The 71547-nt window shown below is 48.5% G+C and overlaps 1 long non-coding RNA gene across 1 annotated transcript; it reads right to left on the bottom strand.

The window, feature by feature from the left end:
* Window positions 1-44995: 44995 nt before the first annotated feature.
* LOC134737875 (uncharacterized) lies at window positions 44996-51475 on the bottom strand. The gene is made up of 4 exons (XR_010123277.1): window positions 51228-51475; window positions 50744-50840; window positions 48210-48252; window positions 44996-47796 (listed from the first exon to the last, which is right to left on the bottom strand). It is a non-coding gene; the product is annotated as an uncharacterized LOC134737875 (long non-coding RNA).
* Window positions 51476-71547: the final 20072 nt, after the last annotated feature.

Here is a 71547-nt window from a genome sequence, read left to right as displayed (position 1 = left end):
TTTTAATAAAATGGGAATAGAAAATAATTTTCTTAATCTGATAAAGAGAATTATGTTAGGGTTCTCCAGATAAATAGAACCAGGAGAATGGATGGCCAGTATGTATATATGTGTGTATGAATAATATTTATGTATGTATGTATGTATGTATGTTGGCTCATGTGATTGTGGAGGATGGCAAGTCCCAGATCTGCAGGGTAGGGTGGCAGACTGGGGTCCCAGGGAAAAGCTGATGTGTGTGATTGATAGTGCTAAGAATTGGTAAGGTTGTGATGTAACTATTAGAACCCTTATATATTGATGGTGTAAATTGAAAACTATTTGAACACATGCATACCCTATGACCCAGAAATTCTACTTCCAGGTATGTATCCCCTAAAATGCATTCATTTGATGCCAAAAGTCATGTATGAGAATGTTCTTAGGAGTATTATATAGCTACTCAAACCAGAAACAACCCAATGTCCATCACTGACAGGCTGGATAAACAAATATTGCTGTACTCATACCGTTACCCGAAAGGGTTCTCAATCCAGACCCCAAGAGAGGGTTCTTGGATCTCATGCAAGAAAGAATTCAGGGTGAGTCCATAGAGTAAAGTGAGAGCAAGTTTATTAGGAAAGTAAAGGAATAAAAGAATGGCTACTCCATAGACAGAGCAGCCCCGAAGGCTGCTGATTGCCCAATTTTATAATTATTTCTTGATTATATGCTAAACAAGGGGTGGAATATTCATGCCTCCCCTTTGTAGGCCATATAGGGTAACTTCCTGAAGTTGCCATGGCATTTGTACACTGTCATGGCACTGGTGGGCGTGTAGCAGTGAGGACAGATGACCAGAGGTCACTCTTGTCGCTATCTTTGTTTTGATGGGTTCCAGCTTCTTTACTGCAACCTGTTTTATCAGCAAGGTCTTTATGACCTGTATCTTGTGCCAGCCTCCTGTTTCATCCCGTGACTTAGAATACCTAACCATTTGGGAATGCAGCCCAGTAGGTCTCAGCCTCATTTTACCCAGCTATTCAAGATGGAGTTGCTCTGGTTCAAATGCCTCTGACAATGCCATAGTCTACTATTCAGCAATGATAATTAATAAATGACCACACCAAATAACATGGATGAAACTCACAAACAATACTGAGAGAAGAAACTAAACCCAAAAAGTACATACTATATGATTCCATTTATATAATGTTCAAAACCAGACAAAACTAATATAGTGTTAAAGGTCAGGGTAGAGGTTACATCTGGGAAGGAGGAAGGGGTGGTGACAGCAAAGGGGCATCCAAGGGGTTCTGATACTGCTCCTGCTTCATTTCTTCAGCTGAGTGTTGGTCACGTGGCGCAGCCACTTTGTGAAATTAATTAAGAGTACATTGAAAAAAAGGAGAGAACTAACAGAAGGGTGACTGGAAACAGCAAATATAGACAACTCTTTCCGGAAAGTGTGCTCTCAGGGGGAAGGGAGGGGGGAATGATCAGGAGCATTTTTTTTCAATTATTACTTTTTTTAAGGATGAGAGGATATGCTTGTTGCCGATGAGAATAATCCAATAAAGAGGGGAGAACTGATGCCAGAGGGAGAGGCAAGAACTGGTGGAGTGATATTCATGAGGAATGAAGGCCTAGGCTGTAGTGCAAGAGTGGAGGGCAGGTCTTAGAGACAGGGCCCCCAGGTGCTGGGCAGAGCAGACAGGAGGGGAGGCGTGGAGTGGGGGCTTGCGCAGGCACCTCCTTTTCTAGTTGCTCAGGACTTCTCCCATGAGCACCAGGTGCTGCGTGCATACACTCATTCCCAGTCTAGGCCAGGGATTAAATGGATTCTCTGCTTCCTGAAAGGTAGATGGGAACTGTCAGGTGGGAGCTCATGGCCAGGTCTGTGGCCTTTGGGCAAAGCATGCATGGCTGGGGAGGAGGTGGAGGTCCTTGCCTTAAATGGGCTTTGCCGGGGGCCGGGGGGTTCTGTGGATTTCTGCCATCAGGGAGCCCCTGTCCTGGTTGCCTGGTTAGGGGTAGATCAGGGGACAGCCACCAGGTGCCAGCTCCCTCCTCCTCCCGGCCCTGCTTTGTGAGCAGTGGCTGCTGGGCCGCTCGCTACTCTCCTAGGACCTCAGGGCTCTCCCTGTGAGCAGAGGGAGGGAACTTTGGCCACAGGAAGGACTGGAAGCCAGCTCGAAAAAGCACATTCTTTGGCAGGATAAAACCTTTTTTTTTTTTTTTTTTAAATAAGTGTAAGGACTTAACCTTTGCTAGGAAATGGTCGCAGTATTTTCCTTTAAATGAAAAGAGACCATTGTGATTGAAACTTCGGAAAACACACAACATCCTGGTGCCGTTCTCCAGGGCCAGCTCCTGAGTTCCGTGTTGGGCCGGCTCTGGTCTTTCCTCCGGATGGTCTCCTTGCACTGTTGAAGGGGGCAGAGGACTGTACTGGTCCCTGAAAGGCCAACCTTGGGCTGCTCAGATTCTCTCACAGGAGAAAGCTCAGGAGAAGGCCTGAGGCAGAAAGGGCTTGTTGTTGCTTACAGTGACCTCCCACTCAGGTCCTGCTCCATAATTTGTGGGGCCCAGTCAAAATGAAAATGTGAGCCCGTGGTTCAAAAAGTACTAAGAATTTCAAGACGGCAACACCAGGGCATTAACTCAAGTGCAGGATCCTTCTGAGCATAGCCCCTTTTAAGCGAGCGGCCTTGTGTGACTGCCCAGGTCACAGGCCAGGAAGCTGGCCCAGCCTCCAGTGGACCACTCTTATTCTGCTGGCCAGGCCTGAGCTTCTGCAGCTCTCTCATGGGGCACCTCCAGGCCTAGACACAGACCCCGGAGGATTCAGGGCAGGACTCAGGACTTCCTTCTGGGGTCCCAGCCCCATCCTTGGTTCCCATATATCACAACTGGCAACAATTTCCCAACCTGGCTCTTCACTCGATTTCTGTCCCCTCATGGTTTAGAGACAGTGCTTCCCGGTTGTGAAAACATTCTGGGTTTCATCTGCGCTTGCTTGTAACCCGGGGGTCTGGAGTAATTGGGAACACAGAACAGCTGCATTGAGTGCTGGTCTACTTGGCACTCCTCAAGCTCTTTACAAGCCTCCTCATAGGCCTACTGTAAATAGGAAAGTACAAACACATGCCGATTTTGCAGCAGATTAAAACCATCTCCTGCGCTCCCTGGATCGTAACACATAGCAGTTTGTTTATGCAGCATTTATTAGCTTGCATGCTACTTAGGGACTTTCATAGTTCTCTGCTAGGCGAGGCCTTAGTATTTGGGCTCTCCAGCGTCTGGGAGGCACACCATATGGAGAGTTGTAAAGCCTCATTTCCAGGGTCAGTCTGACCCCACGAGGCCAGAGCCTCTCCAGAGCTGTGCTGTGCAATGCAGTGTGGCCACTTGCCACTTATGTCTCTTGAGCACTTGAAATGTGGCTAGTCCGAGTTGAGACATGTTGTTCATGTAGAGTACATACTGAACTTTGAAGGCTTAGTACAAAAAAAGAAATGTAAAGGATCTCATTAATTTTTGGAGGGGAGGGGGGCAGGGATAGAGTCTCACTCTGTCGTCCAGGCTGGAGTGCAGTGGTGTGATCTCGGCTCACTGCAACCTCTGCCTCCTTGGGTTTAAGTGATTCTCCTGCCTCAGCCTCCCGAGTAGGTGACACTACATGTGTGCACCACCATGCCTGGCTAATATTTTTGTATTTTTTTTTTTTTAGTAGAGACACGGTTTGACCATGTTGGCCAGGCTGGTCTTGAACTCCTGACCTCAGGTGATCCACCCACCTTGGCCTCCCAAAGTGTTGGGATTACAGGCGAGAGCCACTGCACCCAGCTTTCTTTAATTTTTCACATTCATTGCATGTTGAAATAATATTTCTTACATAATGAATTAAAATCCATTACTAAAGTTAGTGTTACATGTTTCTTTTTCCTTTTTTAAATACAGCTACTAGAAAATTTAAAATTATATATATGACTTGCATTTTTTTTTTTTCTTTTTTTGAGACAGGATCTGGCTCTGTCACCTAGGCTGGAGTGCAGTGGCATGATCACGGCTCACTGCAACCTCCAGCTCCTGAGCTCAAGGGATCCTCCCACCTCAGCTTCCTGAGTAGCTGGGACTACAGGCATGCACCGCCACACTCGGCTAATTTTTGTATTTTTTGTAGAGATGGGGTTTCGCCATGTTGCCCAGGCTGGTCTTGAACTCCTGACCTCAAGTGATCTGCCCACCTTGGCCTCCCAAATTGCTGGGATTACAGGTGTGAGTCACTGCGCCCGGCCTATGGCTGGCATCTTATTTCTGTTGGATAGCTCTGCTTAAAGCCTCTCCTTGTTGTATTTACATACACACACACACACCACACAAACATATGCTCCTGAGCTACTGGCAGGATCTTGGAAAGAAAACCAGGCACAGTGAGATCATGTGACTTAACCCTAAGTGTCACCCTCTCTAGGAACATTCCTCAGAAGATCCCAGGGCCACCTAATACTACCAACCTAGAGGCTTTTATTTGGCCAATGGTAATCTGTCTGCCTTGCCTTTTAAAATTAAAAAAATTAATCTAACACCTGTTTATTGAACACCTATATTTGCAAGGGAGTATGACATAGTGATTTCAGAGTGCAGGCTCCAGAGACCACATGACTTGGATTCTAGACCTGGCTCTACCAAATGAGCTATATGTCCTTGAACAAATTTGCTTTCTTCATGCCTTGGGCTTCTCATCTGCAAAATGGGAATTATGACATCCAAAGGACAGAATCAAGATGGTGACCCAGGTGCCTACTTCATGGGCTTATTGTGAGGATTGATGAGATGAGGCACAGAACACCCTTGGCATGGAGTCATTCTGCTGTAGGCAGCCATGGGCCTGATCTGACCCCTGGACTTTCACAGGGCTCAGCAGACTCTGAGGAAGGGAGGGAACCATGATCCCAGAGAGGCTCCAAGACAGATTGGAAAGACCATCCTAGGTAAAATGTAATGTCAAAAGTTAGGATTTGGAAAGGTTCCCAGTCACAATGTCAAGCTGGAAGGCCCAGGGTAGGAGGGTCTGGAGTGGGGCTAGGATTGATTCTGGGAAGCCAGAAAATGAGTGAGAAATAGACAGTTCTGCTCTTAGTCACCTGAACTCAGAGCATCCCCTCACTGGGGCCAAACCAATGGCCAAGGCTGAGGAAGTGGGCCCAATCACATTCCAAGTCCTACATTGGGCCTAGGTAGGCAGATCTGGAGTGCTGGACCCATTTCCTCTTTGCAGTCTTGTCCCTGTAAGGCAACTGCATTAGGGTAATGCGGGTTGATGAAACAAATGAATCCCAAAATTTCAGTGGCTGAACACAATAGAGGCTACTTCTCACTCACATAACAGTCCACTATGGGTGCTCCTGGTCGGTAGGAGGGCTTCCACGTGGTGATTCAGGGATCCAAGCTCTTTGTACCTAATGACTCTACCCTCCCTTAGGCCTGAGTCCTCTGCATCTAGAGAGCAGACAGGAAAGAGTGGGTGGAGAAGACACAACCTCTTCTAACCACCTTGGCCTGAATGTAACATCTGTCATTAACTTTATGTTCAATCTGTGACAACTAGTCTCATGGACCCACCTAGATGCAAGAGTGGCTGGGAACTGCCGGCTCTACACGATAGAATAGAGAGACTCATTTCTGGTGGGCATCTCTGCCAGCTCCCACTCTGTAGGGAGAGCCAAACTAGCAGCCTGGCCTCCCTCACCACCCATCCCCCTAACTTCCCTAAGGCATTTGCCAGTCACCATGCCCAGGCCAGGCTTCTGAAGGGAAATAGAGGGAAAAAATCGTGAACACTTCTAAGGGAATAATGACACAACAAGCACACTCAGAGAGACAGCACACACACCATAGTCTCAGCACTTCAGGCATCCTTGAGTGGTTCCAAAGGCCTCCTTCTCAGAGCCCTCAAACCACACCCAGGCACTGGGCTTGAGAGATATTGAGCTCAGTGAGCCAAGCCAGGCCTGTGGTGCTGTTCTGAGGAGGATGCAGGCAGGTGGAGGCGGGACCAGCAAAGTCTTCCTAGAGCTCCCCAGTCCTGGCCACAGACAGCTTGGAGAGATCTCAGGGGGACCTCCTGGTCTGCTGAGCCACTTTCCCGGTGAGCCTGGTTATTGCACTGGCAAAATCCCAAGTCCTTACTGGCCAGGATTGGATCAAAGGGGAGAGGTGTGTGTGGGGTCGAGGGCAGGTCTTGCTTATTATCCAACACAGGTGCGGTGCTTTTAACCAGTGCTTCTTCCACACCTGCTGGCAGCTGGGGAGGGGCGCAAAGAAAAACCAGACCCACTGAACCTCAGGTTGCTCATGATTTTGTGGACAAGATGGCCAGATATCAAGGACTTCTGTCTGATGCAGAGAATGTGTCATGCCTCTCAAAGAGGGGAAGCAGTGAATGCCAGAGGGGCGCTCATAAGTGAGTCCATCTTCATTTTGGGGCAATCGGAGAAAGCTTCCTGGAGGCTGAGTTTTAAAGGATGGGAAGGGGAAGAATCTCCTTAGAATTCCCAGCAGTGTTTCCCTGTGCGTGGGACATTATGGTTGCAAAGCTGGTGAGGCAGGCAGGGAAGACAGGAAGGCAGGGCCAGTCACCTCCACTGGACAGGGGAAGAGACAGAGGCCCAGAAAGGCAGAGCTCCCTGCCCAAGGTTGCACAGGAATGTTGCAAGTAGGAATGCAGACATCTGGCCTACCAGTTCTGGGCTCTCTGTATGAGCTTGATAAGCATGTTTCTCCCTCAAGGCTGGTCCAGGCAGGTCCCCAGTTGGGGCAGGAAACTCTCATGCAGGGAGCAGGTCCTCCCGGGGGCTTCTCAGGGCTGGGTGCTCAGCCTCCCCCAAAGAACATGTGTTTCCTGTTTTCCTGCTCCCTCTGGCTCAGGAAAGAGAACGGGTTTTCCTGAGCGGAAGAGCCTCAAAGACCTGGCCCAGGCCCAGAGAGCTCTACCGGTCAGCCCGCTCAGGGCTCTTGTTCCTCAGGGCAATGGGCCCCTCACCCACCCACCCGGCCTTCCAAGGACACTTGTGGCCATTATCTCCCCTAGCTCCCCCCAGACTGTCTTGAACCCAGGACCTTGACTCCCAGCTTGGTATTCTTGGAATACGCTTTGCTGATCCTTAGCCAAACCTGGAGTTTGTGCCGGTTTGGAACTGAAAAGTCAGGGCTGTGGGACAAGGACTTTGGCCAACCCTACAGCTGCTGGAGATTGAGAGTCCTTATACCTCCCCATCCCTGTTCCCACGTTGTTTCCTATTGTCCTGGGATGGAGGCAGGGGACGGACAGTCAGTGGCCGACATCATCCCAGCTTTCCAGCCGACATTCTGCGGGCTTGGCACAGTCTGAGCTCCGTCCATAGCTGCTCTGAAGCACAGAGTCTTTGGATGTGAATGCAACATCTTTCCCCACTGTCTGGTCCAGGGTTTTCCCTGCATCTTGGATGGAAGAGAGATGTTGCGTGAAAGTGGAGGGAGAGTGAGTGAGCAGCCCAGGTCTGCAGAGCCACGGAGCCCAGCACCAGTGTGAGCTAGAAAGAGGCTAGCAGTGCCTGCTCCTTGTGAATCCCATCCTGTTGGTGGGGAATAAGAGGAAACAATTTTCTCCAATTCCTTAGCAGCCCCATCTCTCCCTACAAAGAGGAATCCTCCCATGTTCAGGCCTGTTGGAGAGCCTGGTTCTGTGTTTAGGAATTGCTGTTAGGGGGGTGTGTGTGTGTGTGTGGTGTTTTCTGTAAGACGAGGCACTGGCTTTGGATGAGCTTTGGAGTGGTGGAAGGTGTGTCTGTGTATGTGAGACAGTGTGGCTGCTCATATGTGACCCACGTCGTCCTGGGGCTTTGTGAGAGGTGACATTCAGGCCCTTCCTTGGCCTGCAGCCCATGGACAGGCCTGGAGTCCACAGTGGGAGACAACTAACTCTGAAGACTGGGCTATGGACTTTGAAGTCCTTCCTAGTGAGGGCTCCAGGCACAAGCCGCCCAAGTTTATTAGGTACAGGTTTATCTGGGGCTAATTTACCTTGTTAACATAATTGTGCCAGAGGATGCAGCCCTGAGGCCCTGCCTCAGTAATTACCCTTCTCTTGATGTCTTTCATGTCTAAGGCTGTGCCTTTATGCAGAGCTTTGCTGGGCCCCCACTTGCTCCTTCCAAGGCCCTGGGAGGGGCCCTGGCAATGCTTTCACATTTTTGTAAAATTTGCAAAAGTATATTGTATCAACCACAATCATTTAAGGCTGCTGTTTCTTTTCACCCTGACTTCCCCTCTGTCACATTTCCCTTCTGTCAGGGGATATCGGAATAACTGTGGCATTTTGGGGATCCAGCTTAGGGAAGCTTGAATTGAGGGATGCATTTAATGTGGACAAATGGGATGTATTTATGTGGGATGCAATATATGTATATAATATTTCATGAGTGTGGCTGTCAGTCACTTCCATGTATCATGACAATTATCAGAGAGGATTGGTTTCCAGGAATACTCCTACCACCCATGGTGTTGACTCACCTGGGGTGATGCAGCATGAATGTGTCCTATGGCTCTTAGAACAGGAAGCATATAGGAAGTGGAAATGAAACAAGATTGAAATGCACACAGGCAGAAGCTGGTCTGTGGAAAAGTTCCTGTAGTCTTACAGCTCATGTTAGAGGTTTACTCCTAATTGACAACTGTGGTGGTTAATTCTATGTGTCAACTGGACTGGGCTAAGGGATGCCCAGATAGTTGATAAACCATTATTTTGGGATGTGTCTGTGAGAGTGTTTCCAGAAGAGATTTATATTTGAATTAGTAGATTAAGAAGACTGCCGTCACCAATGTGGGTGGGGATCATCCAATCTGTTGAGGGCCCAAATAAAACAAAAAGGCAGAGGAAGACAAACTTGTTCTCTGTCTCTGTTTGAGCTGAGACACCCATCTTCTCCTGCCCTTAGACAGTAGTGCTCCTGGTTGTTGGGCTTTGGACTTGGACTGAATTATACCACCAGCTTCTTTGGTTCTCTAGCTTGCAGATGGCAGATTGAGCCTCCGTAATCACATGAGCCAACTCCTATAATCAATCTGTGTGTGTGTGTGTGTGTGTGTGTATCCTATTGGTTCTCTTTCTCAGGAGAACTCTGACTAATGCAGATTTTAGTATTAATAGTGATTCTAGGAGAACAGAATTTTAAGGTTGAGTTTCCTGAATTGGTTCTGAGGTTTATGAGATTGGCTAGCTAATCTGATTGTTCATGGTGTTAGCTGTTTATAGAGATATGCAAAATATCTGCATTGGATACTTCTAATCAACCACTTATAAGAAGCAAGGAGCTAAGTGACTTCATTTAAGATATTTCAAACATTTTTGGAAAATTGAGGAATATAATGACATTGGTTACTTGGTTACTTGTTTCTAATGTCATTGGACAGAGTTGTAAAAGAAAAGGATGAGATCATGGATTCAAATTCCTAGCTCAAACAGTGCATAAAAGACCTTCTAGTTGTGCCCTGAAGGATAACCTTATTTCAGGACTGAAATTGCTGAAAATCACATGCAAAACAAATCCTGTGGCTGACTGAATGACGACTTCCCAGCCTCACATGGTCTCTACTGTTACAATGAGGGCATTGACTGGGAAAGAATGATATCCTGTAAGTTGGGTTGGTGACCTATGGGAAGACCTTGATGAAGCTGGAGACCTTGAGCCTCTAAGTTCTGATAAGTCTTCTTTACCATGGAAGAGACTGGCCTACACCCAGTGGAAGTGGCATCCCTACCCCCAGTGAAGTTACCTACCCACCCCTAGCACAAGTGGCTTCCTCACCCACAGTAGTGGGGATAAATCTTCATTGCCTGATGAAACAGTAATGGCCTCCCCTGAAGCAGTTGCTGTATAAGACAGGGCAGATTCACCCCTGGACCCACCTCATCAGCACTCTTTGCTTATAGACCTATATCTAGACTCGAGTCCCAGAAGCCCCCTAAAGGTAAGGTACATAGTGTGACCCATGAGGAGGTGTACTGCCCCCAGAATAATTCCTTTATACAAGCAGAAATCTGGGGAACATGCATGGGAGTGGATATTGAGAGTGTGGGGTAATGGTAGAAGGAACATAAAGGTGAATCAGGCTGAATTTATTGCTATAGGCCCACTAAGCAGAAATTCTGCATTTAATTTTGCAGCTGGGGGAGTGACAAAGGATTCTAACAGTTTGTTTGGCTGAAATATGGATCAAAAGGTAGGCCACCAAGAGTGAATTGGAAATGCCCGACCTCCCTTAGTTTAACACAGAGGAAGGGGTTCAAAGGCTTAGGAGATTGGAATGTCCAAGTGAATCTGTCATTTAAGACCCCTTCACCCACACTGAGAAGGTCCAGAAGACATACCCTTTACCAGTATTTTGAGGAATAGATTTGTGAGGGGAGCCCCAGCATCCCTGGAGAGCTCTGTGATCACTCTTTTCTATAGGCTAGACTTCACATTGGAAACCATAGCCACTCAACTGGAAACCTACATGCAACAGGGGGTAATTGGATTCCAAGGTGACAGGGCCAAGTGGTGGCACCCAGCCATCAAATGCAAGGTGGGTGTCGTTACCTTAATGCACAGCAGAGACAAAGCACCAATCAGAATAATCTGGCTCATGCAGATTAGTGTGGCATTGGCTAGTTAATCATGGTGTTCCTAGGAGTGAAATAGAGAAGAAGCTTACTAAGTTCTTTGTTGATTTTTCTAAGCAGAAAAATTTTAAGTCAGGAGAACAAAAGTGTAACCCATATCACCAAAACAGAGTCACAGCTCCTCGATCAGTTTTCAGACTTGACCAATTTATAGACCCAGAATCCCTTGAATGGAGGGGAGGCCAAGTCTCTTCAAGGAAGGACCCCCATACAATACCCAAAATGTATGCTATTAGTCTTTCTCCCAGCCTTCTTCAAAGGGACCTTCAGCCTTCACCAGGGTAACTATGGATTAGGGAGAAGGAAATAATCAAATTTTCAGGGACTACTGGACACTGGGGCTGAATTGACACTAATTCCAGGAGAACCAGAATGTCACTGTGGCCCTCTAGTCAGAGCAGGAGCTTATAAAGGTCAGGTGATCAATGGAGTTTTAGCTCAGGTCCATCTCATTACGGGTCTTGTGGGTTCCCAAACCCACCCAGGGTTATTCCTCCCATTCCGGAATGTGTTGTTGGAATTGACATACTTAGCAGCTGGAAGAATTGCCACCTATGGAATGAGGGCTATTAATGGTGGGAAAGGCCAAGTGGAAGCCAGTGGAGCTGCCTCTACCCAGGAAAATAGCAAATCAAAAGCAATACTGCATTCCTAGAGAGATTGCAGAGATTAGTGCCACCATTAAGGACTTGGAAGATGCAGGGATGGTGATTCCCACCACATCCCCATTCAATTGTCCTATTTGACCTGGGCAGAAGACAGGTGAATCTTGGAAAATGACAGTGAATTATCGTAAGCTTAACCAGGTGGTGACTCCAGGTGTGGTTTCATTGCTTGCACAAATTAACATGTGCCCTGGTACCTGGTATGCAGCTATTGATCTGGCAAATGCCTTTTTCTCTACCTCTGTCCATAAGGCCCACCAGAAGCAGTTTGCCTTCCGCTGTCAAGACCAGCAGTATATCTTCACTGTCCTACCGTAAGGGCATATGAACTCTTTAGCCTGGCTGGGCACCGTGGCTCATGCCTGTAATCCCAGCACTTTGGGAGGCCAAGGCAAGAACTCCTTGAGCCCAGGAGTTCAAGATAAGCCTGGGCAATGTGGTGAAATGCTATCTCTACAAAAAATACAAAAAATTAGCTGGGCATAGTGGTATGCACCTGTAGTCCCAACTACTTGGGAGGCTGAGGTTGGGGGATCACCTGAGCCCAGGAGGCCAAGGCTGCAGTGAGCCATGATTGCACCACTGCACTCCAGCCTGGGTGACAGAGTGAGACCCTGTCTAAAAAAGAAAAAAAGAAAGAAAGAAAAGGAAAAAAACCCAACTCTACAGCCTATGTCATAATTTAGTTTGCAGAGCTCTTGATCACCTTTGCTTTCACAAGATACCTCATTCGTTCATTTCATTGATGACATTATGCTGATTGGACCTACTGAGCAAGAAATAGCAATTACTCTAGACTTATTGATAAGACATTTGTGTGTCAGAGGGTGGGAAATAAATCCGACAAAAATTCAGGGACCTCAGTGAAATTTCTAGAGGTCCAGTTGTATGGGGCATGTTGAGATATCTCTTATAAGGTGAAGGATAAATTGTTGCATCTGGCCTGTCCTACAACCCAGAAAGAGGCTCATGCCTAGTACATCTCTTTAGATTTTGGAAGTAACACATTCCTCCTTTGGGTATGCTACTTCTGGCTCGTTTACTGAGAGACCTGAAAAGCTGCTAGTTTTGAGTGGGGTTCAGAACAGGAGAAGGCTCTGCAATAGGTCCAGGTTGCTGTGCAAGCTGCCCTGCCACTAGGGCCATGTGATACAGCAGATCCAATGGTGCTTAAAGTGGCAGTGGCAGATAGGATGCTGCTTGGAGCCTGTGGCAGGCCCCTAATGGTGAATCGCAGGGCAAGGCTTTAGGATTTTGGAAGAAGGCCCTGACATAATCTTCAGATAATTACTCTCCTTTTGAGAGACCACTCTTGGACTGTTACTGGGCCTTAGTAGAAACTAAACACTTGACCATGGACCACCAAGTTACCACGAGACCTGAGCTGCCCATCATGAACTGGGTGTTATCTGACCCACCTAGCCATAAAGTTGAAAGTGTTCAGTAACACTGCCTTATCAATGGAAGTGGTATATATGTGATCAGGCCTGTGTGGGCCCTGAAGGCACAAGTAAGTTACATGAAGAAGTGGCCCAAATACCCATGGTCTTGACTCCTGCTACAGTACTTCCTCTCCCTCAGGCTGCACCTATGGCTTCATGGGGAGCCCCCTACTATCAGTTGACAGAGGAAGAGAAGACTTGAGCCTGGTTTATAGATGGTTCTGCATGATATCCAGGCATCACCTGAAATTGGACAGCTAGGGCACTACAGCCTCTCTCTGAGACATCCCTGAAGGACAGTGGTGAAGGGAAATCTTCCCAGTGGGCAGAACTTCAGGTAGTGCACCTAGCTGTGTACTTTGCTTAGAAAGAGAAATGGCCAGATACAAAATTATATCCTGACTCATGGGCTGTAGCCTATGGTTTGGCTGGATGGTCAGGGACTTGGAAGGAACACAATTGGAAAATTGATGACAAAGAAATTTGGGGAAGAAATATGTTGATAGACCTTTTTGAATGGGTAAAAAAATGTGAAGATATTTGTGCCTCATGTGATTGTTCATCAAAGAATGACCTCAGCAGAAGACAATTGTAATAGTCAAGTGGTGGCCCGGTGCGGTGGCTCATGCCTGTAATCCCAGCACTTTGGGAGGCCGAGGTGGGCGGATCACCTGAGGTCAGGAGTTCAAGACCAGCCTGGCCAACGTGGTGAAACCCTGTCTCTACTAAAAATAAAAATTTAGCTGGGCGTGGTGGCAGGTGCCTGTAATCCCAGCTACTCGGGAGGCTAAGGCAGGAGACTCATTTGAACCTGGGAGGCGGAGGTTGCAGCGAGCTGAGATCACGCAATTGCACTCCAGCCTGGGCGACAAGAGTGAAACTCTGTCTTAAAAAAAATAACAATAATAATCGTCAAGTGCTTAGGGTGACTCATTCTTTGGACACCAGCCAGTCAAGCTCTTTCCGTAGCCACTCCTGTGATTGATCAATGGGCTCATGAATAAAGTGGCCATGGTGGCGGAGATGGAGGTTATGCTGGGGCTCAGGAACATGGATTTCCCTTCACCAAGGCTGACCTGGCTACAGCCTCCATAGAGTGCCCAATCTGCCAAAAGCAGAGACCAACGCTGAGCCCCTGATATGACACCATTCCCCAAGGTGATCAGTCAGCTGCTTAGTGGCAGGTTGATTAGACTGGACCACTTCCACTGTGGAAGGGGCAGTGTTTTGCCCTTCCTGGAATAGATACCCTGGATATGGTTACCTTCTTTGCACATGACACTTCTGCCAAAACTACCACATGGTGATTTACAGAATGCCTTATTCAACATAATGATATTCCACACACACTTACTTCATAACAAAAGAAGTGGCCCATATTCGTGGGATTCACTGGTCTTACCATGTACTCCACCATCCTGAAGAAGTTGGCTTGATAGAACAGTAAAATGGCCTTTCAAAGACTCACAGCACCAGTGTGGTGGGAATACTTTGCAGGGCTGAGACAGGGTTCTCCAGAAGCCTGTATATGTTCTGAATTAGCATCTTGTATATGGTGCTGTTTCTTCCAGAGCCGGGATTCATGGGTTCAGGAATCAAGGGGTAAAAATGGGAGCAGAACTACTCATCATTACCCCTATTCATCTACTAGCAAAACTTTTGCTTCCTGTTCCCACAATTTTATGCTCTACTGGTCTAGAGGTCTTAGTTCCAGAGAAAGAAATGCTTCCACAAGAGACACAACAATGATTCCATTGAACTGGAGGTTAAAACTACCACTCAGCCACTTTGGGTGCCTCATGACTCTGAGTCAACAGGCAAAAAGGGAGTTACTGTATAGGCAGGGGTGATTTACCTGACTGCCATTGGGGAAATTGGACTACTACTCCACAATAGAGGTAAGAAGGAGTATATCTAGGATACAGGAGATCCTTTAGGGTGTCTCTTAGTATTACCATGCCCAGTGACTAAGATTAATGGAAAACGGCCAGGCACAGTGTAATCACGCCTGTAATCTTTGGGAGGCTGAGGTGGGAGGATCACTTGAGTCCAGGAGTTCAAGAACAGCCTGGCTAAAATGGTGAAACACCGTCTCTACTAAAAATATAAAAATTAGCTGGGCATGGTGGTGGGTGCCTGTTATCCCAGCTGCTTGGGAGGCTGAGGCAGAAAAATTGCTTTGAACCCGGGAGGTGGAGGTTGCAGTGAGCCATGCGGTACTCCAGCCTGGGTGATAGAGCTAGACTCCCTCAAAAAAAAAAAAAAAAAAAAAGGATTAATGGAAAACAGTAACACCCAATCTGGGCATGAATACTAATGGCCCAGATACGGAATGAAGGTTTGGGTTACCCAGCCAAGTAAAGAACCACAGCCATCTGAAGTTGAGGTGCCTGTTCAGCCTTGGAATAATGGAATAATGGGTAGTAGAGGAGGTAGTTACAAATAACAGTTATGACCACATTGTTACCGGGAAGGGGTCCTGATCCAGACCCCAAGAGAGGGTTCTCCCACAAGGAAGAATCTGGGGCAAGGCCACAGAGTAAAGTGAAAACAAGTTTATTAACGAGGTACAGAAACAAAAGAATGGCTACTCTGTAGACAGAGCAGCCCTGAGGGCTGCTGGTTGGCTATTTTTATGGTTATTTCTTGATCATATGTTAAACAAGGGGTAGATTATTCATGAGTTTTCTGGGAAAGAGGCGAAGAATTCCTGGAACAGGATTCCTCATTTTTTTTTTAGACCAAATAGGGTAACTTCCAGATGTTGCCATGGTATTTGTAAACTGTCATGGCACTGGTAAAGTGTCTTTTAGCATGTTAATGCATTATAATTAGTGTAAAATGAGCAGTGAGAAGGACCAGAGGTCACTTTCATCACCATCTTGAATTCGGCAGATTTTGACTGGCTTCTTTACTGCATCCTGTTTTATTAGTGGAATCTTTGTGACCTGTATCTTGTGTTGACCTCCAATCTCATCCTGTGACTAAGAATGCCTAACCTCCTGGGAATGCAGCACAGTAGGTCTCAGCCTTATTTTACCCAGCCCCTATTCACAATGGAGTTGCTCTGGTTCCAGTGCCTCTGACAATGTGACCAGTTACAGAAATGAAAAGTAAAATTGTCAGGAGTATTTTATGCTTATTTTGTTATGAATATGTTTGTGTGTACATATACATATATTAAGCAGATATCTTTGTTTTCTTTTCTCTCTTATCATGTAACATGAAGTATTGCCCTTATGTCATTGACATGCCATTAATAAGGTATTGACCTTATTAATACCTTATTAGTATTTGAGTGCTGTTAATTGTATATCATAGTATTGAAGTTGTGGGATATCAGAAGAGTAGACATCACTTAAGGACTTTACCTCCTCTTCTGGGAAAGGAATTATTGCATTTTCAGTTGTATGGGGGATAGTTGTATCGTATGAGGCAGAATTATTATAATCACCCGATAGGTTCTTCCTGCCCACTTCAAGACAAAACCAGTTCACTGAGACCATGGCATTGCAATAAAGAGTTTAATTGATGTGAAGCTAGCCATACCACATGAAAGACAGAGTTATTACTCAATTCAATCTCTCTGAAAATTCGGAGGCTGGGGTTTTTCAAGGGTAGCTTGTTAGGCCAGGGAATGAGTGCTGCTGATCGGTTGCAGATGCAAACACAGGGGTGTGAAAAATGGTCCTGAGAAAATGTGCTGAGTCTGCTTCTGGGTAGGGGTATGCGGCTGGGTGGAGCCATCATTTGTCAGAAATGCAAAAATCTGAAAAGATGTCTCAAAGGCCAATCATAGGCTCTAAAATACTGATGTTATCTGCAGGAGTAATTGGGGAAGTTGCAAATCTTGTAACCTCCAGAGTAATGGCTGGTAATCATTTATGTCCACACTTTAGCATGAATTCAGGCTCCTCGTCCTCCTAACCTGGTGGTCTTCCACTAGCTTTACAAAGGCAGATTAAAGAGCTGCTATCATTTAAACTATAAACTAAATTTCTCCCAAAGTTATCTTGGCCCAAGCCCAGGAATGCCTGAGGGCAGTGTGGAGGTTAAAGGCAAAATGAGGGGTGGTTAGATCAGCTCTCTGTCACTGTCGTAATTTTCTTACAGTTATAAGTTTTGCAAAGGCAGTTTTATTATAACCTTGTTATTGAAACTGCCTTTGCAAAATTATGACTGAGATGGTGAAAGAGGTTGAACTTAACTGACTCCATCTTGCTTCTAACCTCCAAGTTGTCCTTGTTCATTCCTGGGCGTAGGCTGAACTAACTGTAGGAGAAACTCAGTTTATAGTGTATAGTCTAAAACAAAAGACGATAACAGCTCTTTCCCAAAGCAGACCTCCTTCTTGCCTGGGGACTAGATTGCCTTTGTAGGGCTACTGTTAGCCACTAGATTAGAAATTCTGGTTTAGGAGTCATGCAGCTAGATTCTACAAGATTCTGACCCTCCCTAAACTGCTCCTAAGATCAGTGCTTGAGGTATTTTGCAGACCCTGAACTTGATACATCAGCTGGCATCACCCAGATCAATAAACTGGCTCATTTGATATTGTGGTCCCCACCCAGGGACTGACTCAGCACAAGAAGACAGCTTCGACTCCTTACGATTTCATCTTTGACCAATCAGCCTCCTGGCTCACTGGCTTGCTCCCACCCACCAAGTTGTCCTTAAAAACTCTGCTCCCTGAATGCTTGAATGCTTGGGGAGACTGATATGAGTAATAATAAAACTCTGGTCTCCTGCACAACCAGCTCTGTGTGAATTACTCTTTCTCTATTGCAATTTCCCTGCCTTGATGAATTGGTTCTGCCTAGGCAAGCGGGCAAGGTGAACCCCTTCGGCGTTTACATTATTGTCTTTATTTGGTGATAAAGTGTGGTATAAGAAGATGTGTATGGGTGCCAAGTTGCCAAGGACTGGACTTGGGATAGTTAATTTTATGTGTCAATATGACAGAGCTAAAGGATGCCCAGATGGCTGTTAAAAGATTATTTCCAGGCATATTTCCAAAAGAGATTAGCATTTGAATGGGTAGACTGAGTAAAGAAGATCCCCCTTCACTGGGGTAGGGACCATCCAGTTTGTTGAGGGTGGAATAGAAGGAAAAGTTGAGGCTGGGTGCGGTGGCTCACGCCTGTAATCCCAGCACTTTGGGAGGCCGAGGCAGGTGGATCACGAGGTCAGGAGATTGAGACCATACTGGTGAACACGGTGAAACCCCATCTCTACTAAAAATACAAAAAAATTAGCTGGGTGTGGTGGCGGGTGCCTGTAGTTTCAGCTACTCAGGAGGCTGAGGCAGGAGAATGGCATGAGCCCAGGAGGCGGAGCTTGCAGTGAGCCGAGATTGTGCCACTGCACTCCAGTCTGGGCGACAGAGCGAGACTCCATCTAAAAAAAAAAGGAAAAGGTGAAGGAAGTGTGAATTCACTCTCTCTGTTACTGGAAAGAGGTCCAAATACAGACCCCAAGAGAGGGTTCTTCGATCTCTCACAAGAAAGAATTCAGGACAAGTCCGTAAAGTGAAAGCAAGTTTATTAGGAAAGTAAAGGAATAAAGAATGGCTACTCCAGAGACAGAGCAGCCTCGAGGGCTGCTGGTTGCCCATATTTATGGTTATTTCTTGATTATATGCTAAACGAGGGGTGGACTATTCATGCCTCCCCTTTCAAGACTATATAGGGTAACTTCCTGAAGTTGCCATGGCATTTATAAAATGTCATGGTGCTGGTAGGAGTGTAGCAGTGAGGACAACCAGAGGTCATTCTCGTTGCCATCTTGGTTTTGGTGGGATTTGGTCAGCTTCTTTACTGCAGCCCGTTTTATCAGCAAAGTCTTTGTGACCTGTATCTTGTGCCGACCTCCTATCTTCTCCTGTAACTTAGAATGCCTAACCATCTGGGAATGCAGCCCAGAAGGTCTCAGCCTCATTTTATCCAGCCCTTATTCAAGATGGAGTTGCTCTGGTTCAAACACCTCTGATATCTCTGTTTGAACTGGGGCATGTATCCTCTGCCCTTAAACATCATTCCTCCACCCTCATTCTCAGGCCTTTCAGGCTCAGACTGATCTATATATTGTATTAGTTCTGTTTCTCTGGAGAGTATTGACTAATACAACACCTATCCTGAAAATTCACACATTCGTTGTGAAGCTGAAATAAACTTTTCTAAACTCTCAGTAACAAAGTATATATTTTGAACAAGGATGTTAGAGGAAGCACCATTCTATCTCTCTATAGAAAAAGATATTATGAAATCATTGACACATGGTCAGGCAATCAAAGAGAACACAAAGCCAAAAATATAGAGAAAAGAGCATTATAAAGGTGTGTTGGCAAGTTGATTCATTAAAATATTATATTTCTGGTTTTTGTGTATATCAGCTTTGAAAAATGTATTGGTTGATGCGATATCTAGGAAAGAATGAGAGGCATTTTAAAGATGGCGTGATCTTGGCTCACTGCAACCTCTGCCTCCCGGGTTCAGGCAATTTTCCTGCCTCAGCCTCCCAAGTAGCTGGAATTATAGGCACCCGCCACCACGCCCGGCTAATTTTTATAGTTTTTAGTAAGATGGGGTTTCACCATGTTGGCCAGGCTGCTCTCGAACTCCTGATCTCAGGTGATCTGCCCACCTCGGCCTCCCAAAGTGCTGGGATTACAGGCGCGAGCCAACGCGCCTGGCCAAATATTCACTTTTTAACCTAGTTTTGTATTAATAATTTTGTGTTCTGTTTCCTAAAGAAAGTCCTCTAAGTTGTGTAAGTTCCAGGCTTTACAAAACTTGAATCCACCTTGGTGCTGCTGACATTTGTCTGTGGGGATGGGTGAGGGAGAGGAAGGTGCCTTGAGACTCACCCAAGGGTGCCCTGTGTCAGGGAGGCAGAGCTAGGGAGCAGCCCAGGGGACTTGCCTGCTGTCCTTGTGTTCCCTGGGGCCTCCGAGTGACCCGGGAGGACCTGCTGGAACCACTGGGCTCCTTTGCAAGGCTCCCGTGGGCTGTCAGAACTTCCCGAAGGTAAGGGCTGGGTGAGCTGGTCTCCTGCAGGCCCTTAGATCTCTTTATGTGTGTGTCTGTGGTGAGGGCAGGAGGGCCACGGAGAGAAGATAGGTGCTCTTACCACCACTATCATCAAGTATTTCTATCAGTGGTTATTTCCTGAATGTCCTTCACCCCTGCTAGACTGTGAGCTCCATTGCCTCCCCAGAATCTAGCTCAGGGGCTGGCACAGAGTAGTGCTTAGTTAACCTTCACTCCCAAAAAATGAATTGAATAAATAAACACAGGCATCACTACCTCCTCACACGTTTATGTGTGCAAACTGTGTGTAAGTATTTGCAGGGAGGGGGTTAAGGAAGGAGGGAAGCAGGGCTCTGAGCCCTGTCACTTACTTGGTTCAATGTCCCCCGGCTTTTGCTGTGTTTTAACATTTTGGTTCCCTCAATAGAAGATGCAGACAACAGAGGCCAGGCTCGGTGGCTCTTGCCTATAATCCTAGCACTTTGGGAGGCCAAGGATTGCTTGAGCCCTGGAGTTTGAGACCAGCCTGGGCAACATAATGAGACCCTGTGTCTACAAAATTAAAAAAAAAAAAAAAAAAAAAAAAAAAAAAAATTGGCTGTGGTGACATGTGCCTGTGGTACCAGCTACTAGGGAGGCTGAGGTGGGAGGATCACTTGAACTCAGGAGGTCGAGGCTGCAGTAAGCCACGATTGCACCACTGTACTCCGGCATGGGTGACAGAGCGAAACCCTGTCTAAAAACAAAAACAAAAACAAAAGAAGTTCCCCACGAAAGAAAAGATTTGGAAACTACTGATCTAGAATAAGACATTACAAAACCAGTTTTCATTAGTCTCTCTATATGTATTTTAAATTATCACATACCAGTTGCAATACCATTAGTTTGTATTTTTATAAACCTAAAATCAGAGTAATTTGTCTTAAAACCACCAAGAGTGTTGTTATATGCTACATTAAAACGCCAAAGAGATGTCATTTAGATAGCTTTAAAAAAAAATTTTTATTTTTTACATTTCCGTAATTCTCAAGAGGAGAAAAAAATGCTAATCAGAATAGCAAAATAGCAAAACTGTTCCTGAAGCTCTAGTTCTAGTTCAAAGAACATAAGACTGATGGTGTGGACGTCTCCCTCTATACCTCTGTACCAGATAAGAGTAAAGAAGGCTTAAAACAAAAACAAAACCCCAAATACACACTTACTATCGGAAAAATATCTCAGTCTCTATCCACTCCTGCCAGAAAAAAAATCAAAAATATTTTCTCAAAGTTATTAAACGAGATAGGTCCCCCACTCCACAATCATGGTGTTAGTATCTGTTGTTAGTTTGTAACTTTCTCCTTGCTGTTCTGAGACTGCTGTTATGGCAGTGGAGAAAATTTGCACACAAAATATGCTTCATTTAACAATGACACCTTTATTTATTTTTCTTTTTTTAGGATTGTACTAAAAAAGATGAAGTAACATTTAATTTTTTATTTTCACAGTTAATTATACATTCTTATCTTTTGAATGATGATTTATTTTTTAAAATTTTGTCTCTGAATGATTTGTTCTGATACGTTTAATATTTATATTTCTATGAATGTATATTTTACATAATGTTTTATAATGGGTTCATTAATTTTTGAAGTTAAAATGTTTAGTTTCACTGATTTGAAGATGTATTAATAATTCTGAACACTTAAAATACAAGGAGCCTCTCAGAGCCTATTCTGGTTTAGAAGCTGCTGGTTACAAAATTAAAAAAAGAAAATACCTGTATTAATTCTGTTTGGATGTTATACAAAAACTAAGTACAGCCCATGTTGCAAGGGCTATGTAAAAATAACCCCCTCCTTACACAGAGGACAAAGCTATGCTTAGAGAAGTTAAGGGGATTTACCTCAAGATCACATGGCTATTTTTATTATTTATTTATTTATTTATTTTTAGAGATGGGGTCTCATTACATTGCCTAGGCTGGTCTAAAACTCCTGGGCTCAAGTGATCCTCACATCTCAGCTTCCCAAAGTGCTAGGATTACAGGTGTTGAGCCCACATGCCTAGCCACATGGCTATTTAGTGAGTGGCAGAGGATGGTGTATGAATTCAGCTCTTCCTATGCTAAGTCTACAGGATGTGTCCCCGCCCACACTGCCCCTGGCCCGTCTGACTCAGGGACACCAGCGTGGTTTATGCTCATCTGTCTCCCTGACTTCATCCCTGTTGAAACCTAATGCAGGACCACGAGGCTGGGTTCCACTGCTCTTAGGGATGATGAAACCAAAGAGCCCAATAACCCCTCTCTCACTCATCAGCTCCCAGGAACCCAAAGGGCCACATGGGGGAGGGAGGGATGCAGGACCCCAAGAAGAAGGGTAAATGGAAGCCAAGAGCCAATTGCCAGTTACAGAACTCGGTGATTTCTGCTGCTTGTCGTCACATCGCGGTGCTGTGATTCATGGTGTCCCACACTGTTTGCTATGTATTGAGTTGGTGCTGTATTCTCACTATTGGGTTATGTGTTGCAGGGAGTGGGGAACCTTCTTTCACTGCCCAGTCCCTGGGTGGCATTGTGTGTCACATGTGTCATGTGGAGGCCTAGCTTTGAGCACTTTCCCAGACAGACCCCAGGGCTGGTCCTGGTGACCCTGATATATCCCGTAGTTTCACTCTGGGTCTGACTCACTCATAAACATCTCCACTCTCAACTCCCAATTCGCAAGCAAAGGGCCCCATTCCTGGGCAGGCCCACCTGCTGGCCGTTCTACTAATTAATGACTGCTGATTGGCCCAAGAGGTGCACTCATTATGCCCAGTAGAGATCAAAGCCAGATCCAATAATCTGCTAAACGAGATGTCAGATTAGGGCATTCTTCTGGGCTATTAGAAAGATTTTTCTCCCTGTGTAAAGGCCTGTCAGGGCATATGACCCCATCACCCACCATGAGCTGAGCCGAGGGGGCTCTGCAGCCTTTCTGTTCCTCTTACTTTGAATGTGTCCTTTTAATGGGACAGCCCTGTGCCAGCAGCCTAGGCATGATCCCTGGAGAGAGCACAAAGAGGGGAGGGGATCCCCTAGGGAAGTCGTGTTTCGGCAGTCACCTCTGCCTCTTTATTCTTGGGGCTGCTGGGTGATTAGAGGGAACTGCAGACTTCCCTGGGGCCCTCTGCTTTCCCTTGTATCATGGACACATGCCTCAGTTTACCCCCTAGGACTGGGGATCAAGTTTAATGTTGATACCACTTTCTCAGGAGCTAGTCCCAGACTGACACTCATTTCAAACCATTGGTGCACCAGCCTGACTTTCTCAGCCCAAGGGTAGGAATAGAGCCCCAGTTTTATTTATTTATTTATTTAAAATTATTTTTGGAGACAGAATCTCACTCTGTCGCCCAGGCTGGAGTGCGGTGGCGTAATTTCAACTCACTGCGATCCTGGCTTACTGCAGCCTCCACCTCCCAGGTTCAAGAGATTCTCCAGCCTCAGCCCCCCGAGTAGCTGGGACTACAGGCGTGCAACGCCACGCCTGGCTAATTTTTTTATTTTTAGTAGAGACGGGGTTTCACCATGTTGGCCAGGCTGGTTTTGAACTCCTGGCCTCAAGTGATCCACCTACCTCGGCCTCCCAAAGTACTGGGATTATAGGTGTGAGCCACCACGCCTGCGCAGGGCCCCAGTTTTTAGTGTTCATGCTAATAGCTATTACTGGTTACCATTGATCAAATGCAGAGTGTATCAGGCATTCTGCTAAGTGACTAAGTGCTGATTTTATTTATACTGCCTGAAAACGTTACCAGTTAGGTATTATGAAAACCTGCTCTAATACACCAGGAGAGTGAACCTTAGTCATTCATGAGTCACTCAATTTAGCAGCAGTTTCTGGGCTGGGTCCTAACTGGCTGAAGTCAATCAGCATGTTGATTGGCTTAGAGACAGGCAGATGGCCTAATTTTGGCCAGTGAGGGAGAACAAATCACAAGTCCTGTAAGGGAGACGTTGGAAAAGGAACTACATCTTCCTGGATGGTGTGGTCTGAGGGTGGTAGGTTTGGAGCTGCTGAAGCCATTTTTCTTTCACTGGAGAAGAATCTGGGCTGTTGCAGGGACGGGTAGCCAACATTGTGAATCTTTGGAAACATAGTTTTGGCAGGTGGATTGAGCTAAACTAGATGACTGAATATATTGCTTTGATTGTTTGAGCTGGGTTGAGTTGGGCTTTTGAAACTTGCAAGTGAAAGATCCAGCACACGAATCAGAGACTGTAGCCCCTCTCCTGGAGGAATCACACCTGCCCAATAGGTCTGGCCCCCAAGAGGTAGCCCTGGAGTGCACTCCCCTGGGAAGTCGGGAGACTGTTGAAAGCAGGTGCAACAGTCACCACTTGTCCTGATGGCCGCTGCTGATCAGGGCATGTCCGTGGACAGCTGCCTGCTCTGCCAGCCTGATTGTGGCCTGATCTGTCACCTCTGCTTCTCAAGACACACTTTACCTGATCACTCATGGTACAGACACCCTCCCCCATCCTGCTTGGCCTAGTTAGGGTGCCTGGATCCAGCCCAGGCCTGGCTTAGCCCTCTGTGTGGGTTAGGATTAGGTTTGACTGCAAGAAGTTTGACGGTGCCTTAAACAAGAGAGAAGGCTATTCCTTTCCCACATGACAGTTCTAGAGGTAGTAGGATTGGGGCTGGTCCAGTAACTCAGCTCTACAGAATGCTCATTTGTACCTTTACTCTTTCTAGATCAATCAGCATTGCCAGCAATTTGTCTATTTTATCAGTCTTTTCAAGAGCCATGTTTTGGTTTTGTTGGTGCTTGCTATGCCCATTTTCTATTTCATTGATCTCTGTCCCTTGTCTTTATTATTTCTTTTATCTGACTTTATTTAGGTTTGCTTTGTTGCTCCCTCCTCCCTAAATTCTTGAGCTGGACACTTAACCCTCTACTCGTTTTCTTACATGTGTTATAAATGAAGACTGCAATTTTCCCTCTAACATCTCTGGAACCGCATCAAGAAATTTAGAAATGTTGCTATTTTCATTATTGCTCAGTTCTAAATATTTTCTCATTTCTTAAATGTTTTGAACCAGTAAGTCTTCCTCTCTCTCTCTCTTTTTGATACAGGGCCTTATTCTGTTGCCCAAACTGTAGTGCAATGGCAAAATATCAGCTCGCTGCAACATCCATCTCCCAGGCTTAAGTGATCCTCCCACCTCAGCTTCCTGAGTAGCTGGGACTATAGGTGCATGTCACCATGCCTGGCTAGTTTTTCTATTTTTTGTAGAGATGGGGTTTCGCCATGTCGGCCAGGCTGGTCTCGAGCTCCTGGGCTCAAGTGATCTGCCCACCTCAGCCTCCCAAAGTGCTAGGATTACAGGTGTGAGCCACCGCAGCCAGCCAAGTCTTCCACTCTTTGCCAAGGGTTTCCCTGTGGATATCTTACTTCCTGGATCATCATCCTTATAAGTTTTTCACCAGTCTCTTGTTTGCCCCGTCTGTTGTCACTATCTCAGGCATCTGTGATGCTAAATAGTTGCTGCTTATTGTTTTCTACAAATACCCTGAGGATAGGATTTTTTTTCCTCGGTGCCTGGACTATAAGACCAGTAAGCTTACAGGTTGTCCGTGTACCAGAGGTAGGTCCCCCCAGGCCCCGACCCTGCCGTCCACCTGGAGTATAGTGCTGCCTTTATGTGAATGTCTTTTAGCTATTTGCTCTCTGGTTATCAGGGCCAGTAACTCCCTGCCCCCACCAGTCTACAACATCACTCACCACAGTTAAAATTTTGATTTTTAGTTACTTCTTTGTTTTTTGCTCCAGATTAATTCTGTTTACTTTCTTGAAAGCTCAGCTGTGCATTTAAAAAGATGTAATATTTTACTCAGTATTTCTAGAAGAATGAAAGATCTCATTTTCTTAATGAATGAATTTATTTCAAACATACAGAGAAATAAAGAATCATGTAACAAAAGCCCATCTGCCTACTTCTTAGCTTTAAGAATGTTTATATTTAATCACATTTAATTTAAAAAATTTAAAGGAAGTAATGGTATATCTGAGGTCCCCTTTATGCCCCTTCCTTTTCTCATACCCCTCCTTCTGTCTCCAAAGGTGATCAATATTCTGAAATGAGTGGGTATCTTTTTCCCCATGTACGGATGCATTTTCCACATAAGGAGTATGTCAATTCATGAGTTTAAAATTTACATAATGCCATCTTTGTAAATATTCTTCTGCATTTTTTTTAATTGTTGACCAAAATGGTTATCTATGTTTTTCCATGTAGATACATCAAGCTCTAGTATGTTCACTTCAACCTAGGTATAGTGTTTCATTGTATGAAAATATCTCAATTTATTCATCCTTTTATCTATTAGTGGATATTTGGATTATTTCTAAATTTTTTGACATTACCTAGAAAGCTGCACTGTCTTTGTGCATATTTCCTTGAGTTCACCTGCAAAAGTTTCTACCATATAGAAGTGTAATTACTGGATGGTAGAATGCACATCTACAACCGCAGGTGATCTCCCTCATAGAGTCTCTTGTGGTTCTCTGGCTGGAAGTAATATTCTCTTGCCCCACTGTGGAATGCTGTTTATTTCTATTCCGTTGCATTACCTTCACTTTGCCTTGTGCCGTTGTTTGTATGCATGTCCCCTCTCACCAACTGAAATCCACAAGATTCAGTTTTCCTGGAGGACATGTTCATTAGAGCATCCCCCATGGGGGCAGGTACACAGTAGTCACTGGATAAGTGTCACTGTTTAAAAACCTGTACCAGGTCCAAGTTCACCAGCGAGGCTTCAACTTTCCCTCTTTCTCCCTTGAGTATTTAAACTCAGCTAAGTTCCTCAAATATTTTTGAGCAAGTCTGGAGATGAGTATCATGAGATGGGTTTGTGTTGGGATCAAGGTTGTCTCCATGTGGAAATTTTGGCTAAACCCTTCTTCCTGCTGTGAAATACAAGCTTCCTTATGAGCTGCCAACTCAGGCAAACATCTTTGATTGTGGAGAAGTGGGCATTTGAGGTTTGTAATAATTTGGATATGGCTGGGGGAATGTTAGCCTTTGTTGAACCAACCCTTTCTTCATGGAAGTACAAAAAAGGTAGTGAGAAAATGGTGTCAGGAGAGACATTCAAACAAGACATTTTAAAACACATGTGAAGCTCGCTCATTCACATATAAACAACTGCTTTTCTGGTTATAGCTGATTCTTAGCTGGTCCTTGAAGCAGTTCCCCAAGGGCCTCTGCTGGTCACACCTGGTTCCCATTTACTATATCTACTCGAAAGTTGTAAAACTGCCTTTCTTCAAAAGTACTGTAAAGCACAATAATTCACTCTGATCTGCCCCTAGGTTGTCCAGATCAGCTCGTCTGACAGTTTCATGTGATCGCAGTTATCCACAGCCCCTCATGAAGGCACATTCTGTCCAGACAGGAAGAAACCATTGGCCTACCAGCTTAAAATGCCAGCAGAGTTCAGTGCATACCTCCTTGGATAGATATATCTGCCCCCCTGCACACTCAGTTGGCAGCCCTGACTCAGGCACCATCCCCTGCATGCAAGGTGTTCATCTTGGGTACACGTGGCACTGCTCACTGTTGCCAGGGCCTGTGGATGGAAGTCCCACCTTCCTGGTCAATATGAGAAGACTGGAGAGAGCTAAGAGTTGGTGGTGTTTGGGGGAGTGTGCAGCTCTCATACAGAGGAAAGCCTTGTCTTCCTGTCCAATGGGCAGGGGGGAAAGAGCCCTTTCTCTTCCTTAAAATCAAAGGAGGGGACACCAAGTGACCCTTTCTTAAAAGTCCCATTATGCATGTTTCCTGGATCAAAAAATCATTTGCCCACATTTAAATTTATTTTTGGAAAGTTTTAAAAACCTTGTGAAGGTCCTTGCAAAATGCTTTTTTATAGTTTGAAGGTACTACAAAATAGGAAGATGGAATTTCCAGTCCACCCTTGCGTGACCTGAGCAGGAATTTCAGTTCACCCCTGTGTGATCTGAGAGTTGGCAGAAGGAAGGGGAGAGTACCTCTCTCACTCTGGGCAAGGCCGGGGCTCCTGTCTTAGTTTGGACTGCTGGAACAGAATACCATAGACGGAGTGGCTTAGAAACAACAGACATGTACTTCTCCCAGTTCTGGAGGCTGGAAATCCAAGATCAAGCACACAAAGCAAGGCAAAGATGCTGTGAGGAAGAGGCTGGTCTCTGCTTTGCCTCAGTTCCAGTTTCCATTCCTCGCCACACACATCCTTACAAACGGAATGCCTAGAAAGCTGCGACTCACAGGGTCCCTTCTCTCAGTGGTGTTGCTTCAAAATAACAGAGCTGAGAAACCAAATCTTATGTCATTATATCTTCAGTTCTTTCCTTGTGTTTTGCAGTCCCAAAGGGGGATAGCGGACCACATGGAGACCTCTTAGCCCACCCCCTATTTCCCTATCAGCCTCTGTGCCTCCCTGGGCACAATTCTTTCTCCTCCCACCTCAGAACCACCCCCAGCACTAGCCCAGCACCTCTCTGATCTTCCTCCCCTTTCCCTTTTGCTTCCAAGTTTGCGTTTCTGTTCCAAAGAACCACCTTGCAAGACAGGCCCTCTTCAAGGGCGAGGAGTGAAGGGAAGGTGTGGGCAAGTCAGAGCTCCTTGAGCAAGAAAGGAGAGAAAGGCTTGGGGCAATCTCTGGTTAACAATTTTTGTCCTGTTAAAACAATAAGCACGTAGGTTCTTTGCAGCCTTATGGCCCTGACAAGGACACTATGTGACCCAGAGCTGGTTATTCCTCAAGTATTTTTGAGCAAGTCTGGGGTTGAGTACCATGAGATGGGTTTGGTACTCATCTCTAAACTTCAGGTTCCTAAGCCTGGACAACAGAGTGAGAACCCAGCTCTACAAAAATTGTTTAAAAAAATCAGCTGGGTGTGGGCTGGGTGCGGTGGCTCATGCCTGTAATCCCAGCACTTTGGGAGGCTGAGGTGAGCAGATCATGAGGTCAGGAGAGCAAGACCATCCTAGTTAACACGATGAAACCCCGTCTCTACTAAAAATACAAAAAATTAGCTGGCGTAGTGGCGGGCACCTGTAGCCCCAGCTACTGGGGAGGCTGAGGCAGGAGAATGGCGTGAACCTGAGAGGTGGAGCTTGCAGTGAGCTGAGATCGTGCCACTGCACTCTAGCCTGGGTGAAAGTGCGAGATTCCGTCTCAAAACAACAACAACAACAACAAAATCAGCTGGGTGTGGGCTGGGCGTGTTGGCTCATGCCTGTAATCCCAGCACCTTGGGAGGCTGAGGCAGGTGGATCACCTGTGGTTGGGAGTTTGAAACCAGCCTGACCAACATGGAGAAACCCTGTCTGTACTAAAAATACAAAATTAGCTGGGCGTGGTGGCGCATGCCTGTAATCCTTGCTACTTGGGACACTGAAGCAGGAGAAACGCTTGAATGCGGGAGGCGGAGTTTGCGGTGAGCCGAGATCTTGCCACTGCACTCCAGCCTGGGCAACAAGAATAAAACTCCATCTCAAAAATAAATAAATACTAAGAAAAAAAAAAAAAAGAATTAGCTGGGTATGATGAGAACTGCCTGTAGTCCCAGCTACTCAGGAGGCTGAGGCAGGAGGATCGCTTGAGTCCAGGAGTTTGAGGCTGCAATAAGCTCTGATTGTATCACTGCACTCCAGCCTGGATGACAGAGGGAGACCCTGTCTCTATTAAAAACAACAACAACAACAACAAAACTCTTCAGGTTCTTTAGATTTACCTGGGAGTGCTGATTCCTGCCTCATGGTGGCCAGGAGGGTTGAATGGCTGACCTGTGAGAAGCAGAGTATCCCCTTGAGCCTAGTGGCTCTGTGGACACCAGGAACATGGGAGTGCAGCTACTTGCAGCTCAGGAGATATTACTCCAGTAGAGCCCCACCTCCCAGCACTGGGGGCTTCTTTTCAGCACCTGAACCTAGCTCCTTCAGGGCCAGAGTCCTTCTCTTGGCTGTTCTGGGCTCCCTGGTTCTCCCAATCCTTCCTTAAAACCTGGCCCAGCTTCGCCTCCTGTTTTCTCAGGCATCAGAGGAAGCGACGTTCCTCGAGTTCCTGATCAGTTTGATTTGATGCTCCTTGATAGTGTGCCTATCGTGCCCCAGGCTTTACTGAGGGGGGCCTCTGGTGTTAATTTTGGAGGTATCAAACTTGGGACTGGCTGAGAAATATTCCTTCTTGGAATCCCAGCCAGAAGGGCTTCCCCGCTCAGGCCAGTGCCCCAGATGAGTCAATGCCCTTCCCTGGGTTCAGTATCTCTGCACTTGGCTTGTTCCCTTTGCTGCTCTGCCTGAGTCAGGTCCCCTGGGTCCTCGTAGACAGCGAGGCCATGATCCTAACTTCCCAGGGCCCTTCCCTCCTGCCCTAGACAGGTACCCTGAGGGCCAGCAATCCTGCTGCCCCCTGCCACTGCCTGGGACTGACTTTTGGAATCAAAGATGGAAAGCTGGGAGAAGGAAGGAAGGAGGCAGAGAGGGAAGGAAGGAAGGGAGTGGAGGGGTGGGGGTTAGAAAGCCACCCCTATTGCAGGGCTGCAGGGAGAAGCTCCCAGGATTCTATCTGTAGAGGAGCAAACTGTCTGGCACATAGTAAGCGCTCCCTGCAAATATGCCGGGGTGGCTGTGGGTCTCATGTGTTCGTTTATCCATTTCTGAGAACCCAGGGGAGGAAGAATGCCTGCTATGCTTGCCTCCCATCGCTTGGTTGGCCTGAGGGCCAAGAAAACCAGCACAAAAGCTGAACAGTCTGCGCCCCATGCGGGCTCCCCTGGGGTATGGGCTGTTCCAATTGTGCAAGGCATGGATTCACCTTTGCTGTCTGTGAACAAAGCAGGACCAGTGTCAACAGGACACTTGAGCAGCTGGGGCTGAGAAGCGGTTTAACCCACTTAGCGAATCTGCTGCTTAGAAACACAAACAAATAACGAGTGTGCTAATTACCAGTGACAACAAGGCTTGACCATTTCAACACCCATCAGTCATCTCATTTAAATCTCCTGACAGCCTGCGAGATAGGACAGTGTTCTTCCTGTCCAGGATCTACAGATGAGGTCACGGAGAGCCAGGGGGGTGAGGAAACTTGTGCAAGTCAACACGGCTGAGCCCAGACTCACACTCAGACCTGAGCATCACCACTTCCTGCCTGTTTCCCATCCCATCCACTCATTCCTGGTGGTCCTTGGCCAGCGAGGGAGTTGGTGGTAGTTTGGAGTGTCCATCTCTCCCGATGGTGGAGTGGTGACCACTGTCTCAGCACCCACAGGAGGGGAGGCCACTTCAGGATAGTCCCAGCATTTGGGCAGTTCAGGTCTCAGGTTCCCCGGGCTGTTATGCTGCTGGTGAACTGCGGGCATGGAGTGGGGCAGAGGCAGGAACATGGGCCTTGGAGTCAGTCAAGCCTGGGATTCCAAACCCAAGCAAGGGCTTAGAAACCATGTGACTCCAGGTGAGTCACCTGCTGTGCCTGAACCACATTTCCTTCAACTATAAGCTGGTTGGGCAGGGGGTATAATAATTCCAGTTTCTGATCATTGCCTTGAGTAGGTGCACAAGAAATATTCTTTCATCTCTGTGGCCACGGAGCCCTCACAGCCACCCAGAAGGAGGCTGTGCAGAGTGAGGGAGGCCTCTGTCTGATGGCAGGTGAGAAGAAGGCCAAGGGCAAAGGAGGCTGGAAAGGGAATAACGTCTCAGCGTCTTCCCCAGCCAGAGACCCCTTGAATGTATCTGCAGCCCTCTGTAGTGTCTCAAGTGCTGGACATACTTAACCCAGGATGGTTGTCAGCCCATTTTACAGTTGAAGCTGCGGCCTGGAGGCAAGGGAGTTCCCTTTACATGCCCAGCTTGCTTTGGGCACTCTGGCACCTTATTTCATCCTGATATAGACCCTATGAGGTAGTCTATATTATATCCATTTATTGCTGAGGCAACTGAGGCTCGGGGAGGAGTAATTGACCCAGGGTCACACAGCTCCCAGATGGGGAAATAAGGTTGATACTCAGGGGAATCTAACCACAAAGCCTGTGCTCATTCTGCCCCGCCACAAGGACAGGACAAACGCTCTGCTCCCTTCTGGATAGACTCCCAGTCCAGTGCTCTTTCCTTGGCCCATATTACCCTTTTCTGTGCAGAGCCTCCAGGGGACACTGAGTTAAGAGACGATGGCTGTGCTTTTGCCTTCTCGGGGCCACCCCATTTCCAGTGGGCTCCCACTTGGTGATGGCTTGACTTCCTGGAATGAGAGTGAAAGATCAGTGCCCTGAGAACCCCCACTGTGCAGCTCAGCCCCACGTGACCTCTTCCCTGTTTGGAAGAGCCGGCTCCGGTTTGCACAGTCCTGCTTTCCAGCTACGAGCCCTTCCATTTGTCAGGGCTGCTGGGTGGGCACTCCTCCGTCACCAGCACTGTGGCTTGCACCTGCGCAGGATGGACGCCTGACCCATCAGCCCTGCCTGGGTAGGCCAGGTGCCGCTCCGGATCTAGGAGCCCATCCCCTGGGGCCGAGGTGGTTGCTTCTCCCAAGCGGTCATGTGGTTCAACACTCTGATTTCTGTGGCCCTGGACGGCGGGTGGAGGAGGGGGTGTGAAAGGGTTAACGTAATTTTGGCTGTGATTCCATTTTGGCATCTGCAAGTCAACTTAATAGGCTCTCAGTTTTCCTGTTGCCTCACCAATGAAACAGAAACCAGACCACAAGGGGGTCTGGAGATGGTTAACCGGTGATGCCTCCTGGTGGGCAGCAGGGCCTCCTCCGAGATAGCACCAGAAATGACTGCTAGAAACTCGGTCGTGCTTGGCTTCTGGGTCACCAGGACAAGGGAAGGGGCAGGGAACTGGGGTGCCCCGGAAAGTCCAGCTCCAGGCAGAGGGGAAAGAAGGTGGGTGCAGGGCCCACAGATTCATGCTGGGATCCTGGCTCCCCAACCTTGAGATCTTTGAGCCTTAGCCTGCCAGGGGTTTCTGCCTCTCAGGATTCAGTACCTACGAGAGAACTGAGCTTGGCACAGAGTATGTCCAGCTCAATAACTGCTGGCCCTGCTGAACTTCTGGCTTCTGTCTCTCCTGCTCTTCTGCTCCCTGGGCCTTTGCAATGCCTGTGCTCTCGTCCTGAAGCCCCATTGCTTCTGTTCATTTCCTGACCAGCTCCTACTCATTCTTCAGATCTCAGTTTGAATGTCACTTCCTCCAGGAAGACCTCTGCAACTGGACTAGGGATCCTACCTTGGGCCCCATGTAAGCCTCTGGGTGTCCTGAACATTCCCTTTCAGCCTTGTCCCCACCCCGTCCCTTAGTCCCTTGCCCTCACCCCCATTACATTTCCCTGGTCTTCCTGTGCCCGTGGGGCGGGGCTGGAATGTGGCTCAAAGCCCTAGCAGAGGTTCTGCAGAAGGGCTACCCGTTTACTACCTTGGATGGGGCCAGGGAATGATTGGGGGGTGGAGGGCAGGTCACCAGTGCCCTGACCCACCCAGGTGCCCTCTGGGAGCTGTGAGCAAGGGGATTTAGGCAATCCCAAGGTCGGGACTCTCCTGCCAGGATCGCTTTTCTCTCTGAGGTGGTTTTCATTATTTTTCATTCCCAGACTATTTTGGAAGCTGGCTGCCATGGGAACTGAGTCTTTGGAAAGCCCTGGCCTCTTTTCTCCTCCTGCCCCCACCACTCCCTCCTTCCATCTCCATTCCCTCTTAATTGGTTTTTAGTTCCCTGGCTTTCAGGCCCGTCTGTTTATTTTGATTGCAACTCCACAGAACAAATCTTTAATGAACCAGCTTGTGGGGAGAGCCATTAGCAGCCGCCTGCCTCGAGGGAGTGGGGGAGGTGCCTGGCCAGGCTACAACCTCAGTTGCCCCAGGGAGGAGGCGGTGGCCAGGCATGGGGTAGCAGCCTGTGTTTTGGTCTCAGTCTTCCTTCGGGTACAGTCTGGAGGTAAAGGAACAGAGTTTGCACTCCCTAAACTGTCTGGACCCTCAGCCAAGATGACCTCACAGTCTTTTAAACAACCCAGGGGCCTTCAAAGTGTTCCCCAGTCCTCCCAGTGGCCCCGAGAGGGATGTCCTCTGAGTAACCTCACTACAGAGGAGGGGAGTGAGGCTCAGAGAAATTGAGAAGCTCAAGTCACCCAGCCAGCAACCCGTGGCTCAATAAACCTTGACCAGGGGCTTCCCCATCACGCCTAGGATAAAGGTACCCTCAGTTTCCCAGGAGTGTCACTTGTCCTTAGGCCAAATTGGCAGCTGATAGTTCAGGCTAGGCTCTACCAGGCCCTAGTTTTCTGGAGCAAATACCTCCTTGTCTTGTGCCTTGGTTTCCCCATCTCTAAAATAAAGACATATGGGCCTCACACTATTTATAAGACTTCTTCTTATACTGGATGAGATTGTATGTGTCCAAGATCCTGGAAAGCAGAAAACATATGTGTGTGTGCATGTTGTTATTATTAAGAGCAGAGTACAGACAATCTATGCAGTTCCCTTACCTATAGCAGGCCTATTGACTGGCCCCGTCTTCAGGGCAACCTCAGTAGATGTGGTTAGTTTTCTTTTTCATATTGACCCTATTCTGCCAGAGCCATTAATCTTAGAAGCATAGGGTAGTAGAGCAGGGAGGTGTCTCAGAGATCAAGCCCAGCTGTTTTGGAACTTCTGTGACTGGGACCTTGAGGAATCCATGGGTGGGCTCCAGTCTCCTCCCCATCTTCAGTCCAAAGGGCTCTGTTTTTCTCTGCTCTCCGTCATGGGGGTGTGTGGTATTTCTTTAGAAAGGAAGCCTCCTTTGCTGTCCTGGTCCTGGTTGGCTCTCCAACATACGTTCACACCAGGCAGTAATCGCACTTTCCTGTTCAGTGATTGGTTTAGGAATAGGCACTTCTGGCCAGTATAGGTAAAGAGAAGTCTGCTGGGGGCTCATGGGAAAGGTTTCTTGCTCTTAAAAATGGCACACAGGCCAGGCTTGGTGGCTTACACTTGTAATCCCAGCACTTTGGGAGGCCAAAGTGGGAGGATGGCTTGAGCCCAGGAGTTCAAGACCAGCCTAGGAAACATGGTGAGACCTTGTCTCTACAAAAATCTTAAAAATTAGCCAGGTGTGGTGGTGCACCCCTGAGGAGCTGTGGTCCCAGATACCCAGGCAGCTGAGGTGAGAGAATCACTTGAGCCCAGGAGGTTGAGGCTGCAGTGAGCTGTGTTCATACCACTCCGGCTTGGGCAATGGTGTGAGACCCTGTTTCTGAAAAAATGAACACAAGAAAGATGGATTCTCTTCTTCCTTGACTGCTATTGTGCCTGGCGCTGTGGGAGCCAGCCTGTGCCCATGAAGGAAGCCAGAATCCATGGAGAACTGTGGAGTGCCTGATGACCTTGGGAAGCAGCTACCAAACCATTTCCGAAGTGTCTCTGGACTTCTTGTTACCCTCAATGATAAATTTCTTTGTTGTTTAAACTATTATGCTATTTTTGGTTTTTGTTTCTCTCTGTGTGTCCGTTTATGGTTTTGGCTGTTTATTTTTATCTGCCTGCTTGCTTTTGCTATTTGTAGCCGAATGCAAACTAATTTATATAGTTTGAAAATTGCAGACCTAGCTAAATCTCCTCTTTTCAAAGACGGAGTGACTGAAACCTAGGGGGATGGAGAATGGGTTGAGGTCATGCCCTGATTCATGGCAGAGATGGGTTGGGATCCCAGGATTCCTGATTGCTGGCCCAGCACCCTTCTCTTAGATTCACAGCCTGGGATCTTATATGCTAGGTTGTCTCAGCTAGCATTGTCCCCTGGTCCCAGGAGGATCCAGACAAGCCAGGGAGGCCCTGCAAGGCTGAGGGAGTTGGGACCAAGGTGGGAAGAACAAACTGAGGGCCTCTTCCACTGTTCTTGTGGGCAGCTTCTGAAAAGCACATAGCAGATGCATCACCTGTTCCTGCACCAGCTGTGGGCTCATGGAAAGAAGAAGAAAACTGAGGGGTTCAAGGTTTCCATGTAAATCAGCTAGGAGTTACATTTGGCTACTTAAGAGAAACCTTAAACAAGTAAGGGGTTATTTTTGTCCCATAGTTGGAAGCCTGGGTATAAGCAGTCCAATTGGATGCAGATGCTCATTAAGAATCAAGACTCAGCCGGGCGCAGTGGCTCACGCCTGTAATCCCAGCACTTTGGGAGGCCGAGGCAGGTGGATCACCTGAGATCGGGAGTTTGAGACCAGCCTGACCAACACAGTGAAACCCTGTCTCTACTAAAAGTACAAAATTAGCTGGGTGTGGTGGCATGTGCCTGTAATCCCAGCTACTCGGGAGGCTGAGGCAGGAGGATCGCTGGAACCCGGGAGGTGGAGGTTGCTGTGGGCCGAGATTGTGCCATTGCACTCCAGCCTGGGCAACAAGAGTGAAACTCCATCTCAATTAAAAAAAAAAAAAAAAATCAAGACTCTTGCTATCTCCCTGTTCTGCCATTCTTGACTTATAGCTTTTGTTCTCATGGTTACAAATGGCTGCATCACTTTCAGGCATCACATCCGAGTTCCAGGCTGGAGGAAGAAGGTGAGGAAAGAAGTCTGGGCCAGCCCATTCTGTCTTTTTATAAAGAAAACAAGACCTTTCCAGAAGCCCCACTGTAAAATTCTTTATACACCTCATTGGCCAGAAATGTGTTACATGGCATCCTAGCTAGATTTGGGGGCTGCGAATATTTTTTTAAATTTCATAATTCAACTTGAAAGGTGAATATTTTTAACAGAGAAGCTTGCTGCCCCAAACAAATTCAGGATTTTGTGAGAAAGAAGAGAGGGTTAAATGGATATTGGGGGGCAGTCAGTGTTCTTCCACACAGTACTTCTACAGACACTCAGCAGGGCAACCGAGCCAGGAGGAAAAGTAGAGGGTATCCCCTCTCTGAAAGCTCCGAAGCTGCTCAGGCTTCTAGCTGCTGCCTCCAGCGTCTTTAAATCATCTCTTCCACAGATGTCAGACTAATCTTCCCACAGCACCCACTCTGTCATATTGCTTCTTTACCTGAAATCTCCCTTTGCTCGTAGGATGTGGTCCTGCTTCCTTGGCCTGGTATTTAAGGTTCTTCCGGATCAGGCTGCAAACCACCTCTCTGGCCGGATTCACCTCCTAGCCCCATCCTCAGCTTGCGTTCTGCCCCACTTAGGCAGTGCCTTCACTTGGTTTCAGGGGCCATCTCCTGTCCTTCCTGTCTAACAGAATCCTACCACCTTTAGGGTCACCTCCTCCCCAAAGATGACTCTACTGCCCTAGACCTCCCTGTGGTTTCTGGAACATACCTTTTGCTACTCCGATCAACTATTTGTCATATAGCAACCACTTCAGGATTTAAGTTTTTTGAAGAGTGAAAACCCACCTCCTCTGTTTCTATACTCACATCTTACATGTAGAGGCTCAATAAATACCTTTTCACTCAAAATAATTTTTCTCTGGCAACCTTAAGCCAAGAGCTCTGGAAGCGTCCTTGGAATTTGATGGGTTTCCAAATACAGACTTGAGAATATGCTTGCAGTGATTTGAAAAGCTGGCAATGTTCAAGTTTGCTTTAACTGCTGTGACTGTTATTAACAGATAGGCAAGGATCCTATTTGCCTTGTCTAACACTGTGTTCCCAGCACATAGCATGGTAGCTGGCACTCATAGGCACTGAACAAATACTTGTTGAAACTGACATAAGAAGGTACTTCTGAACCACTAATAGTTAGATCCAATATGCCTGATGCCTTATCTTGCCCCAAGACTTGGCTTGCAGCTTGGAAAGAGCTCTCCTCTATCCTGGTGGGAGGAATTGAGAAGCCAAACCCCTAAGACCCCTAAGAGAAGCCACCCAAGGCCTCTCCCCAACTGTACTTGTCCAGAGGTCGGGGTCCAGGCCTGGCAAAAAAATGTCACCAAGACCGCAAGTGCCCTCCCATGCTTTTGCGCTCCCATCTCCATTGTTTTGAAAGGTCACATGCACATGCTGTAGCGACAGGGGAGGCTGGGACGTCACACAGCTGGCGTGCTCAGCCCTGGTGGGAAGTGAAGAGCAGGGAAGGAAGGGTATTTGGGCAGGCAACAAACAGCATATGCCATCATTTTGTTTGAGGACAGGGAATAGGTGCTTGGAGAGACTGAGTGGTCTGCTCAATGTCCTACAGTCGGTCAGTGGCAGAGCTGGGCTCTGTCTGACTCTAAAACTCTTGTTACTTCCTTTCTATTACCTTCATGGTGCAGGACAAAGGGGTGCACTGCAGAGCATATACGGGTCTACATTTAATATTCCAGCCTAACATAACTACCCTAAGGTGTTAATTAATCCATGCTTGAAGGACATAGTAATCTATTGTCTATTGAAGTAATCAATAGACAAACACAATCATTTCCCTTCAGAAGCTTCCTATGGTGAAAATCCACAACCCCTCTCCTCCCCCACCTCTGACCTTATTATTAACTTAGAATAATAATAACCCTTGACAAACCCCAAAAACAAGAGGCTAAAATTCAATCCAGCCAGAGACCGAATAATCAGTGCAGGACAAAGGGGCGCACTGCAGAGCATATACGGGGCTGGATAGGGCAGTTCAGACACTAGGAACCTCCATGGTAGGGACAGATGAGCATGGCATTTCAGACACAGGCCCTCTGGATTTGTAACTCCTTTGTCTTGAAAATGGACTTTATTGGGTAGGGATGAAATAGGATGGAAAGGAGAGACTATCTGCCTTTATCTTTGTAAAACTTGTATTAATAAAGTATAATATGCATTTAGAAATAGTACACAAATTATAAGAGTACAGCTCAATAAACTTTCATAATAGGAACACACTTGTGTTCAGCACCCAGCTTGAAAAATAGAGTATTACCAGTACCCTAGAAGCCCCTTTCTTGACTCCTTCTAGTCCTTCTATCCCCCTAGCTGGGGGTAACCCTTATCCTGATTAAAACAATTTTGGCTGTTTTGGTACTTTATATAAACGGAACCATACAGCATATATTCTTGTGTGTGAATTCTTTGTTCAAAATTATGGGCTGGGCATGGTGGCTTATGCCTATAATCCCAGCACTTTGGGAGGCCAAGGTATGCAGATCACTTGAGGTCAGGAGTTCAAGACCAGCCTGGCCGACACGGTGAAATCCCGTCTCTATTAAAAATATGAAAATTAGCTGGGCATGGTGGCACTTGCCTGTAGTCCCAGTTACTTGGGAGGCTGAGGCAGGAGAATCACTCGAACCTGGGAGGCAGAGGTTGCAGTGAGCCGAGATCACACCACTGCACTCCAGCCTGGGTGACAGAGTGAGACCCAGTCTCAAAAACAAACAAACACACAAAAAACAAAATTATGTTTGTGAGATTCATCCATGTTGTTGTGTGAGTTGTGGTTCGTTCATTCTCATCGATGTATAGTATTCCATTTTGTGAATATACAGTAATTTATTTATCCATTTTACTGTTGATGGGCATTTTGGAAAATTTTCAGTTTTTAGCTATTATAAATAGTGCTACCATAAGCATTATAAACATGGACATCATTTTGTTGGATATATATTTGGGAGTGAAATACTGGGTAACAGGGAAGGTGTATATTTAGTTTTAGTAGAAACTGGCAAGCAGTTTCCAAAGTGGTTCTATTAGTTTACACTCCCACCAATATGTAAGAGTCCCAGTTGTTCCAAATTCTTGTCAACACTTGATATTATCAGTGTTTTTAATTTTGTCTATTCTATCCAGTGGGTATGTAATGGTATTTCATTATGGTTTGGTTTTCATTTGTATTACTAATGAAACTGAGCACCATTTACTGATTATTTAATGATCATTGGTCATTTACATGGCTTTCTCTCCTAATATTGACCTACACAGAAGGAGAGAAATGAGAAGAGGCCTTCTGAAAATGAAAATGTGTGACCACTAGGTACGTTTGGAGGGCACACCTCTGCTACTTGAAAACCACAGAGAAGCAGACAATGCCTGGGAATGAGGGTGGCAGTGTTATGGGTCCCACTGCAGGAGGGCCAATGAGATACTGATGAGAGGGAAGACCTGTCTTTGGCTCTGGCACTTATTAGCTGCGATATTTTGGGAAAATGCCTCAATTTCCACCTCTGTCAAATGGAAAAAAAAATAATGCCAACTTACAGGGTCATTGTGAGATTTAAATATGGGGTGTGAACACTGTCTGGGACAGAGGTACACAGAGATAAATTATCTACAGTGCCTGGCCCAATAAATGACAGGTATTATTACTGTAGAAGGATTGGGGAGTGAGAACCAGAACAAGTGCCTTATCAGTTTTGCATTTCAGCAGAATGTTGTGACTCACATAAAACTTCCTTTTTTTGCTTAGAAACTTGCCCCTCATACATCGACCCTTGCCTTAAGAAATTAACCAGTCTAAGTTCTTTTCCTGCTTCTGATATCCTGCCCTAAAAACTTCTGAACCCAACACATAGAAATAAAATGAAATGCACTCGTTTCTCCTAAGAAGATACTATTGAAGAATCGTCGGTTTAGTGTTCTCCCTTGCTATAGTAGATAAGTAGACGTCAGTTTTACTTTTATCCTAACAACTTTCTTTGAGCAAGGGCTTTCCACAAATTACATGTTATTCATCTAACCTCACTTCTATCTTCTTTTTTGTCACGAACTTCATTTGTCTACAGGGGGAAATTATCACAGAATTGTCAACAGATGAGTATCAATAAGTCCATGGCCCAAACCAGCCCCAAGGATGACAAGTTTCAGGTCTTGCTAGGCTGGTGGCCTTCAGAAGATGAGCTTTACCTTGGGTCACCATCTGAAAATGTTACAAACTCTATTTTCCCTCCATCCTGACTTTGTTTTCCTGAGAGTTAATTTGGGAGACAGAATCTCTAAAAACTCATTTTGCTGAGAACAGCAGGTGGAGGTAGCCAACCTCTCTTGTTGGGAGCCCAAGACAGGAGGTACAGAAGAAACACACTTGGCTGTTACCAACTTGCATGGGGTCATCTCAGTCCAAGTCCACCCCTCCACAGTCTGGATGCCCACTCTTTGAACGAGTCTCATTGTAACACAAATTCTCGAGCATATCCTACAAAACAGCACAACTCCCCTGAGAACAGTCAGGAATCACAGTGGCCACATTAAGGAACTTGTAATATGACCAAAATTGTCCATCTTAGAGATATCTTAGACCCGAGGTTGATAAACCTTTTCTGTAAAGGGCGAGTTTAGTCAATACTTCAGGCGTTTGGCGCCATATGATCTTTGTAGCAAACTATTGAACTCTGCCGTTATGGTGTAAAAGCAGCAATAGACAGTACATAAACAGATGGGCATGGCTGCGTTCCAACAAAACTTTATTTACAAAAAACACTATGGCTCAGAATTGGCCTGTGGCCTATAGTTTTCTGAGCCCTGTCTAGGGCACCTCACCCACAAGCAACATAATTTTGGCAAAACAGTAAAGGTGGGGCATGGATGAGAATCAAGACCTCAAGGCCCATTTGGAAACCTCCAAATGAATTTTATACAATTATCTTCTGTGATGAAATATGGACATGTTCTCTAGTTTTTGTTTTTGTTTGCATGTTTATTTTCAAATGTGTTGAAGTCTTTCTTTGTTGAAGAGCATAAAAAAAAAAAAAAAGCCATTAAACTTTGTATTTCCTACTAGGGAAGTCCCAATCTACTGATCCAGGGATAAGTATCCTTATTTTACTGAGATGGTCATTAAAGAGCTCTGCCAGACATTCGTGTTTACTCAAAATTTCCTCTGTCTATACCGCCTCCCCATCTTCAGACAAAACAGAAAGGATAAATAGAATTCTTAAGTTAAAGTTAGCCAAACTTTCTAAAGCACTTGAATTTCCTGGGTCCAAAGTCCTGCCCTCAATCTTGGTGACAGTAAAATCAACACCTTTGGGAATTCATCAGCTCTCTCCTTATGAGTTGTAACAGACCTATGCAAATATCTAGGAATATCATATCTGATCCTACACTCTGCCCTGTTAGAAGCAGATACAGCCAAATACTGTAAGAGATTCATACAATAGGCCAATCTTGTTATCAACATCCCCCTAATCAATCAACAACCTGAAACCTCCAACTGGTTATGAACTCCAAAGAGTTATTTTTATATTTATTTATTTATTTATTTTTGAGATAGAGTCTTGCTGTCGCCCAGGCTGGGGCACAGTGGAACAATCTCGGCTCATCGCAACCTCCGCCTCCCAGGTTCACACCATTCTCCTGCCTCAACCTCCCAAGTAGCTGGGACTACAGGCGCCCGCCACCATGCCCGGCTAATTTTTTGTATTTTTAGTAGAGATGGGGTTTCATGGTGTTAGCCAGGATGGTCTCGATCTCCTGACCTCATGATCTGCCCGCCGTGGCCTCCCGAAGTGCCGGGATTACAGGCGTGAGCCACCGCGCCCGGCCTCCAAAGAGTTATTTTTAACTCATCAGTGTTTCTCCCATTTCAGAACATTAGGATTTTAACCTGCATTTAAAAAACCACACAAATTACTCAAAAGCATCATCTACTCTCTACAAAAACCTCACATTCCCAGTAGAAATGACAATTCATAGCCCAAAGCAGATTGCTTGAGGTGCAGAGTAAGAATCTTTTGCGGCGTAGACCTCTTTTCCTGGGTAGACAAACAGTTCCAAGAAAGAAAGGGTCACTCGGAGACAGAGACCCTTCTGCCCACCTCTTGTCTGTGGAATTAGGCTTGGTCCTCTCAGACTTACTGACCCTTAAGTGACCCTTCCAAATCCAGATAATCCTCTAAAAGGTCAATCCACAAACCCATCACCATCAGCTCCATCAGAGCCTGAAATTGTCCTGGGCTGTGATGAAGGGAAGCTGGGGCGCTTCAAGATTGTCCCCGCTTCCTCTCCAGTAGTGATGGTCTTTTAGGTCTGGTGGGAGGGTCTGGCAGAAATGCTCAGGCCTGGGAGTCAGGAGGGTCGCTATTCTTTCCTAAGATGGGATTGTTGAAGGAAGAAGGAATTCATTTAGAACAAGCCTGGACCAAAATTTGCTTTGTTCTTTTGAGATCTATTCTACTTTGCAAAGGTACTCCAAAGGGAATGCTAAAAATGGCGCAAGGGTAATGCAAAGGTAATGGAAACATATGAGGGAGGATAAACCCTAGAAAATCCGAAGCTGGTTCCCAGACAGAAGCGTTGACTGCAGGGGAGATCAACAGAGACAAACTTAATCCCTGTCCTCAGAGACCTGCCCACTGGGCTTTAGCGAAAGCCTCAGCGCTTTTTCTCTTTTCCTGGAGAATTTTGACAAAATAGCCCTGAGCCCCACAAGGCAGGGGAACAAAAGGTCCTCCCCCAGCTAGACTGGGGGCCTTTGTGAGTCTCATGAGCACTGCATCTGGAGGGGATGAGTAGGGAGGGCAATTGGGAACAGACCAAGTTGTGGGAGGGAGACAGAGTGTTTCCAGAGCCTGAGTGAACCCTAGAGATCATCTAATTTGACTGCTTTGCTGCACAGTGATTGACACTGAGGACCAGAGAGAGAGAGAGCAAGACCTGCTTATGTCCCCTAGGACCCACCACATTTCAAATGCACCACCCCTGATGCCCAGGCTCACCCTCTTCCCAGATCTCAGCCTGAGCAGGGGAGTTTAGGGTTCAGTGTTCGTTCGTTCATTAATTGATGTGTTTATTGAAGAGCAGCTTTATGCCTAGCCTTGTGTAAGATCTGTGGAAGAGTCAGGGAAACTCACCATATGATCTTTGCCCTCCAGGAACTTAAATCCTAAACACACACACACACACACACACACACACACACGTATGCATACATGAAAACACACACACAAACACATGCACACTTACCCCCATGAACAATGAACTTGTGATAGTGAACAGTACATAGTCTCTTCCATAATGAACCATATGGACAGAAAGTGGCATAGGAGATAAAGCACGAGAAATTGGTGTTTGCCGGGGTAGGGGGTCACTGTAATTCCCTAAGAGCATTTCTTACCCTGTACCTTGATAACAGCCTATTTCATGTGTCTGTCTGCCCAGCTCCCCAGCTCTGGCTTGCACAATGCTAGTATTGTTGAGACTGAGTTGAATTGATTTGAATTGAAATGGGACTTTTTGGGCAGAACTGGGCTCCCCTGTGAGTATGGGACGGAGTCACTGGGGGCTAAAGGAGAGAAATGAGGGGCTCTCTCTGCCTGGTCTCCTGGAATTCAGACCCTGTCGGGAGCTTGAGGCCTTCCTCTGGGATGTCCAGGCTCTAGTGAGCTTCTGGGGAACCTAAGGGCCATGAATCGCAACAGCACCAATCTCCAGACTGCCCTGTGAGGTGGGGTGTGCAGTGATGAGCTTCTCCAGCATAGAGTAGTGAGTGTGACAGGAAGGCACTTCTTAATCATCCACAGAATTGTGGCTGTTCTCCAAGACTTCCACGTCACGAGAAGGAGGAGCACCGTTCATGCCTCATTTGGCAAATACCCAGCACCATGTCTAGCACAGGGCCACAAAAGGAAGAGGCACAGTCCTTTCTCTGTTGGAAATACAAGGAAAAAGTATCTGAAAGTGAAAGAACAAATTGAAGATGAATAATGAGGTGGGCTTTGGCTCATGGGACTGGCCTTGCTCATGGTTGGTGGCAGCAGGACTTTCCCCGCAGAACAGGGTCATCCACCCACACTGGCCACAGAGGTGCCACCAGTGATGCTGCCATCTCCTTAAACATTTGTGGACTCATCTTGGGGACTCATCTTTTGAACTTCAACACATTCTTTTGATTATCCTCAAGATGCAAATCTCTGTCCTTTGTGGGTGAATAGAATTTTTGGAAATTATGGGTCAAAAGTGTCCCCTAGCTGACATAGGTCATTTGATTCAGTTCTGCTCAATTCAACACATAATTATGGGGTGTCTGCAGCATGTGAGGCACTGTAGTAGGCTCTGGGAATTCGATAAACCCCAAATCTGCCCTCTTTGATCTGACAGCGTGGCAGGAAAGATAGACACTAACTGTAAAGATGAGTAATGGCACACGTTGCCAGTGTATCAAAGGGGTGGGTGTTGTGGGAATGCTAACAAGGGCGGGGCACCCAAACAGACATCTGACGTGTGAGCGGCAGTTGGTCAGACAGAAAGGAAGGAAAGAGAGAGAGTGTCCTGGGTTGGAAAAAAAAGCATAAAGGATAACAATACTAGCTATCATTTACTGAACACAAACCGTGCATCAGGCGCTTTTCCAAGTAGTTTAAGTTTGTATCGATGATCTCATTAAATCCTCACAATAAACTTACGTGACAGGTGCCATTATTATCCCCCAAATTATAGATGAGAAAACAGAGGCAAGGACAGAAAAAGCAACTTTCCCAATTAGGAAACAGCAGAACTGGAATTCAAACCCAAGCTCTCTGTTCCAGAGCCTCCTCTTAACTGCTGTGCTAGAGAGCTTCCACATGTGCAGATGGAATGGCACCATTTGAATAGGAATGACGAGAATTCCACTCAAGAGTATGGGGTGGGAGTGGGGAGGTGGGGAGGAGACTGTGGAGGTATGAATTGGTGTAGTCTTTTAGAAAATAACGTGGCAACTTATGAGTGGATAGATGTAAGTTGTGCCTACTTTTTGACGCAGTATTTTTACTTTTGGAAATGGATCCAAAGGAAACAATCAGAAATGTGTATAAAGGTGTACCATGAAATGACCTAAACATCCTTCAACAGGGGTTGGTTAAATACCTTATGTCACATTTATGCAACTAAATTTTATGCAGCCATTAAAAAGTAAAGATCATGACTGCTCCTCTTGGTTTGTGTCTTAGGCATGCTTTGAAGAAGCATGAGAGAAGTCTGAACAGAAGGGGTTGGGCCCCTCTGTCAGCACCCCTGGGTAGTTCTTGGGGAGGCAGGGAGGCCAGGAAGAGGGGGAGTGAGACTCAGCTCCAAGTAATCCTGATCCAGGGGAAGGGAGGGTGTGACTGGCCAGTGGACAGCCTGAGCTTTGGCCCTGGCTCCAGGCTCTGGGTTTAAAGAGCTTTAAAAGCTTATTAAAAAGGTTCCTTCGACATCAAATGGCTCTTAAAAATCAATATTTTGATGATTTAAGCGCAAGAGAATCAGAAACATATGGATCAAATTGCCCTAAAATTATACACACTTAAAAAAATGTGTTGGTCTTTAGCAAGATCCAAATATTTGAAAAACAGAGACATTTTCCTCATCTCCTGACAGAGCTCTGCTAGGTCAGCTTGAGGAGTCCAGAGAGGTGGTAAGTGGGAGTGGGGTGGGGCTCAGAGGGAGAAGCATGGAAATGCCTCTTGGTGTCTTCCATGTAGACAGGGCTGTGAGGGGCAGCTCTGTGTGTCATGTGCATGTGTGTGCAGGTGTACATGCGTGCACATAGGCATGTAGCAGTGAACATGGGTGCACATTTTCCTCTGGGTCTCCTCATTCTGAGCCCGTGTCCCATAGCCAGTCTCATCCCTTCATGTCTCAGACATACGTATTTGGACTCAATCTAAGTTTTAAAAAGTAAGTTCCTGCCAGGCACAGTGGCTCACGCCTGTAATCCCAGCACTTCACGAGGCCAAGGTGGGCGGATCACCTGAGGTCAGGAGTTCGAGACCAGCCTGACCAACATGGAGAAACCCCCGTCTCTACTAAAAATACAAAATTAGCCAGGCGCGGTGGCGCATGCCCGTAATCCCAGCTACTCAGGGGGCTGAGGCAGGAGAATCGCTTGAACCTGGGAGGCGGAGTTTGCAGTGAGCTGAGATTGCGGCATTGCATTCCAGCCTCAGCAACAAGAGCAAAACTCCGTCTCAAAAAAAAAAAAAAAAAAGTAAGTTCCTTTGGCACCTCCTTCTGGGTCTGTCCCCTCTCCCCCAGCAGCAGACATGGCACTGTCCATTTCTGGAAGGTTCAGAGGTATCACCTTGCCCAGAGGTGACCAAAGGTTCTTTGGCTGTGGGCTGGTTCTGCAAATGAAACCCTAGGGGTGATGGTCGGTGTATAACGCTAAGACCAGAGCTGCAATGGCTCTGATTCTCCACCATAGAGTGCCAGAGCTCTGGGAGCAGCATTTGAAAACCACATATCTCATCCCCAATCCTCATTTTATAGTGGCCCAGAGCAGGAAAACCAAAGGTATAAGGTTGGGACCAGAGGAAAAGCTGTCACACACGTAAGTCCAGCTCGTCTCAATCCAAACCACCACAGACTCACCCCGCCCACTCTTTCTTCTGTCCTCCCACCCCCTCCTTCCCTCTGCTTGGCATGGGGATGGCAGAGCCCACCGGACCTGAGTTTCAGTCTGGTGGTGCCACATAGTCTTGAAGGTACTCTGGCTATGAGGGGCCGCTCCCATGTTCTCTTCCATCTCTGGGACAAGATGGTGGGGTGGGAGTGGGGAGCTCTGGCCGTTGGAGCCTCTAAGAAGGAGACAAGCCACACCTGGGGGCTGGGCTAAGGCCCGAGGGACTCCAGAGAGAACAGGATTGGGGCCAGCTGGCTCCTGCCTTCAGCCCCTCCAGCCTCTCTGGTTTAGGCCTTTCAAAGGCCTCTCACCTTGCCGGCAGAGGGTGAGTCCCGGGTGAGCTGTGTGCAGGGAGCAGGCGAGAGATCCGTGCCATAAGGGATGATTCTGACTCAGCAGGCCCCTAAGGGTGTTCCTTGGGGACTCCACCTCCCTGGCTAGACCTACTTCTGGGCTGGTACCCAGCCCTCCCCACTGGACCCCTGAGCCTTCACTTCTCTCGTGCCAAAGAACATTCTAGGCCATGAGAATGGCTGGGGGAGCATAGGCCTTTTTCCCAGGGGCCTCCCCAACTCGGCTGCTGGCGCATTAGGCAGGCTGTGTGTTGCATGTCTCCTCCGGTGGCCAGGGAGCCTTGGTAATTAAGTCGATGATTTCCACCTCAATGGGCAGTCTCATTGGCCAGGATCGAGGCTTGGGTCACTCTCCGCATCCCAGGTACACAGGGGCTGTCCAGTCTGAGAAGGGAGATAAGGGGACAGAATATCAGAAACAGAAATGGGGGCCAGATGAATGGGGCAGGGCATCCCAGAGGGGATGGGGCCATCTGCTGGTATCTGAGGCTGGCTGGGCACAAGCCCATGGGACAGAGCGGAACACCAGCAGCTGGCCACCAGCAATGTCCCCGCCACCAGCAGAGTCAAGGGCAATCAACCAGCTGCGTCTGCTGGTCTTACAGAGAACTCACAGCCCTCTCCCTGGACCTTCTTCAGGGAATTCTGGGGGCAGGACAGAGGCTTGGGCTGGAGTGTGGAGACCAAGAAAAAGCTGGGAATGCACTGGGGTTTGGATGCAAAGGCGGGGGGGCCCAAGGGCTTCTGACCACTCTTGCGTGCCTCAGAAAGAAGGGCTGAGAGCTGGTGACAGATACCTGAGGACTGTGGCCACCGTGGCTGGATGAGGTGGTGTGTGTCCTACAAAATGCAAAGAGAAAAATAAGAAGGGAGGTGAAATTCGCTCTTCAACACCAAGGAAAGAAAAGGGAGTGGGAAAAGACACCCAGCCTGGGGTTCCTTGTTCTGGACTTGTCCTACTCCTGCTGCCTCAGCACTCAGCTCCTGGAGGCCCCACTGTGGAAAGAAACAAGAGACTGGAGATGCCGGCTCCCTGGGTTGGACTGGGCAGTGCCTGGGATAACAGCTCCTGTGGGAGTTGGGAGTGCCCCTGTAGCATCTGGTCACTGTGCTGGAGTAGGCTGGAGTTCATCCCCAGAAGGAAGGGTCATTCCAAGCATCCAGTCCTTGCTCCCAGGACTCCCAGTGGGCCACGGAGCTGACACTGGGCCCAAACTAGGGAGGCCCCTTAAGTTCTTAAATGTGTCTCCCGCCTGCAATCCTGCCTCTGCACCCTTGCTCCCCACATCCAAGGCCATCCACCATCCTAATCTACTGCCCTCCTTGACACAAGTTCCCCTCTTCCCGACAGTCTTTGCTGAATGCTCTCCCACATAGGTGTGGGTTGGGAAGGGGTGAGTGGATCTTGAAGCATGCTAAGGTTTGGCTTAGTAGAGAGGGAAGGGCACTGTCCACTCTGCTCACTCCACTCCATCTCCCCACCTCTTCCTCTCCCCAGGCGGCACTGACATCTGGGTTCAAACTACTCCAGAGCACCAGGACAGCACCTCCCTCTCCAGACCCACATCCCTAACAGCCAGCCAGGTACATGGCCAAGACCAATACACCAGCCTCTTCCTGGATTCCTGCTGCCATCCTCCACTCAGCCGAGCTGTCCACAATCCTGGGATTCATCCTTAACAACAGCCTGGCCCTTGTCCCCCCATGCCAGTTCATCTCAAGCCTCTCTCACTCCCTTCTAAATATTTCTTACATCTGTCCCCTCATCTCCATCCTCCCGGCCCCAGGTCCAAGCTGTCACTGCTCACGTGGGTGACAGCCACATCCTCTGAACTTGTTTTGTCTCTGTGCTTTAGCTTGTGCTTTCTGCACATTTTCAGTCTAGTGAACTTTCTAAAATGCTAAGCTGCTCATGTCTTTCCTCTCTTTAAAGCCCTGGCAGGCTCCCTACTGCTGACCCTATGAAGCCCTGGCTTCTTGGGCCAGCGGACTTTGCTCCCTGTGACCTGGGCCCATCCTTTCTCCAGCCCCTTCTCTGGCCTTTCCCCATGCTCAAATTTTCTATCCAGGCCTAGTGAACTGCTGGCATGTCCCAGGCCTACTAGGCTCTTCCTTACTCCTTTGCACATGCTGTTCCCTGTGCCTGGCAGGCTTGTTCTGGTCACCCCCTCTCTCAGACCACCTATGATCTCTTAGTGAAGTCGTTCCTGACATTCCAGTTCCTAGATCATCTCATCCTGTGCTGGGTCTGAGCATGCATCGCCAGCATTGCTTCTTTGACTCTCTCCTAAAAAGTCTAGTCAGACTCTGAGGCAGGCACTGCATCTAGGAACCAAGCTCAGCCCCTGGAAAATGTCCACAGAATGGAGTGAGTGAATATGTCTAAATGGCATGCATCAGCTGGCCCTCTTTTGAGGTCCCATCAGGTATAAGTCTCTGGCACACCCTGTCTACTGGGCATCTGGTCCTTGCATAATCCACATGCAGCCCAACTGTGGAATCTGATTATTTTTTAAGTTTAGGCTGTTTAGGGTACAGCCCAGGGCTGGAATGAAGAAAGGCTCTGAGCATCCCCTTTCCTCTGTCTTGGAGGGATTTTGATGGACAAGGGCAGCCACACATCTGAGTGGGGGCCAAGGCTTCAAGGATTCCAGGCCTGGCTCCGCCTACCCCAGCTACAGAGCCATTCAGTTCTTAATAGAGTCCACAAATATTTATTGAGTGTCTACTGTGTGCTCCCGCCTGTAATCCCAGCAGTTTAGGAGGCCAAGGTGGGAGGATCGCTTGAGCCCAGGAGTTCAAGACCAGCCTGGGCAACAAAGAAAGATCCCATCTCTACAAATAACAACAACAACAACAAATTAGCTGGGTATGGTGGCACATACATGTACTTCCAGCTACTCATGAGGCTGAGGTGGGAGGATCACCTGAGCCCATGAGGCCAAGGATGCAGTGAGCCATGACCATGCCACTTTACTCCAGCCTGGGTGACAGAGTGAGACCTCATCCCCCTCCCCCCAAAATTCCACATGCGCTGGAGGAGAAACAACAGGGAGGCTAGAAGGGGCCGACTAGATTGGTTGCCACAGAGCTTCTTGGAGGATCAGTGTTTAAGCTGAGACCTGAAAGATGGGAATGAGTCAGCCATTCAGGGAGCTGAGGAGAGGGAGAGAGCTCTAAGCAGGAGGCAGCCTGTACAATGGCTTGAGTGATTTTTATCTCTTTCTGAACCTCAGTTTCCCCATTTGTGGTGGGGACCATAATGTTTCCCTTGCCTCCCCACAGGGCATTGGCAGGGTTCAAAGGAGCCATGCTAACAAATAGGACATACCTGTTCGGATTCAGAGGCCGTGAGATTCTGTTCCTGTGTTTATGGCAAGATGGCTGCCCCTTCCTGTTCTCCACAGGGAGGCACCACCATCTATGTCCTGGTTAAAAAGTAAATCAGGGGCACATGTTGTCAAAACTTCCTGAGGCTGTGTCATGAGTAAAAAAGGAAAAAAAAAAAAAAAAAAAAAAAGTAAAGCAGCCTGGGAGGGTCTCCCTTTGAGGCTTATCAGCCTCCCGCTCCTCTGTATGAATATGATAATCAGACTCTATCAGCCCAGATTTTTGAGGAAAGGCAGAGTGTAGGGATCTGAGACAGATGGATAGAAAACACCACCCAGGGGGAATGGGGGGACCGGGTTTTCCCAGCAGTGAGCCCTTCAAGGGGAACCCCAGGCCTGGTACAATGCCTGGCACAATGCCTGGCACAGAGTGGGGGTTCCATGCAGCGTTGATGACAGGATGAGCCAACGTTCCCACAGCCTCACCAGCAGAAGGGAGACTTCCAGGCAACAAGGGTTCCGAGATCCCAACTCCCTTCCCCTCTCCCCGTCTTTCTTCAATTCTTCTGTCGTCTGCCCCCGCTTTTCTTGCAGGCTTTGGGGGGTATTCATGCTCTCCGTTTCCCAGTGGACATGTGGCCGGGCCAGGGGGGGCTGTGTGTGCGTGTGTGTAGGCACGCGGGCTGTGAGGGGGCTGGGGACAAAGGCCCTGGAGTGAGATTCAGGGCACAGCTGAACTGCCCTGAACTCTCCTTTTTGTTTTCAAGGAAATGCATAATCCAAGAACCACCCACGGCCCTGGCGGCTCTGCTAAGCAGGGCTGGAATGTGCTGCCTTTCCCGTTAGTAATTGTTTTTTCTAGTTAGCCTGTAACCCTTCCCCTGCCATTCCCCTGCTGCAGGGGTGAGGCCCGCAGGGATGGATGCCTCAGCTGCCCTCCTGAGATGTCCCCGCACTCTCCACCCCACTCCCACAGGGTTCAGGACCTGGTCCTGGCAGCACCCTCCGGACCATCTGCCTTCGTGGCGACTCTTTCCTCGCTGAGAGGGGCCAGGGCTGCTGGAGACTGCAGAGTCCTGCGTGGGGCCTGCAAATCCTCGTTATGGAGTCTGCGTGTCTGGTTGTAGCCAGGGCTGTGACTGTGAATGGGTGTCAGTGCAAGCTGGTGGAGGAATGTGAATTTGTGTGGGTGGCTGTGACCTGGGATACTGAGGACTCAGAGGGAGAGAGAGAGAGTGTGTGTGGACCCTGTGAACATGGGTACACATCTGTGAAAGCCAGCAAGCATGGTTGTGAATCCAGTTTGTGTGCAAGTGGGTGCTATGAGTGTGCGTGTGCCTGTCCTGGGAAGGAAAAGCCATGTGCACCTGAGCCGACTCAGCACTTTTCTTTCCTGCCCACCCAGTTGAGCACCTGAGCCTTTGCTCCAGGGAGGAGGCAATGCCCTCTGCCCCCGTGTTTGTGTCATTGGCTGCCTCACCCTTACCAGCAGGAGGGGGGCAAATGTGGCACCCTGGGCCCGGTCCCAGTTAGCTGAGCTGTGTATCTTTAATCCCTAGGGATTAAAGAGGTCCGAGGCTCATGCTATTTCCCGACCCCTCCCTGCCAGGTCCTGTCTGGAGCTCTCTGAAGTGGCTGTAGCTAAGGCCAGGCCTCTGCTCAGATGGAGTTGGCCTCTGTGGAGTAAGAAGGGGTACTGGGGTGTCGCTTGCTGCACCCTGAATCCCACCTTCTTGCAGCACTAACTGCTGCTGCCTCATCCTTGGTGAGGCCTGACCTGTGGCCTTTAATTCTTAGTGTGAGCTCTTCCACCCTGAGCCGTGAGGAGTGCTGGGCTGGCTTCAGCACCTGCAATCTCTCAGGGAGGTCTGCCCATCCAGAAGTTGGGGCTCAGGATCACAGAGGGGCTGGGAAGTCAGGAGATGGGGACAAAGCCCAAAGTCTCCCATTGCAGGCCTTGGGGCAGAGGCCAGCCTGTGCCCTGAGCAGCTAGCAGCGCAGCAGTGCCAAGGCCCGGTCCAGTGTGGCTGCTGAACATTTGGTTCAAATCAAAGGCCTTTTCCAGCCAAGAGAGGAATGCTGCCGAGTGGGATTTGGGAACGGGCCCGGCAGGGTGAACACTGCCTTAATTGAGGCCCTTCTAGACTTTTAATTACAAGCAATGTTTTCCCAAGCTTCCTAAATTGACCATGGAGACCTGCTGGTGTTAGTGCCCATGCCAGGGACAGAAAAAAAAATCGTTGTTAAAGCTTTTTCAGCAGGTTTATTTTAGCAAATGTTTTGAGGTGGAAAGGCTCACACAAAGTGGAGGCCAGAGTCATTTTTCTCAGAGGGCCAGGCACAGACACGGAGAGATCCACACCCACAGGTGTGATCAGACACACAGGCGGAACACGCGCACACAGACGGGCACCTGTTGAGAGAGGCACGTGTACAGGCAGAGGACGTGACCGTGGCGTGGCTGCAGAGGCTGTAAACACCAGGCTGGAAATCCAGCTCAAGCACCTGGAGTGCTTTAGAAAGGCAAACACTGTTGGCTGCCCCGCCCGCCCGCTCCCACCTTCACCTCCTCCCACCCTTCCAGGCTGGCTGGGCCTGGGCCTGCTTCGGAGCCCCTGTGCCCTTCACCAGGCCTGTTTACAAGGCCCAGGACAGCTGCCAAAACCTCAGCTGTGTCCCTGTCCTTGTCTGTCTCCAGCGGACATGACTGACTTGGAAGGAAGGCATGCCCTTGTCTGTGGAAGGGGACCCATGTTCAGCACCCAGTGGAATCCTTGGGGCACCTTCTGAGGGAAATGTCTATGGCTGTTCAGGGAGCAGCTGGTCCAGGTTACAGATGCAGAAAACAGAGGTGTCCCTGAAAAACAGACACCCTGGGAGGAAGCTCCCAAAGCACTAGCACTGCTTGTGCACAAGAATTGCCCGGACTCCAGGACTCCCTCAGAGCCAATCTGGATCCCCAGGCGGGGACCTGTGCCCCGGTTTTCTAGCACTGCTCACCATTGCAGCCTCAGCACTGAAAGCCTGAGCTCAGAACCTGTTTAATAGTGACTGTTCACTGCTGGGCTCTGGGAGCCCTGACAGCTGGAAAGACAGAGCAGGTGCCCCGATATGGGTGATTCTGGAAGCCCCAGAGGGTCCCTCTCTACTCTCTTTTCCTCTTTCCCTGATGTTTGTGGCCCATGTCTGTGGGCCTGGACGCTCAAGCAGCCTCCAGAATCCCTCCCAGTGTTCAACAATGAGCCCAGAAATGGTGCATAGTAGAAATGGGAACAAGTAGGGTGCCTGGAGAGGTAGGGAGGCCAGAGACAATGATGCCTGCTTCACCATTTTGCCAAGGGTCCCCTTGAGTGTGGGCACTGCCCAGACACAGGGAGGCCAGAGGCCAGGAGCAGAGGGAGGCCGTTCCCTATGCCCGGCCCTGCCAGCCAGGGTGAGCCTTGATGGCCGTTACAGGCCGTTGCTATCGTCCCTTATCTGGGGCTCCTGGCTCTTACACCATGTCCCCAACCGCCCCTGGAGTGTGTGTGTGTTGAGGGGGGCCTGCTGTTCCCTCCCTAAACAGACCGTTACTTGGTTTCCGTTGTTTGGGGAGGGGGTGGGGAGCTGTCTGCTTAATTAATCATTTTAGGCCACCCTGGGAAACTCATTAAGCCACCTCTCAGGGCTGGGAGCAGGAACACAGCCCTCAAAGTTGGAACTTTTTTGGTTTGCCATATCGGGGTCCAGTTTTCCTTCCACTCGTGCACACATGTGCATGAGAGTGTGTGTGTGTGTGTGTGTGTGCATGTGTAAGAGAGAGTGGGAGTACAAGGGAGAGTGCCCTTGTAGCTATGATTCTGTGTGTGTTTGCGTTTCCTAGATTCTGCAAGGAACTTCCCCTGATTCTTCTTAATTACCAGCCTAGAAGAAATTCAAGATGCTTAGAGCAAAGGTCAAACTCCACCTGTTTTCCCTGCACTTCATTTTCTGGCAGTTCCCACAATAGTACAGATAAGTAAAAGATTAAGGCAATCTTTTCTAATTAAAGTAATTAAAAAACGGCGATGATTGCACCTTTCATCTGAAAGGGAAAATATTTACTCATCCAACTGCAGGCCCTTAAAAGCATTCAGGAGGTCTATTTTGACAAACGGATCCTCCTCCCCTCCCCCAGCCCATTCTGCTTGTCCTGGACACACACACAGAAAGGCTGGTTTATTTAGCAAGCAGAGGCTTGACAGGGGCACCCTGAAAGCTGGGAGCCTCGGGCAGTTTTAAGCAAACGGACACTTTGGTTCAATCCCTGCTAGGCCCTGTTGAGAGGTTTCTGGGACCATTGGGATTTTGATTTGACCAATCAATGTTTTACTGTTGTACCTTCTTCCTCTCCTTCTCCTTTGGGTGGGAAACCACCCAAAGGTTCCTGTCTGCCTCTGATAGCTCTACTCTTCCCTCTGAACTGGCTGGGATGGAGATCTCAAAAAGGAAGAACCGGTCAGAGTCTTGGATGCAGTTCGTAACAACCATATATTGCATTGCTGTTTTGCACAAGCCTGTGTGCTTGACATATAAGTACTTGCTCAGTGCCAAAGGGGGCGCTCTTGGCGTGTGTGGCCCAGTCCCTAAGAATTGCAGTCTAACAACTGTCCTTGGCTCCCCCAGGAGAAAGCAAACTTGCATACAGGCTGCTGTAATTCACTTTGAGTTTTTGAGGCAAGTATAATCAGCCAGTTTCCTGGTGCATGGGGCTTGATCTCACAGATTGCAATTTTTCCCTAAGTAGGGAGCCCCTCTGGTGACATGTGATGGTAGGGACAGAGGTACCTTACTCCAGAGGAGTGGGAGGTGTGAAGGCCGACAGAGATGTTAATACCCAGTCCAGCAATCTGGGGGGCCCTGATCGCTGTCCCAGGCTGCTCTCCTCCTTCACATCCCACCTATAGGGGATGCTCCGGAGCCTGTGCTGCTGGAGCTTGGAGCAGCATGGATAGGCTAATCCCCTTTACAGGCTGTTCCTCAAATCCTCAGAATATGACATAAAAGAATATCCCGGGAACCAGCTCCAAAAACACTGGGGCCCAGCTGTCGCCTGAGAAGGGCCTGGTTTGCCTCTCCCTGCCCCAGGTCAAGCTAGACAGTGTCCTCAGCATGACCTGCTGCCCTCCACTGTCCTCCCGGCAGAGATACAGCCTCAAAAAGCCAGTATGGACAGGTCCAGCTCTGCAGTGGACCCTGCTCTCCAGGGTGGGCTGGGCAGGGAAGAGGAATGCGGTGTGTGTACGCACGTGTATACGGATGCGTATGAGCACATGTGTGCGCTGTGTCTGGCCTGTTTGGACGGGCTTGCTTGGTACCAAGAACAGCCTCAACAGAGGTTAGGGAAAAGCCTTTGGGGCTCTCTGTACTGCAAGCTCACCCAGTGTCAACAGCACCCTCTTTGGGCTCTGGACTGTATGTAGCAAAGCCACTCCCAAACCTCTCTCTTTCCTGGCCTTGCCTCTCGAGTCATGGCCTCTGGAGTGACAGCTCTCCTTGTGTCACTTCTCTGCCTGGTCACCCACAATGGCTCCCAGCTTTCGGAGAAATATTCACCAGCACACCTAAACACATGGTCCCGGTGGCCCACCTCACACTCGGGGGGCTTGATTCAGGCCAGGCCTCAACTGGACTCTTCCTGCTGGTCCCAGACACCCTTTGCAAAGCTGTGAGAGCTGTGGATTCCCTCCCAGGAATCCTACTGATCTGTGTGCACAAGGGCCCACCCCATGAAAGGGCAAACAATTGCAGGATTCCTGCGTGCCCTGAAGCCCCTACCCTGAGCCCAGGCTGAGAGTTTTTGTCCCACAGTTCCTATAAGCCAGATTTGTCACTGGGCTCCGATAGGCTGCCCCTCACCTTGTCTTCCTTCCAACATCAGTCCAACCCCCTCCTTGTGGGGAAGACAGGAGGAAGCCTCCAGTGCCAGCTGCCTCCACCCAATGGTGGCTCTGCCTGAATTCTGCAGGGAACCTTCAGCACAGCCAAGGGCAGCTGCTGTTGGACCCACTCAGGGAATTGTGTCTGACCCGACCTACGCATTTGGTGGTTAGCTTGCTCTGTGGAAACAGTCCCCAGGGGACTGGAATCCTCACTGCAAAAATAAATGCTCCCTCTGGACTTGCTTTTCTCATCTTGCTTTCTCTGCATTCTGGCTTTTTCTTTTTTCTTTCTAGTGTCCCAACTGCTTTTATCTTCTTCCTTTCCTCCCACCGAGACCCAAACAAACCTCCTGGTAAACAAACTCTCAGGCCAGTCTCTTAAAGAGACAGTGTGTGTTTGTTGCCATCTGGATGTCCAGTCCTGCTCAGGGGCTGCATGAAGTCTGGGGGCAGATGGGCTGTGAGGTGTTAAAGATCATTCAAGAGACTCACACGAAAAAGCTGGCCTAGAACAGTGCACCGAGGAAATTGCCCTAAGAGCCCCCTCTCCTCTCCCACTCTCATCTGAAAATACAGAACGGGAGGGACCAGCGGGGTTTCCCCTTAGCCAGTCTCCCTGAGTGGTGTTGTTGAGACTATTGTCTGCTTTTGTCTACATGACCTGGAAAGGATTCCTTTTTTTTTTTTTTTTTTTTTTTTTTGAGACGGAGTCTCGCTCTGTCGCCCAGGCTGGAGTGCAGTGGCGCAATCTTGGCTCACTACAACCTCCGCCTCCCAGGTTCACGCCATTCTCCTGCCTCAGCCTCCCAAGTAGCTGGGATTACAGGTGCCCGCCACCACGCCCGGCTAATTTTTTGTATTTTTAGTAGAGACGGGGGTTTCACCATGTTGATCAGGCTGGTCTCGAACTCCTGACCTCAGGTGATCCGCCCTCCTCGGCCTCCCAAAGTGCTAGGATTACAGGTGTGAGCCACCTCGCCTGGCCAGGATTAAGAGTGTGATTTAAAAAAATATATTTTCATGTCAACCTCCTCCCGCTCTGCCCCACCAGGTGAACACATCTCTGAAGCGATCATATCAAACAGAGGCAATGTGAGGAGAGGGACAAATCTAGCTTGCACACCACTTTCCTGGAACTTGGTGACTTTGTGACTTGGAGGGACTCTGCTCTTAATTTGTCATTGTGTGTGTGTTGCTGGCTTGGCGGGTGGAAGTCACTGTGGGGCAGGGGAAGTGTGTGCATACTCTTGAGTATGCATGTGTGAGCATACGTCTGCACCGGTGCCAGACAGCTGCCTTGTGGGTCTCTGCCCAGAACAGGGTTCTCCTCCGTGCTGAGCATGTGGACAAGCTGAGGATGCCCCACACTTCCCATCTGAGTGGTCTGAGTGAAAAGACTGGCATTTATCTCCCGGAGAGTGGGGCTGTGCTCATTCCTATTGCCCAACTGGCAGAGCAGCCACAGGGCCCAGCCCAGGGACAGACAGCATCCAGGCCAGACCTTCCTGGGGATCCTGTGAAGATCCAGGTTCCTTTGCAGTAGTAGGTCAGCAGAGGCTGAGATTCTGCATTTGTAACCTGCTTCCTGGTGGGGGCGCTGAGCAGCTGCTCTCCAGCCTATGATCTGGGCAGTGAGGCGGGAGAGAGGTGGCATGGTGGTCCTGCTGCCCACTGAGAAGGCAAGGCTGCCTCTGCCACTGCCCCTTCCCTGTCCCCTGCATTGGGGCCTGGCCGCTGCCAGGCACAGGTACCGCCCTCAAGGGACAACAGCTGACAACTTCTAAACCAGGGCTCTGTGGAACAAACCACACCTAACGAAGGTGGTTTTTCCCCTTTAAGAGAATACATTCCTCAGCAGGATAGTGGCCCCAGATTCTCTCCCACTACCACTTGGAAGCCAGGCAGAAAAATTGCCTGGTGGGCAGGATTACAGGATTAGTCAGCTTTCCCAAAACAGACCCACAGGCTCTTAGGTGGAAATGAGTTTTGGTCTGAGCGCTTCTTTCCTGGTGACAGATGTGTTTGCTGGGCACTCCCCCGTCCCACTCCTCGAGTCTCGCCTCTTCCTGAGTGCTTGGAACTCCCATGCTCCCTCACTCAGGCCCCGGGAATTGGGGGGAAACAGATTTCGGTGGAAATGAGCCCTAGTGTTCAAGCGTCCAGGCCCTGGGAGGAGGGTGGCACTGCTTGGACCAAGGGGCTGGCTTTACCGACCCCTCCCCATCCCCACCAAAGAGCAGCCCTGCTGAATCTACCCTGTGCTGGAGGCACCAAGCGGAGCCCAGTAAGCCGTGATGGTCCCAGGCCTATCTGCTCCTGCCCCAGATTCCCATCATCCCTCTGTCCCCACTGGGTCTTTGGGTGTCTCGGCCTCCCTGAGCTGGGCATGCCCTGCAATCTCAGAGTCTGCAGTGTGTGAGCTGGCCTGTGCCAATTCCAGAACTGGTGTTTCCCAGAAACCAAGGGACTGAAGACCAGTTGCTGAGGGCAAGCCACCGTGCTGGGACACTCAGATGTCTGCGGATGTCACTGTGGCTAGATCCAAGATTTGGACCTAAGCGAGGGAGGATGTCTCATAATTCTCCACATGGAATCAGCAGCCTTGCTTGCATTTAGAAGTTCCTTGCGAAGAATCATGTACTCACAGCTGGTGTCCTATACAGGGGATGTTCTCCTTGGAGCATTTTTCTTTTTCTTTAGATAAAGCTGGTAAAAGAAAATATACTTTGGTTCTTTTAATAGCCCCTATAATCCTTGGAGTCAGTGTGGTCCTCCTTTCAGCTCTTTGGCTCCTCAGGAATCTGGTGGGGCTCTCCTGGCAATCTGTCTGGAGGCCACGTTCCGCCACCATGTGATAACCACTGGGGGCTGCCTGGACTGGCTCCTCTAGGCTGTTATATCTCAGGCCATGCCCAGAAACTGGAGTCCTGAGCTGAGGGCAGATTTCAGAGCATGGTAGGCCCAAGGCCAGAGCTCTCTTGAGGCTAATGTCAGAGCTGACTGTGATCAAAGACAGGGCTGAGCTGTCAAACTTTCTCGAAGAAGGGTTGATACTTCTTTTAAGGGTACAATTCACCTGTGAACTAAATAGTTCTCATGAGTAATTGCTGGACAGAAATGTATAGATCTCCTAACTTTGGCTTGCATCAAGGCTTGTAAAAACACCTATTTCTGGGCCCTGCCTGAGAGGTTCTGATTGAATAGGAGAAGCCGAGAATTTGTATTTCCTTTCATTTTATTTTAGAGATAGGGATTTCACTTTGTCACCCAGGCTAGAGTGCAGTGGTGCAATCATAGCTCACTGCAGCCTTGAACTCTCGGGTTCAAGTGATCCTCCCACCTCAGCCTCCCAAGTAGATGGGACCACAGGTGTGCACCACTACACCCAGCTAATTTTTTAAAACTCTTCTTTTTTGTGTGTGTGTGTGTGTGTGTGTAGACGAGGTCTTGCTCTGTTGCCCAGACTGGTCCTAAACTCCTGGCCTCAAGTACTCCTGCTTGGGCCTTCCAAATTGTTGGGATGATAGGTATGAACCACCATGCCCAGCCTAGAATTTGTATTTCTAACAAGTTCTCAAATGATGCTGATACTGAAGGGGCCACACCTTAAGAACCACTGTCCTAGTGCATTTCTCCGATTTTACAGACGCAGAAACCACGGCCCAGGGAAGACGCAGCTTGAGCAAGGTCACCCGCGGGTAAGTGGTGCAGCTACAGTAAAGGTCTCCCACCCCCAGGTTAGCGAAGAGTCACTGCCCATCCCTGCCTCATGGCCTTAAGGCCAGGGTCACACAGCTGGTAGTCAGCCCTTCTTCTAGGCTGCCATGGTCCACTGGGCACTACTTAGTGCTTAGAAGACGAGTTAGTGCTGGTAGCACCCAGTTGGTGCTGGAAAAGGAAGTGGCGTGTTTTGGCGTGTCCTGGCCTCCAGGCTGAAAACTGTTTATTTGGACAATTAAGAACATGGCTTCAGCTGAACCACAAAATCAGACGGAAACCTTTATCTTGGGTGGCACGTTCTTGGTTTCCTCCCATGCCCTGGCAGGCTTGTGGTGTGGGGTCAGGCTGGCCAGGGTGGGTCTGGGAATGGTTCCAGTGGCTCTGGCCTCCACCCTGGAGAGGTCGGTTAAGTGTGTCAGGAGCAAGCCTTTGGTTGCCGTTTGTGTTGATGATGCAGATGGAAAAGTGGGTGTTGGGGGCCCCCAAGCTCTTTAAACCCCTAGGGCCTCTGGGGTCCCTTGAGGTGAGGCTTCTTCTGCAATTGACCATAAAATTCAGTGTCTGCCACACCACCTTCACCTACTGCAGATCTTGTCTCCAATGATCTACCCCTCCTCCCTCCAGCCAGGAAATGGGTGAGTTCACATCACCTCCTCCCCATTCCAGCACCCCAGGGGGGTCCTTGGTTCCGGCACCACCTCCCCTTCTGTCCCCATCCCTTTTCAGCCCCCATCCCTCTAGGGTTCTGGGCCTCTACCTCCATGTGAGGTTTGAGGGTAAGATAAGTGAGGTGTTTGCTTACAACCCTCATTGAAGTTTAAGCTTCTCCCATATTAGGAATGGGGCTTGAGGCCCCAGGGCCTAGGATCCCCACTGAGGATTATGGTTGAGGCTGGAGAACAAAAGCCAACAGCTTCGTGCCACTCCACTCTCCAGAACTCCCAATCAAAACAAACAGAACAAACACCAGGAGTTGCAAAGATCCATTCTGAGAATTTGCTATATACATTGGCTCAGTCACTCGGGCAACATGAGGGCCATAGTGGACTCAGAGAGGGGCCCCTGCCCGATGAGAGAAAAGGACAAGCTTAGCAATAACTAGAGAAGAAGCTGGAGCTGGAGAGGCAGATAAAGAGCTATGGGGTCAGATGAGGGTGGGGTTGCTTCAGCTTCATGCTTGGTGGCCAGAGGTGCTCATAAGAAAAACAAAACCCAAGCCGCAGCCTCCTCCAGCACCAACCCCCAAGTAGCGCTGAGAGGAGCTGCCCACCCGGGCCGCAGCGGGTCACACTTAGCCACTGTGTTGAGACACAGTCTCATGACTGCCACTTGGGGAATGGCCACTCTGCATCCCTGTCTGGGCTGTGCTCCCTGCCCCCCATGGACACCAAGCAGGCCTGCCCGGCTCTCAGACCTTCCGGAGCTCCCGCCTGTGTCCCTGTGAACATCAATAGGACTTGTTTCCAGATCCTCAGGTTTGTTTTTTTAAAACTTTTATTTTAGGTTCGGGGGTACCTGTGAAAGTTTTTACATAGGTGAACTCGTGTCACAGAGGTTTGTTGTACAGATTATTTCATTACCCAGGTATTAAGCCCGGTACCCAATAGTTATCTTTTCTGCTCCTCTCCCACCTCCCACCCTCCACCCTCAAGTAGACCCCAGTGTCTGTTCAGAACCTCAGATTTTAAAATCCTACATCTTATTCTGTTTCTAAATGACTGTCATCTGCCAATCTTGTCTCCCTAGTTGCACACTATAAAAACCTCTTAGGCTGGGCATGGTGGCTCACGCCTGTAATCCCAACACTTTGGGAGGCTGAGGCAGGCGTATCACCTGAGGTCAAGAGTTCGAGACTAGCCTGGTCAACATGGTGAAACCCCATGTCTACTAAAAATACAAAATTAGCTGGGCATGGTGGCGCATACCTGTAGTCCCAGCTATATGGGGGGTTGAGGCACGAGAATTGCTTGAACCCAGGAGGTGGAGGCTGCAGTGAGTGAGATCACACCACTGCACTCCCGCCTGGGTGACAGAGTGAGACCCTATCTCAAAACAAAACAAAACAAAACACAAAACACCTTCTTAGGCAGGAACTGAGTCTGCTGCCAGTCACAAGCTCCATCCATCACACCCCTCCCCTCATGCCCCACCTGGATCTCAGTTATGGCTGATGAGTGATTTTGGCAGTCACTACCTAGGCTAATGACGCTTGTCACAGAGCGTGTGTGTGTGTGTGTGTGTGTGTGTAACGGCAGGAGACTGCAGGAGATGGGGGCGCTGGAACACATCTGGCCCCTATCTGCCTCAGCTGCTACCTTGGGGCACATCTGCCACCCCCCGTGCCCCCCTCACACTGGGGACAGGGCTGAGGGCCTGGGAGGTGAGAGGGTGATGTCTTCCACTGACATGTGCCTTCCCCAGCTACTTGGTGCACACTCTCCTGCAGATTCCAGCAAAGAAGGCTGAGGGAGGGAGCCCCAAGGGGCACAGTCAGATCCCCAGTCTGTTTCTCCCTCTTGGCTCCAGACCCAATTTTAAAAGAAAGAAGCAGCAGCAAAGAAAATAACTGCAGTGCTGTTAGTGCTGTTAGATGAGGAGGGCAACCCAGGGCTGAGCTGAGGGCATTGCAGGTCAGCAACCCAGGGAGGTGAAAATTAAGCAAGAGTGTGAAGAATTCTGCATTGCTTCAAAATTAGTCAATTGCTTCCACATTTATACAGACGCCTAAAGATGACATGGTGAGGGAGAGGGGATGAGAAACAGGATTACACAACAAACACCTGGGAGGATCCTGTGGGTTGCCCATCAGCCCCTAGGCCAGTTGCTCAGGGAGGTGACAGCGCATCCCTGTCCTCCTCCGCCTCTCCCTCCCTGGTCTACTGGTCCCACCCTGACCCTGCCTGGGGCAGCCTGGAGGTTCTGAGTACGGCAGGAGCCTTCCCCCAGGCTGGGTCCTCACCCTGCCCCATTTCCTGGAGACCTTGGGAAGGTTTTCCAAGTTCCTGGCTGGGGTCCTTGAGGAATGAGGGGAAGTCGCCTACTGCAGCTCGGCTGGGAGGAGGGGAAGGAGGGACAGAGAGCCGAGGGCTCTCTGGGCCCATCCCTCTCCAGGAAAGAGGAGGGAAGGGTAAAGAGAGGCTAGAAGAAGAGAGAGGCAACTGGCTCTTTCAGAGGTCTTGTCCTGTGACCTGCCCCTCAGCAGAGTCCCCTGGGCCCCTCGTGCTTTGGAGAAGAGGCCAGACTTTAGGGACAGTCAGTAACAACCATCACTCTGGTTTATTGAGTGAGTGCCACACCCTAGGCACAGAGCTTAACGCTTCACACACGTGTTTCGTGTAATTGTCACAACACCCTCCCCAGGTGAGAATTATATTCCCCCTCTACAGAAGAGGAAACAACTTCAGGCCAAGGGGCTTGCTTAAGGTCACCTGGTTCTTAAGTGGCAGGGCTGGGGCCGGACAGCAAAGCCTTCTTGCCCTCTATTACCCAGCTCCGCATGAGTCGCTCCAGGGGGGTTGGCACCTGCCCCATGGAGTCCAGGGCAGGCTGGGGCAGACAGACTGTCGCCGGGCCTTGCCTCTCTTTGGAGGCATTGTGGATAGCATGACCCTGCCTCCGAAGGCTGCAGTGGCTTCCTTGAGGAAGGAAGGCCACTCCCCACAGAGCGGGGCCCATGTGCTAATCATCAGGGCAGGCCTGACTCCTCACCTGAGGTGTGAACGAGCCTGGTGTTGGGACTGGAATGAAGCACTTTAATGGACAAGTTGGAATCCGTTTGTGAGCAGCAAATTGGCCCGTCCCTGGGGCCATTTTCCACCATAAATCTCAACTATTTGACTCTGCAGATCCCCAGCGCTGTAGCCATGGCCAGGGCAACAGGAAGGTTGTGGGAGCTCTAACAGGACCTGGCCCCCAACAGAGGTCACAGCCCTTGCTCACCTCCCCCACCATGCTTGGCACCGAGGGTCCTGCCTTCCTTCTTGAAAGCCTGCTCTGGTCTTCCAAGCCATGCATGCTCCTGATCCTTGGACCACCAAGCAGGCTGTTTCCTGTCTTCTGGCTGCTCGTTCTGTTGCTCCCACCACATCTGGTCAAGGGTCCCTCTCCTGGGGGTGTCATTTGTGGCCGCAGCCTCAGGGGTCACACTATGTGTGTGACTTCAGACCTGTGTCTGTCTCTAAGTCCTGACTTCTTTCCCATGTTTCTAAGATTCTTCACCAAGGTGTCTCAGAGGTACCTCAAAGTCTTGCCGTCCAACCAGAACTCATCTTTTCCTGGTGCCCCCATTCCCATGCCACCAACAGGTCCAGAACCTCTCTGGAATTGCCTTCAGCTCCTCCTTCTCCATAGTCTCCTACTAAGCCCCAAGTCCTGCGTCTCTACCCCTAGAGGCCCCATCTCCATCCTCCTTGAAATCTTAAGTCTGGAATCATTTATTGCAAGAGCCTCCTGATTGTCTGTCCCCTTCCTGAAGTGTAACCCAATGTCCTGAGCAATCATCCCAAAGCCAGGCCCAGAGTGTGTTTCTTCCCAACTTAAAAACCGTTGGCCGGATGCGGTGGCTCATGCCTGTAATCCCAGCACTTGGGGAGGCCGAGGTGGGTGGATCAACTGAGGTCAGGAGTTCGAGACCAGCCTGGCTAATGTGTTGAAACCCTGTGTCTCCTAAAAATACAAAAAATTAGCCAGGTGTGGTGGTAGGTGTCTGTAATCCCAGCTACTTGGGAGGCTGAGGCAGGAGAATTGCTTGAACCCGGGAGGCGGAGGTTGCAGTGAGCTGAGATTATGCCACTGCACTCCAGCCTGGGCGAAAAAGCGAGACTCCATCTCAAACAAAACAAAACAATACAAAAAAAACCCCAAAAAACCCCCCCAAAAAAACCCTTGAGGGCTCCCCGTTGCCTCCAAAGTAAGGCCCAAACTTGTTATACAGATTCACAGTCCCCTCCTTGAATCAGCTCCCAACCTTGCTGTCCAGCATGGTGGCCCCCTCTTGCTCCTGTGAACCTGTGTTGCAGCTGTTCCAGATTCCATGTCATCCCCACCCCCACAAAGTCAGCCTTGTGCTTACTGACTCCATGGTGTGGCTTTCTCATGCCTCCTGCTTGGCATGGACAGTCCTGTCTCTGCCCATCACCAACGAAGGTTCAAGACCCAGACACCAAATGCTCAAACCCAGATGGTGGTTAAGAGCATGGAATCTACAACCAGATTGACAAGGTACGAGACCCAGTTCTGTTTCCTCTAGAGTTTGACCTTTTGAGAAAGTTTTGTAATCCTTCTTTGCCTAGCTTTACTCATCTGTAAGAGGAAGACAACAGTAGTAGCAACTGCTTCATTGGATATTGTGAAGATTAAGTGAGGCTACGTGTAAAGCACTTGAGACAGCGTCCAGCTTGTGGTCAGCACTGTATGTCAGCTGTAATACCCCAGATTATGAAGCCTCTGCTGATCCTTCTGAAGGCTCCACTGGGCCACATCAATCTCTCTCTTTCCTCCATACCTCAAGCATTTTCCTTGACAATTGCTATGGTACAGTAGCAATCTGTATCATATCTGCCTGGTTGTGAAGTTAGGATTCTTTGATGGCAATTGGACAATTGTCCAAAACCCACTGGATCAAACGAAGGGATTTTTTTTTTTTTTTCTTTTAGAGACAGGGTCTATCTTGCCTAGGCTGGTCTCAAGCGATCCTCCCACCTTGGCCTCTCAAAATGCTGGGATTAGAGACATGAGCCACCACGCCCAGCCCAAACAAGGGGATTCTTATCACAAGCGTATGAGTGGGCCTTGCAGCGTCCTGCCCAGCACCTCAGGAAACCCTGGCACTGGTGTCTGGAAATACTGCTTGGGTAGGGTTCTCTCTCTGAACATTCATTTAATTATTCTCTCTGTAGACTGTGGCCTTGCAGACTTGGCTGGAATCTGCTGTTTATGGTACTCAGGGGTACACGCCACAGTCTGACATGGAAAGATGGAATCTCCTCCTTCATCCCAGTTCAGCCCTGACCAGCCTCTCTAGGGGCAGGGGCAAAGGGAAGGGTCATGTTATACAGAATTATTGCTGAGGGTGTCTCACTTTGCGTGAAAGGGAGCATTTAGAGGGGTCCATGCCAGAGACTACAAATTGGCCCCCAGGATCTATTTCCCCATCTTTCTCAGTAATAGAACTCCCGGGTTTTTGCTGTCCTAAATAAAGACTGCATTTCCCAGCCTTCCTGGCAGTTGGCAGGGGCACGTGATTAGGTTCTGGCCAAAGCGACATTAAAGGGAGGAGAATGCTCTTCTTTGCTTCTCTTGGCTAGCTGGACTCTGGAGCCAGGCTGGCAGAGTTCAAATCCTAGTCCTGCCACCTATGAGTTATGTGACTTTGGACAAGTTACCTAACCCTTTTGTGCCAGTTTCCTTTGCAGTAAATGGGAATAGAAAGAAAATCTACATAATAGTAGATATTCTGTGAGGATTACATGAATTCATATTTGAAGAGTGAGTAGAAGGGTTCCTGGCACAAGCTCTACAAGTGTGGGTGGAATGAAGACGATGATGAGGATGAAGATGAAGATGGCAAGGCTGGAGCTCAAGTGCCATACTGTGTCCTGGAGCAGAAGCCACGTGTTGAGGACAGTCTGGACCCTCAACGAGGGTTGAGCCACGACACCAGCCTGTGACTGTTTACCTCTTGAGTTTTACAGAAGAAGAAAGTAAACTCTCACCTTGTTTAAAACACCATCCTGTTGGCTTTTCAGTTTGCTTGTAGCCCGATCTAATCCTAGCTGACACAGGAACATTGTAGGTTCAACTCACATCCCTGTCCCCTGTACCATGTTGTCGCTTTTTAAGATAATGTCTCACTGTTCCTACTTGGGTTGTACATTCCTTGAGGACGGAAAAGCTTCCCACTCACAGTAGGTGCCCAGAAAGTAAGTATCGAATTAATGCAAGAACAATGTGAAAATCATTCTGGTTAGGTAGACAAGGAATTCTTTGGCTAGTTGCAGAAAATCAGTGACAGTAATAACAAAACTTATCAAGCATAATGGCTGGCGTGCTTTTTTTTTTTTTTTCCAAGTCAGAGTCTTGCTCTGTTGCCCAAGCTGGAGGGCAGTGATGTGATCACATCTCACTGCACCCTCGACCTCCTGCCTCAAATGATCCTTCCATCTCAGCCTCCTGTGCACCAGCACACCCAGCTAATTTTTAATTTTTTTTTGCAGGGATGAGGCCTTACTATGTTGCCCAGTCTGGTCTGAATTTCTGGACTCAACTGATCCTCCTGCCCCAGCCTTCCAAAGTGTTGGGATGACAGGTATGAGCCACCATGCCCAGTCCCTGGCATTCCAAGTGCTTCAAGTGTATTTTATAGTTTAGCTCTCATGACAATCCTATGAAATAAATACAGTTGGCCCTCTACACCTGTGGGCTCTGCATCTATGGATTCAACCAACCATGGATTGATAATACCCTATTTGAGAAAAAAAAAAAAAAAGATAGTCGCATCTGTGATGAACATGAACGGACTTTTTTTCCTTGTCATCCCCTAAACAATACAGTATAACAACTATGTATATAGCATTTACATTGCAGGAAGTGTAAGTGATCTAGAGATGATTTAAAATATAGGGAGGGTGTGTGTAGGTTATATGCAAATACTACACCATTTTATATCAGGGACTTGAGTACTGTCACATTTTGGTATCCTCCGGGGAGTGAGGGTCCTAGAACCAATCCCCCACGGACACCAAGGATGACTGTACTCTCATCAGTTCCATTTTACAAATAAGGGAACTGGGCTTCAGAGAGATGGAGGTCAAGGTCATAGATGCAGCCAGTGGAGCCTGGCTTCAGAGCCCAGCACCTTCACAATTTTGCTGTGAAAACTTCTCAAGGGCTTTTCTCTGATGGGCGCTCTGGAAAGGAGAGGCTGTACAAGCCAACAAGAACACAGTGTGTCAGAGTGACCTTGCTTCTCTCTTGATTTTGGAGATTTGTTTGGAGGGCTGAACTTCAGGGAAACAAAGGGAAATGTCAGGATTTTCCTGAGGTCAATGGGGGTAAAGACCCAAATGGATTATGGAGCCTTCCCTGACCCCCTAGTCCACACTGACCTCCCCTGTCTTCTCTGTAGTTCCATAGCCTGTCTGTTGACATGGCTAGCAGCTGGCCGTACTGGCTAATCTCCGGCAAAAATTGTGACATTGGCAGAGTTTGTCTTTGTTCCTCTCTTATCTGCCTGTTTTTTGATTTTCAGCCTCTTATGTCCTGTTTGGGCCCTCACAGGTTCTCTCAGCAAGGAAAGCTTCATTTTGAAAGATGAAAATGGAGAACACAAAACTTAATTCCCCAAAATGAATATTTAATGGTGGGATTTTAGGTAGCAGAGATTTGGGGGTTGAGGAACTTGCTGTCTCTAATCGTCTCGTTCTTTCCCTTCCCCTCTCCCTCCCCTTCCTCTTCCTCCTCCTGGGGTCTTTTTATGATTATTATCTAACCACTTCACACCCCCATCTATTAGTCTGGATGGCCCACTTCCAGTCCTGCATGGTCCCACTTGCGCGGGTCACCCTGTCACCCTGGGCTCAGGACCCCCCTGGCACTTACACTCCAGGCTGCACAACCCCCTGCCTCCACAACCCCCTGCCTCCACGTGCACACTGCCAGTCCCCCGAACACTGCTTATGTCTTTGGTTTTGTTAAACTGTTTGTTCTGAGAGGACAAAGACCACATTTAATGGCCAGGGATGTGGTTGCAGGAATTTTTACTTCGAAAGGCATTTTGGTCTCCATGGCCTCTGAAGGCTCTTTCCACCCTGAGCCTTAAAGCTTCTCAGCTCTTCCCCTCGTTCTCCCCATCGTGCCTGTTTCTGGATTGGGTAGAAGAGAGGTGCTTAGGAAGGATGTATTGAGCTGCTGTCTAACTCTTTCTGTAAGCAAGGGCGCAGGCCCCTGAGACAATGGTGGAAAAGCTCTCCTGTTTTCAAAAGTCCCTCAACATGCAGGCCCCTTGGAGGGAAAGCACCTTCAGGATTTTAGAATCAGAGTTTTTTCTGGGCCACAGGACAACCTGCTCTGGCACTCGCTCTGGCCTGGCCAGCTCTGGGCTCCTCTTGGTCAGTATCTGGGCAGTCTTATGGAGGGCCTGGAAACCACAGCTAGCCCTTCCCAGAATGACTCGACATCCAGCGTGGACTCAATTCCAGTCCCCCTTGGCTCCAGGAGGCCCGTCCCACAGGACCAGGCCAGGGCCACAGAGGTCCCAGATTTTCTCAGATTCACTGCTGACCTGGCGCAGCCATGCCAGAAATTCTGCAAAATGCAAGCACTCTCAAGCGGTGGCTTCATAGTTCCCACAACCTCATCCACCATACTCCATCATGTCTAGTTGGAGTGAGTTCATCTCAGATAGGAACACATTTTTCCTCCTGTGACTTCTCCCCTGACTCAAGTCTACAACCATCAGGAAACTGCTTGGGACAAGGCTGGGGCAAGGAGGCAGGGCCCGTGGGGTTGGGACCAGGGCAGAGCACCCTGCTCCGTGGAGCCTAGATCCTTGGCCACAGCACCCCTAGAAAACATGGCTCCTCGGGTGCAGTGGCTCATGCCTGTGGTCCCACCACTTTGGGAGGCCAAGGCAAGCAGATGACCTGAGGTCGGGAGTTCAAGACCAGCCTGACCAACATGGAGAAACCCCGTCTCTACTAAAAATACAAAATTAGCTGGGCATTGTGGTGCATGCCTGTAATCCCTGCTACTCAGGAGGCTGAGGCAGGAGAATTGCTTGAACCTGGGAGGCGGAGGTTGCAGTGAGCCGAGATCATGCCATTGCACTGCAGCCTGGGCAACAAGATTGAAACTCCGTCTCGAAAAAATAAAAAATAAAAATAAATAAAAATAAAAATTTATTGAAAACATGGCTCCTCAAGGAGCCACATTCTAGACAGAGCTGGAGAAGTTGATGGGGCTTGGGTTTAAGTTTGCATTGTGACCTAGGCACCCTAGGAGATGGCACCCATGTTCCCAGAACTCAGACAGGACTTTTCTGTCTGCCTCCCTCACCCAACACTTTGCACCATTGGGTAGAATGAATAGGAGTTGTGACTATAGACACAGAAGACTCAATAACCATTTCTTCACATCTGCTTGAGACCACGTGGCCTTTGCATCTTGCCAGGCATGAGTTATTCCTCTCTTAACCCGTGGAATCCATTGCCTGGCATGGCTTCCACGTCCTTGCACCATCCACATCCTCCCATCCACATCCCCCTGTTCTCCAAGGTGGAGTCCATCCTACCTTCACCTCCTTCCTTCCCTACCCTGGAGCCCTCAGGGACCTCCTTTTATCCCTTGAGCTCTTAACTCTCAACGTCTGCACCACTCTCATGTGGCAGTAATCTCCATTCAACATGTAACATTGTTTATCATCTCAGGTGGCTATGAAGGGCTTTGTATGTGCCTCTTCTATCCCCAAGCACACTTTTTTTTTATTTAGTTATCATTATTTTTCTGAGACACAGTTTCAATATGTATCCCAGGCTGGAGTGCAATGGCAGGATCTTGGCTCACTGCAACCTCTGCCTACCAGGTTCAAGAGATTCTTGTGCCTCAGCCTCCTGAGTAGCTGGGATTACAGGCACCCACCCCCATGCCTGGTTAAATTTTGTAATATTAGTAGAGACTGGGTTTCACCATGTTGGCCAGGCTGGTCTCGAACTCCTGACCTCAAGTGATCCAACGGCCTTGGCCTCCCAAAGTGCTGGGATTACAGGTGTGAGCCACTGCGCCCAGCCCCCAAGCATACTTTAAACCAGCTCTGTTCAGTAGACTTCTAATGTGAACTACTTATATACTTTAGAATTTTTCAGCAGTCACATGTAAAAGTACCAAAAAGAGACAAAACGAGTTTTAATACATTTTATTTAACCCAATATATCATAAAAGGTTATCATTCCAATATGGGACTAATATAAAAATTATTAATTAGACATTTTACATTTTCTTGTACAAAGTCTTTGAAGTCTGGTGTGCATTTTATAGAAAGCTCTTCATCTGATTTAGATTTAATAATGACCTCTCCTTCTCTTCCACCTGCCCAATACCAAGCCAGAAAAGATGTAGCCCCACAAGCAGGGCATTCTGGGAATTGTAGTTCCTAGCTTCTCTCAGAGCCACAGAGAAGACCTTGGAAAGGG

Source organism: Pongo pygmaeus, chromosome 12 (genome assembly GCF_028885625.2).
Source record: "Pongo pygmaeus isolate AG05252 chromosome 12, NHGRI_mPonPyg2-v2.0_pri, whole genome shotgun sequence".
NCBI classification, from domain to species: domain Eukaryota; kingdom Metazoa; phylum Chordata; class Mammalia; order Primates; family Hominidae; genus Pongo; species Pongo pygmaeus.
The sequence above is the reverse complement of the archived record's forward strand: the minus strand, read 5'-3'. Positions and strand labels throughout refer to the sequence as shown.